Source organism: Pteropus alecto, unplaced genomic scaffold, assembly GCF_000325575.1.
Source record: "Pteropus alecto unplaced genomic scaffold, ASM32557v1 scaffold3, whole genome shotgun sequence".
Taxonomy (NCBI): Eukaryota; Metazoa; Chordata; class Mammalia; order Chiroptera; family Pteropodidae; genus Pteropus; species Pteropus alecto.
The window spans coordinates 12,784,257-12,851,768 of record NW_006442484.1 but is presented as its reverse complement, the minus strand read 5'-3'; the positions used below and the strand labels follow the sequence as shown (position 1 = coordinate 12,851,768).

Sequence of the window (67,512 nt, the reverse complement as noted above, 5' to 3'; positions counted from 1 at the left end):
TTAGTCTAGCCGGGTACACCCACTTTCTGCCTTTACATGTGGACTTAAGCTGGTCAACTCTGAGCTGGCCTTCTGCCCTGTAAAGGAAGGATGTAGGCTTGGCCATGATCTGGCCAGAGAATCAAGATCAAGCTCTGTCTGTGCTGTGATGTGTTGTCTTCATCTCTCATCTGACCTGTCCCTTTGAACCCTGTGTGTCCTCAGATTCCTCATTGCCCGATTTCTCACTTACTGTTCCCCCTCTTCTTTGATCTCGTTTAAATATATTGAGTACAAATACTACATTGGCATTAGTTTGGTGGAGACTTTGGAGCCAGCTGCTTAGTTAAAAATCCCAGCTCTGCCCACTCATGAGCCCTGCAACTTTAAGCAAGTAACTCAACTGATTCGTGCTTCGGTTTCCTCACTGTAAAACAAAAATCATGGATGGACCTAACTCAAGCGATTGTGGTGAAGCTTAACTGAGCTAAGACATTTAAAGTGCTGTGTAAGTCATTTGGCACATACTAAGTGCTATGTAAATGTGTATGGTCAATACAGTTACTGTTGTTATTATTTTACCTTATCTATGTTATTTAATTATTGAAGCTGCTCTGCTCTGCATTAAGTGTGTTGCTTTCAAATTATCTGTTAGATTGCCTTTGTACTGGAGCATATCCCATGGCTCTCTAGATTGTAATTTCTTACCCTGATTCAGTGTCCTAGTTACCGAAGAAAATAAATTTTACTGAGGACTCTGGAGAAACCATATTTTCCCCACTTTGTACTTAAAAAGTTCTCGAGGTTTAAGTTTATGACACAGGTCGAGTTCTCTAGAAGCAGAAACTGGGACAGAGTCTGTACATCGATGGGGTCAGGATATCGTGGGATGTTGATTCGGGAGAGGCAGCTGAGGAAAAGAATGTGGATTGTTCACAGGGAGAAGGTGAACTGTGGTGCAGCCTTGGCAGAGCCTCAGCCAACCCTGCAGGCTGCTGTAAAATACATATGGCCTGTTGTAGTGACCCGAAACAACACAGAATTTCTTGGTCTTTATATTCCTACAAGAATCAATAACTGGATATGGGCCACTTTGGTAAGGATGGGTCCTTGGGCGAGGTACATCCTGAAGGAGCTGACAGCCACAGGCTCTGTGCTGCTTGAGGAGGGTTCTGTGTGGTGCAAGTCCCTGTCCTCCACAGATTAAGTTCCAGATGAAAAGATGAGGCCAGGAAGGCACACCACAGCATCTCTTTGTGAAGTGTTCACAGTTTGGCCAAATGCTGTTTACAGGGACAGGTCGGGGAAGACAAGGAGGTTGTTGAAAGACGGAAGGGTGGCAAGGAAGATGGAAACAAAAGAATGGGACAGAGGTTTATGTTTCTGGGGCTCAACAGGAAGTAGAGGAAGTCAAGCAGAATCTTCACATGGGAGGGGCCGATGGAAGCAATTTGAGGGTGTTGGGGGACTTGTATAGAAACACGCTGATTTTTTTGAGGCTTTGGGAAGTTGCTAATAGAAATCGTGGTGCATTGGGGTGGCCAGCCCTCTTGGTTTGCCTGGACTGAGGGCTTTCCGAGGGTGCTTGACCTGGGTCCTAGGTAGATTGACACAAAGCCACTTTCAGGCCACCTCTTGGAGTCACAACTATATAGCCATGGGATGATGGATGGTAGAAGGTTGGGAAACCATGGACAGATGTTTTACCGTGTGGCTAAGGGTGGCAGAGACCAGAGACACTATTGATAGTTCCTGCAGTGCTTCACATGTACTTGACAGCTAATAAATATAGATCAAAAGAAAACTGAACATGAGGGCAATGAATTAGAAGAGAAAATTATTGAGAACAAAATACTGAGGAAAGGGAAAGAATGGTAAAATAAGCAATAAATCTAAGACACAAACCAGGGCTAAATGCCATAGTGCACCCGGATGCTTACAAGACCATAGGTGCTGTCAGGCCAGGTCCAGAGCCAGTATCTTCAGACTGGGGTGCTCCTGCACCCATGTACATTTTGGAACAACCCTTGAGCCTTCCCTCACCTTATCAATTCTGGAACATCCTTTGCTTCTTTCCTGCTTTCTCTCTCCCCAGAGGGGTGGTAAGTGTTTCAAAGTTAGCCAGTTTCACCCAAATTGACCCCCGGTGTATATTTTCCCTCCTCCTAGAGTGATTGAGTCTCTCTCTGGGAACTGGACATAATTAAGTTTGGTATGGGGCGGGGAAGTTACCTGCTTCTGGGAGCACATTTATAAGGGTTGCTTAATCCAAGTTCAAAGCCCAAAGTATCCAGTGGAAGCTGGTCTTGTCTCTATATTGAAACGAGAGCACGACCTGCTTACTTTCTTTCCAAAATATGGAATGTGTTTCAGGAAAAGCCTAACGGTGACTTTCAGACTTTCTGACCTCATATAAACCATAGTTCACACCCAGTGAACAATTACATTTCCATTGATGAACTTGGCTCCCTGCGAATAACTAAGTTCTTCGATCCAAGAGGTTTGTTGCATCTATATTTTATTGGCAGGTTGCCTTAACTTTTCTGTTTCTAACACACAGTCTCAGTTGCCACTTCTCATCCTTAGACTAATAACCCCTACACTTTGACTTTATTTTTATCAAAATGGAGGTGGAAACATCTTTTTCAATGTATTTTCTATCACATTTTCCAATCAGCAGATACCCACAGAATAGTCTATGAGTTTCGTAGCTGCTCAGGTCTACAATATGCACGGAGCCTGGAATATAGAAGGTGCTCAATGAGGATTTGTTGTATAAACTGTAAACTGTTCCATATAATGTTTAGTGAATGACTCAGTGAATGAATTAGCAAAATCAATAACACATTAAAAGATAATATTTTAAAAGATTAATGTATTGGCGTAGTCCTCAAGTTCACATGACATTTGCTAGACAATAATAAATTATTTTCTCTAGACTCCTAACACATTTTCCACCATTATTAAGTGATGCTAATTGCATATTGGAGGAAAAGGCAGGTATGATAATGTGTACCTGACATGTGGCTTGGAAGTTGGGTGGCTGAGGAAGGAAAAGATAGGAGAAAAAGAAGAAAGGCAGCCAGGTTTCCTTATCCTAGGCCCTGATGACTTGCCTCTTCCTTTCACCACTGTCCATTCAAGTCTGTGACTTGTATCCTAGGTTGGATCAAATCTATGCATTCTCTCTTACCTTTTAGGCCTCCTGTGACTTTTAAGTCCTCTTCTTTAATTGGAATAAATCCCTGTGAACAATCAGCTTGTACATTCCTGGTACCATGTTGGCACAGAGGGAACTACTGAAGTATAAATATGGTCTCTCTGTCGAGATGCCTACAATCTGGTTGGGAGGTAAGAGTTACCTCCGAATGGCAAATATGAACACACAGTCCTTGCTGTGTATAATTAAGTGCTAACTTGGGTGGTGCAGAAGGTATGGGTCAAAAGGGCTCAGAGGACAGGGGTCAATAGGGATAAAGTAGACAGGGAAGTAATAATGTCATTTAGTTCAAAATATCCAGCTCTGCCTGTAAACGTGTATCATTTCTGCTAGGTTTGGTAGGTGGGAGTGGGGGAGGGCCGGCAGGATGGGCTGTAGGACCTCACCAATAGATAGCACTTCTGAACTGTTTTATGTAATCCAGTTCCACCTAAGATTTTATTTCAAAAGTATTGTGTTGCTAAAATAACCTTCCAAGACCTCCTGATTATATTAACTGCACTCGTTTTCTTATAAAACATGGAATTTGTCATTTTTATATTTCTTCAAAAGGTATTAGCCATGTCATTAAGTGATTTTTAACCTAACAACAGCATCTCGTGTGCTTGACTGATAGGACTCGTGTTATTATAATCAGTCAAAGTAATGAATGATAACTAATACATTGAATGGTTATTCTCCTTTGTTAGTAGGAAGGCTGTACAGAAAAAATAATTTCCCCACCAGTAGATTTTTAGGTTTAGCAACAGATTATCGTACTTGGAAAAGGCTTAATCTGTTTTAAAGTAATTCCCCTGGATTGATATAAAATATAAAGCTTAAAACAGCAGTGACAATACAGCTGAGGGGCTCTATTAATCTCCAAAGGTCTAATAGCCCAGAGTGGGTCCCTCAGGGTTTCTGAAGTCTCAGGGGAATTACAGAGGATTCTAATACTGAGTTTTTGGGACACAGGATTGTTTCTCCACAGTGCGGTGAGGTTTGCCTGGAATGAGAGGCAAGTGTGGTACTTCCTTTCCTAGGAGAAAGACTAAATGTGCATCATCAGGCTGGCATGGTGACCACTTTTCCCCTCTGTGGGGCCAGCCGGGGCAAGAGTGGTGCTTGCCCTGGATCTAGAGAAGCCCTCAGGGGCAAAGCACAGGTTGCCACATCTCCTGGAGCCTCTGCCTTATGTATCTAAAGGTGCTCTTTGCACCTGAGCAGGCAGCTGTCTTCCTGCTTTGCCCTTCCATGTTTGCCACTTCTGTTGACTTCCCAGAGCTGTTTGGTTGGGGTCAGACTGAAGAGGGCTGCCCACCCACCCCCCCACCCCGATCTGTAAGAAAGCTTTTCCTAAGGGCCCTAGAGGATTTTTGCCACAAACATGAGGTGTTTCTGGAGCTTAAACTATCAGATGATCAGAGGAAAAATAGCCTCAATCTGTGTGTGTGTGTGTGTGTGTGCACTAGTGCTCATGCTTCCAAAGGGGGAAGGGACAGCTTTAATGAACCCCTGTGTGTGTGTGTGTGTGTGTGTGTGTGTCTGCACTAGTGCTCATGCTTCCAAAGGGGGAACGGACAGCTTTAATGACCTGTCTCCCCTACCAGCATCCCCACTTTTGTCTTTTTGACTTAAGGAGATTTGTCAGCACAAAAGAAGGGTTTCTGGGGCTGCCTGAGTGCTCCAGTCAGCCCTGGGCTCTGCTGGCCATTTGGACAAATGCAGGCAGGGGTTCCAGAGCCTGGGAGTCTGTCTCCTGGGGACCCCACCTTGTCTCCTCCCAAGGCACCCTAGCACTGTTATCAGCTTTTCCTCTCCCAATCCCAGGGGTGTTGTCAGGGGCTGGTATGAAGCAGTGGGGGCAGGGACTATAAGATGCCAGAGCCCCAGTGTGTTGCAGGAACCATGGGGAGCTGGCTGTTCTGCCATTTAGGGCGGGCTTTATTGAAGGCGCTAATCACGCAACAATCTGGGTCACACACTGGGAAAGTCAGTGGCTGTCCCCCATCCCCTTCCTTTTCTTAGTGCTCTCACTGATTTTAATGCCCTCTTGGTATCTGATGGAAATTGAACTCAGGGTCTTTTTATTCAGACAATCACTGCTACAGGCCACAAAATGAGTTGCTTTCTCAGTTTACAGACAGCCTTGTCCCTTGAAACCTCCCTCAGGCTCTGGTTTCAGGAGGACTCTGTTCTCAGGTTAAAAGGAATGCAACTTGCATCTTGTTTAATGAATTTACATAAATCTCTGAAGTAGCATCATTGGACCAGACTTGCAAACTAGAATTTAATGCTGTACAAGGGAGTTGTGTAAAATCAAAGTCAGGGGAAGAATATGGTCCCCCTCTCCCTCCTCCTCCCCTTTTCCCACCTCTTCTTGTCCAGTCTTTTTTATTTGAGGCAAGCAAAGTAGTTAAAAATGTCAAACTCACAGTATGCACTGTCAACAACACAATGAGGAGGCTGAAATAGAATCCTCCAGCTTCATGGTGATACTTTATACTTACATAGGGCCTTTCATCAAAAGCCTTCCAGTGTCTTAGGGACATTAACCCTCGCTGTACCTTCTTGGGCTGGGCTTGGAGCCTGAGCAGGTTGAGAAGGCTAATGTACTGGTGGCGGCGGGGGGAAGGGATAGCACTCCATTTCCAGGACTGGGCCTAGGCAAGTTTTCATAGTCGAATTTACATTTCTTCCCTTCACCTCCTTTTTCAATAGGCATCTGCCATATCAGTCCCAGCCCCCTAAAGTTCCTGGTGTTCCAACAGTGTCAACAACTCAATAAATAGAATGCACATGTGTTGAGAGTACCAGCAAGCAGCCCTCTCTCTTTTACTCAAGGAAAAGACAGGTATAAGTTTGATGTATTGTGATGCACATCAAAGCAGTCATTACAAGAGTAATCTGCACGTTGTTGGACTTCACACTATATGGTTTACTCCTGTTTTTGTTTGACTCATGTATGGGGACTACTGTATCATCTGCAGTGATGAATGCCTGTAAATGTCTTTATCCGACTGTGTGTTTGAGACAATCAGTGTGGCAACCATTTTGTTTTTTCCAAGTTACACTCTGCACTGACTCTGCTTCAGACGTGATCTATTGTTGGTAATAGTTACCAGGAACTTGCTAATTGCTCACAGTGCTCTTCCTGAAGAACCTGGACAGAGCTACATGATCTTTAGCAACGTCTGATCTCTTCTGCTTTCTATTTCTGATCACATTAACCCTTATGGGAAGTACTGGCTGGCTACAGGTTGTCTCTTAAGTCCTCGTAGAACCATTAGCTCCATGAGGAAAAAATAGATATTGGAGTAAAGGAATACGAGTTACTCTTAATGTAAGGGGAAACAGGTGATGACACTTTCAAATGGCTGCCGGTCAATATTTTTTCCTTCCTGCAATTTTATCTTGCCTACCTCCAAGGGCATGGGGAATTTATTTCACACTGATGCTCTGAGGCTAAGCCCTGTAAATCTGGTTCCCCTGGTCTCTCACCTGTCTTTAAGGTCCACAGTACATCTCCCTGAAGAGCTAAGCAGAGGGGCTGTGTTATAGAAATGAGCAGAAACCGCACTAGTTTGAGATTCAAGTCCGAAGTTCTATTGAATGTGCCCTGCCATATATCATATATGAGAATCAGAAATGAGTACTTTAATGATGGCTACATGCTTCTCATTCTGACTTACCATTATTCATACTGGTTTACCAACTCTCTTTTCAACACTTATAATCCTCCAAGGGATCTGAGCCTCCCCAGGGCACTGGAAGGTCAGGCAAGATTGAAATGGTAGATCTACCTCTTACCATTTGTATGATCATAGTCAAATTACTTAAGGAACATAGCTCTCTGGGCCTTAATTTATTCCATAGTAAAAAGAGAGTTAAAACAATATGTAACTCATTGGGTTATTTTAAAGGTAAGTTACATGAAACAATTAAAACCAATGACACATATAAATGCTTAATAAATGGCAGTGGCTATACTTGTTTATCAGGATAAGAGAGGAAGTCAGACACTGGAGGAAGAAACTGTCCCTGTGACGATAGTCTTGATAAACCCCTAGCAAGATATGATCATCCAGCAAGCACCTCTAAAGGACCTTTTGGCTGCATTTCGCACCTTGCAGATCTAATTACCATCTCTGACTTTAGGGACTTTTCCAGTTTAAAATAGAAAGCACTTCAGTTTGCTTTATTGGTTCAATAAGTAGCTGTGTCAGTATATGCACAGTTACCTCAAGAATACACTGTAAGACCTTTTAAAAAATGAACAGGTAAGACATTCATATGCCTGTTACCACATTGGCTGGCAGTTTTCCATAAGTGAGGGCAGGCCTCATGGGGAGAGAAGAAGTTGCCTGAATGAAGGAGTAGAAGGCACTGAAAGAGGTGGGCCAACCATCTCAGCAGGTGGAGGTAATTTTGGCTACAGCATTAAAGATCACCTGGTAGAGGTGGGGCAGACAGCACCCTTCCATCACCTCACCTTGCCCTTGTTTTTAAGTCAAGGAAGTTTTAAGTCAATTCAAATACTTATATTTATATTCTCACTTGGGAAAGTGTGACTTTATGACACCCAAGGGGCTTCAAATGTGCATTTAAACAGAATCTAGTCTCAGGTTCCTAATATGTAGATCATAGCAATATGAAAACATTCAAGAAATATGGGCTGTGCTTTCCTTCTCTTGAAATTATTAGGGACATAAGATATCTTTTTACTTGGAAGTAAGACAAGACTCTCCTGAGGAATGAAGACAGTGCTTTGAAAAACCTTTATTACCTTGGGCTTTTTTTCCTTCCTAAAGATACGTAGTATCTTATATAGGGCTTACGCCTGTAAGTTTCCACCATATAGGCCCCTTAGGTCGTATATAGGAAAGACTGACCTGGGTTTTGTGCCATCATTCCAGGCCACTGACTTTCAAAGCCCCGAATCCTTCCTTAATAAAGCTCTGAAGACTCTTTGTGGATTAGACTTTCTTAACCAATTCCTGGAGAGTTCCTTAATGTTAGACCAGCCATGACAAGGAATTGGGAAACCTGTGCCCTAACAAGTTTTCTGACTTCCCCTCCAGTGCTTGCTAGCAACCAGAGAACAAAACCAAAGTGGTTCATACTTGTCTTACCTTAAACTCCATGTGACAAACAGCAATTGCACAAGGGAAAGGTCAGCATTTTATGTTCTGAGCACTTTAATCATTTCTTAAGGTGGACAGAATCTAAGAGGTTTTCAGATCAGTCTTCAAATGTAATGGAAAGGGGGTCAGTCGGTTGTTCAATCAGAAATGAAAACCCAGTGCCTGATTCCCTCTTCTTTATCTAATTCCATTCCCACCTTCTGCTGTATCCTAGTAGAAACTCCACAGATACTCCTTCAGTCAGTAGATCTTTATTGAGCACATACTTACCATATGTCAGACATTTGTTGAAGGAATAGCTAGGTTCCTCCTTGTCACTTATTTTGCAAATTGTATAATCCTATATTTTTATTGTGTTTTTTTTAATAACGAAAGGAGAACATGCTCATTGAAAAAAAAGTCAAACCCTGCAGAAGCATACAAAAGTGAAAGTTTCCCTATCTTACTCCCCAAGGATAACCACTGTTAATAATTTGTATAATCCCCCCATCATATGTTACATTCTGTACTGCAGTTTGCTTTATTGGTTCAGTAAGCAACTACCTTCTTCTTTCTGTGGCAGTATATGCACAGTTACCTCAATTTTTTTCAACTCCTTCTGAGTTTTATATACTATACAGGTAGCACAATTTGTATAATTCACCTTTTCTCGTGTTGATGAATATTTAAGTTGTCTCTTTTCTATTGGTTTACAAATAATGCTGCAAAGAACATTCTTGAACTTATATCCTCGGGCTCTTTTATGAGCATATTTTGGGATCACTCTGGAAAAGTGGAATTGGTGGGTCTAAGGGTTTGTACTTAATAAAATCTTTAGGTACTTCTAATTTGCTTTCCATACATATTGTGTTGATCGAGACCCATTAATGACATTTAAGCTACACACTGTCTTTGATTCCTCCATGAAAGTGGCAGAGTTTGAGGTCTTGATATCCTACCAAATCAATAATCGATCACTGCTCTTTGAAAAAATAATTTTGGGATCTGCAGTGAGCATTCAGCGTGGGTAAGTAATAAGATGTGAGGTCATCGTTTTCCAAGGGAAGGGAGAGTGCTTCATCTGAATATACACCCATTCCATGGACTCTGCTACCCTTGCTCCTGCCTCTTCCCGCAGCGCCCTCCTGCCCCCGTTTCTGTTTGAGATTCACTATGGCCTTGGATTCGAGTATAAACAAATAACACTTAGAACACAATAGTTACCCTTGAAGACCTTTCAAACTGAGTTGGGGAGACAGAGACACAGATGGCTAAAAAACAAGCTAAAAATACAAGTCAGTGTATAAAAAGCAGCAAATAAATATAAATAGTCAGCTTCATTACAGCAGTTCAGAGGAAGGAAGGAAAACAGTTGAGAGGGCCGGAGCTCCAGGCAGAGATGGTGGATTTCTCTAGGTGGGGGCCGGGGTGGGTGGAGAGATAACTATAAAAATGCAAATAAGAATTAGCTGACAGAGGAAGAGAGCGTTGAAAATAGGGGTGAAAGTGCCCACTTTTATCTTGCTGGTGGGAAGTAGGTGGAGTTTATAGTAGTCCTTGAGATTATTAGAGATACTTGGCAGAGGTGGCTTTTTTGTTTATTTTTGGCTCCATGTGGTTGGTCCAGGTAGGTCATTAACACTGTGAGAATCTGAAGAAAGACTTCTAGCACTCTTCTCGGGAAACGGCCTGCCTGTTTTCACATACTCACAGTTTCCTTTATGATTTCAAGGAGCCTTTCCTTCTACTTCAAGGTAAACTTTAGAGTATATCTAAAAAGAGTTGAACCCCAGACAGTCCTGGGTTATGTTAGACAGGTATATGTTAGACAGGTGTACATGTCACAGTAAAACTTGTCAGGCAACATAAGACATAACTAATATTCATATATTTACGAACCATCAAACCCCGAAGCAGACTGGAAACAGGTGGGTAAACAACTTGATGTGGCCACGCTGGCATTTTAAACTTTTCCTTTCACGTCTTCAGTTTATCCAGCGTAAATTAGTAGAGGTGATCTCAGTTTCTTTTCAGGAGAAAGGGTCTGACCTGAGAGAAACCAGGCTCTTGAAAATTTGAATCAATGGGATTATTAACGCATGTATAACCGGAATCTACTCCAAGGTGCCGATTTTTGCTGCAGAAAAGATACTCTTGCTCCCCACCCCCTCCTTTCTTTTTGACAGTCAGTTAATAAAGACTCAACAATAAGCAGCTGCCAGTGATGTCATTTGGGACTTTGTCCACGGAGCTTGTATTTACAAGCTCGGAGCAACCGCGGAGACGCAGCGGAGGGAGCAAGCCTCCGCAAAATTGCTCCGAATTCTCTGCAGGACTCTGCTGCCGCTTTGGATGTTCAGGAAAACCGAATGTGTCCTCTTAGGGCGGCCTTTTAATGCTTCAAAAATAAACAGAGGATAAACTCGGGAGGAAAGTTTTAGCTGGAGAGAGTTGTTGCAGTTCCTGTGTCTGTCTCCAGGACTGTGATATGTGTGGACTGAAGAGCTAACTGCAAGTAAGACTGTTGGGATTTTTTTTTTTTTTTTAACTCTTGTAATAGTTTGTCTTATTTATACAGCTTGCTTTCCTTTTAAAGTGAGATGATGATATTTACGTATTTCTACAGGCTCTCTCTCCGCTGCCACCACAAGTATGCATTTGTTCCTAGTAATTATAATGCGCCAAAGTTGCTGGTTAGATGTAGAGGAGAGTCCTTGTCTCTGAAAACGGGGCACCAGGACAGAGATAATAGCTAGATAGTACTGAATTCCTAATCATTTGCCTCTGCAGGGAGGTTGGGATTTTTTTCTTTTTTTTTTAATAAAAAGCAATCAACCATATATTAGGTCGACCTAAGAATTTTAATAGAAAACTATAAAGGCTAATTTTTAATTAACTGGTGTGCAAGAGGGGAAAACCCACTTTTTGTCTTTGGTATTTTCTGTGCTTTATAGATTTCTAATATGTGCTTGTTGTTTACAGTGTCTCGTTCTCTCCTGCCTACACCCTCTCCCCAAATACACGCACACACCCAAGCTCATTCATTCTTGGGGAATTTGAAAGTATAGACAAATGTTTTAAAATTGAAACCACTTTGAAACCATTTTTATCTGGATTTTTTCCCATTGAGTATCTGGAGAAATGTTCACTCTTCTGACTTGTCTTCTTAGTTAGGAATCCGAATTAAAGTACTGCTGAAAAAGTCAAACTTTGACACACAGCTAAGTCAGGATTCAAGATCCATATCGTCTCTTTCACCTTCCTCCTGACTCTTTAAAACTGTCCAGATATTCTTTGAGGAATAGGAAGAGTGGGCTTCCTGTAGGCCATGCTGGATGCAGGCTCTCTCTTAGCACAGCTGCACTGGACCACCTGGCCGCCTGGAAGTTCTGTCCTGTGAATTTACCTTTCTGTTGCATGCTTCAAGCTGCTGCGTTTGCTGCTCAGCATCTGCATTTCAGTCTCTTGCAGCCAGTAGCGAATCGTGGTTGATTCCTGCTATCTGGAACTGACAGCCCTGCTGCACGTATTGGCAAGACTAGCCTGTTACCGCCTGCATGTGAGCCCCATGACTTAATCCTGGAGACCTGGCCTGCTCCTCACTTCAACTGCTCTGTCACAGTAGAGCAGTGACAGCCCTCACTGCCTTTCTCTTTTTCTCTTGTTCTCAGAGAGTTGTAAGAATCCCGTGTCAGAAACGTCCAAAAATATTCAACAGTTTTCCATGGAATTCTTAGGTGGGCAAACTCCCACATGTTTGTCACTCCAAAGTTTTCCATCAGAGCACATTCTGCTTGGATATGTTTTATGTATTAAAGCTCAGTGCTTTTTGTGAATTTTTATTTAAAATAAGGGGGATTTACTGCTAAAGCGGTTTTCAAATTATTAGTCAAAACTTATGTTTTACAGAAGAAAACCCGAGGCACAAGGAGAGGAGATAATTTCTCCAGTCACCTGGCAAGACGGTGACAAGGTTGCAACTGGAAACTAAGTCCCTGGGCTCATGCGGCATGCGTTGCATGTTTTAGTTCTTACAGATTATAAAATAGGACCTACACATGGTTCATTGGCCTCCTTATAGGAGCAGGGCTGTGTGAAGGTGTACAGACCACGGTGGTCTGGCAAAGAGAGAACATTCCTGTTTTGTCTTTGGCTCTGAATATGTTTTCTAATATCTCTGTTCCTCATTGTTTTTACTAGAGGACCAAAGAGAACTCTGTGATTATTTTACAGCTGATGGCTGAAAGGCAATGGAGGTCTCGATTCTAGCCGTTGACAGCACAGAAGGCGTTTGGAACCAGGTACAGGTTGAGAGACAGAAGGTGGTTCTCGGCTCTGATATTTTGTGCTTCTGCTTTTCTTTTATGTCTCAGACTTCATATTGATTTTACCTGGTTTTTCTTCCTTCTCATTGGGGCCCCTCTTGTTGGTAGAAACTTCTCTTCACTTTCTTGTTGATTCCTTCTCCCCCTTTATTTTCTTCCTGCAGCGTGGACCTCAGATTCTAACATCAGTTAGATTCCACTCACACCCAACATTCCTTTTCTCTCTAGAATCTTCCTTGCCTCTGACCCCCATGCCTATGAGATGCCTCTGTGGACTCTCTAGATCAGAGTGATGATTTTCTTCTTTGAACTTTCATGGCTTCTTGTGCTGACTTTTTCTGTGGGATTTAGAGCTCTTTGCCACAGTTATTCTATTGGAAACAGGGGCTATGTTTTAATAACTTCCTGTATCCATGGCACCTAGTACAGAGTAGTTGTTCAATGTATGATTCTAAAGAAATGAATGAGTCTATTGCTAATCTTAAATATCTCTTTGCCTGCATCAAGCACCCAGGCCTCCGCACTTGGCTGACAAAAATATCACATAAGTGTGCTGAGTAGCTTTAAATTCTTCACTGTGGTCGAAGGCCCTCAATGTCAGATTCCTCAGCATGGAAACAAGGCTGTGCCTGATCTGATGCCTGCCAACCTATACTGGCTCATCTCTCTCTACTCCCCGCATGTATTTGTATATCTGTTCCAGAGGTTCTTGGCCTGAGAGCTGACCTGAATCTTCCGTAGAGGGTTGAGGGGCAGGATGGCATAGTGATCGAAGACATGGTCTGGAAACACACTGCATGGGCTCAAGTCCTGCTTCCACCACTTATTGGCTTTATGATCTTAGTTAATTCACTTAACATTTTTGTTTCAATTTTTCATCTTAAAATGTAGGTAATAAAAGTGCTTATCTTATGGAGGCCTGGGGGGAGGATTAAATAAATTATTACGGTCAAAACACTTAGCACAATACCGGGCATATATGAGTACTAATGGGTATTAGCTGTTGTCATTATTATTTACCTTGCAGATGCCCATGTCCCAACCCAGACTTAATGAATCAGCATCTGCCAAGTGAGAGTCAGATTCAGGCAAAATTAAAGTTTCTCAGATGGTTTGGGTGGAAATTAGTGGCTTAGCCACCAGAGCTGCTTCCTGTAAACCGAATGTGCTGGGCTCGTATGTTCTTTAGCACAGCTACACCTTTATATTCCTGCCGGTGGCACCTCTCTATTCACCCAATCGATCCTCTAGGCCCTTGCCAAATTTTTAATCTCATGCATAGTTCAGCACCTGGCATAGTGTAAGTTCCCAATAAAAGATGAAAAAAAATTTATGAATATATGCTCAATGGGCCCTGTCAGAGAAAATTTAAACTGTGTTTTTGTGTGATTACTGTTTATCGAGTGTACTTCTAAGTTCTTTGCAAGTGTTATCTCTTTATGATTATTTTCCTGATTTTTCCAGGCAGAGAGACTGAGGTTTGGAAAGGTGAAGTCATGTGCAATGGTCACATGGGTGGTAAGAGGGAGAGGCGAGATTTGAATCCTGAGAGCACACCTTTGGCCTTCCATTGTACTGCTCTCTGGATGTGGAAGGCTGTTTTTCTCAGAAGCTTTGCCCATTATGAAATTTTGATTTTTCTTGTCTTCCCTCGCAATGATTGTACTGACAGAGCGGCAAATCAGATGAATACCTCTAGGTGCCAGTCAGGTGAACTGGTGATTTATTTACATTTTTATTCTTTCAGGATTGTTTAAAGCCCATGCCCAGTCCTTTGGTACTTTTGCTTTTCTTTTAATATGAGATATGAATCCGCTTGCAGATTAGCCTAAGTTTATGGCTCAAAATCAAGATATTTGCATTCTTAGTATGGCTGATGGAAGGCTAAGTTCAGCTTGGTCAGGAGTAATCCAGGCGATTTAGGTGGGAAAAAAAATGGAAATAGTAGTTGGCCTTTTGGTTGGTGCCTAGAAAAGTTTACCAAGAAAGGTGGTAATATTTTGTGATAGTAGATTTAAATAGCCAGAATGGTTGAGGCTGAACATTGAGAAGTCATAGAACCAGTTAAACACAAGCCTTATTTTTCTCTACTTCTCTAATTCTGCAAAGTTTAATGCCTTTGAAATTTTGGATTCCCAATTGCACTTTCTTTGTAAATGAAATAATAAATTTCTCGGATTCATAGAACATTGCCCACAACATTTACTGTGCCCCAATACATACTTGTCTAATGAAGTGTGTCGTGTTGATTTAGAAGCCTTGATTATACAAGGTACTTCCCAGTAGTTACATAAATTAATCTGGTATTTTCAGGGCAAGAAACCAGATCTCTCCCCTTAGAAATAAACTTTCTGGATTAGTGATTCCTTTGAGTAGAATTTGGATGCACTGTAGAAACCCAATGGACTCAGTTCAAGAGGAAAGTCCCAAACCCGTTTTGGAATATAAGCTCAAATAATAATATGGCAGATAAAGAGTGTAGTGTTGAAAGAGGAACTGTTAGTTCTGAAATGTGGGAACGAGTGTTACTGTCAAGATGCATGTCTGAGAAGCTGCTCTGTTAAGAGCACTTGCTTCATTTGGCAAATAGAATCTAGAAACGGAACATTGAGCCAGGTCAGCCCCAGAGACATGTCCCAAATGATTTCCATTGTCAGTGCTAACCTGTTTTTAGAAACTTTTAAACATTTAATTAATATGTGCTCATAATTTAGAAAACCAAATGGTACTAAAATGTTTATATTAATATATAACTATATATTATATATAAATACATGTGCATATCATTCTGTATATATACTGAATGATAGTACTAAAATGTTTATATATGTATAATGAAGAATTGCATATGTATATATGTATACATATATATATATGTATCTTGCTGTCCCCTGAGCCACCCTCCTCTCCCCATTCCCCAGTCTTGCTCCTCAGAGGCTTTTTCTACTCTTGTAGATGCTCTTTCTGTGGTATTTCTAAAGAATGTTTTTATATCTATTTATAATATCTATTTCCTATTATGGTAGATTATAATATATATATCTTACATCTCCCATACCTTTCCTATTCACCAAGGAATTATATCACAATTGTTGATTAAATGTATATTTAGTGGTGTTTATTATGTCATCATCATGAATAATGTTTACTGTTGATTCAATCATTTATTGTTTTTGTATTTCCCTCCTGTTAAAAATATTTTTTCCTAAAGTTAATAATTGCCTCATTTAAAAAATTTACTTAGTTTTCTAGGAACTTATAGTTAAAATTTCCCAGTTGTTCCAACAGTCCTTTGACAAATGTGTCAAAGATAACTTTTAAAAAATTCTTCCTATACAAATAATTAAATTCTCAAGTCATCATATACTGTTTTTTGTCAGTTGTCAAGTGGGAGAAGTTATTTATTAGTTGTGCTATACCAGAAGTAGTTTAAAAGGCCTGCCTTCAACATTTCTTTTATTCTAATTATAGTAATTTGCTTATATGTGGGTAAAAAGATAGAAGCAATATGGTTTATATGGGTAAATAACATTAATAATATGGTTTATATGGGTAAATAACATTGATAATTTGGTTTTATGGTTCCATGAATACTCGATACATTTTAATGTAATAAATACCCTTTGTTTTTGAGTTCTGTTGACTTCATCAGGGAAGCAAACGATACTTCTTCATGTAATATTATGAAGAGGTAAATGAATGTCCCGCTCAAAATGACATTTATTTTTCTCATTCTTCTTTTTCTCATTTTCTTCTCACTCATTCTTTCAGTCCAGATTTGTATAGTCAGGAATGTGAGATACTTTATTTCTGGGAGTGATTAAAATAGTTTACTTGAAATAATTTGAAAGAGGCTGTGTTTTTGGAGATTGCCAGTAGAGGGCCTTATTAAACTGAATAAACTTTCACATACAAACCAATTGCAACAGTTACCTTGTTAAAGAAGCCATTGTTTTTACCTGATTAATAGTAGTAAAACCACCAAAATAAATTTTTTTTTTTAAAGTGAATTGTACTTTCTAGCTGGAGAAATTAGAAGTCTTAACTTTTCATTTCCATTGTTTTCTTAGGTGAAAATTGGGGAATTCAGTTAGATCATTAATAACCCATCAACCAAACCAGGACTTTGGATACTAAGTCGTGAAATCTATGCATGACATTTCTTTTGGAGCTGGAGCACTGTGTCAGCCCTTTGAGAATGTAGTATTGGCTGTTGAATATGGCGGAAAATAAGGATGGTTTTTCTTTCCTAGGAATAGTTTATGCTTGCTTCCTATGTTTGAGTGAGCCCCATTCTCAGCAGAAACGAGTTTTCTGTTCCCTGCACCTGGAGCAGAATCTTCTCACTCTACAGGATGCCCTGGATTCAGACCCATTGCGGTCATGTCCAGTGAAGGAAACAGAGTCATGGGGAGTTGAGTTGACTTTTCTAATGTGTGGCTTAGTGCAGAGCTGTTCTCTTCCTGCTCACTGGCTTAATTTCAGCTCCTCCTATTTACCCATATCTCTCCTTAGGAAAGCTCCCCTGTCTGTCCCTGATCCTCACTGAGACAACTCTTGCTCAGCCTAAATGGCTTTTCCAGGAAAGCTTTTTCTGGTAGCTTCAGATACTTGTTTTATAGCACTTATCACTAGTGTAATTAAATATATGGTCATCTATTTGATTGAGAACATCTCTGCATCTAGGCTATAAGTTCCATGAAGGCAGAGGCTGTTTCTGTTTTGTTTAATATTGTAGCCTTAGCATCTAGAATAGTGGCTGGCAAATGGTAGTCACTCAATAAGTGTTTGGTAAATGGATGGGTATAAGCAAGTGGACTTTAGTGCTTTCTCCTCTTCATTTTTACACTTGTGAAAACATTTCTTTTTATAACCCAACTGATGACATTCAGATCTCACGGCATTCCAATGCTTGCTGACTCAGGGCATAAAGACACGGTATTGCTTTTTTACCTAACTTTCAAAGAGTGAGAGATTGCCTGTTTATTTCTAGTCATGCATGCATTAATATTCATGGCATTCGTCACATGAGGGCTCTATAGGTATGGGAATAAATGAATATGAGAATGGACAAGGATTTCTTTTCTCATTGATGTGGACAAGGGAATGAGAAGCAGAAGATGTTCTGAGCTGAGTAATACGCCCTTTCATGTTTCCCAGGCTGGGCTGGAGATTTTCTGGATACCTTTTTCCTGAGAGGCTGCATCATAACTAGAAAGATTAGAATCTTTGGAGTCAGTTAATACAGAACGAGTAACAGAAAACAAATAGCCACGGCTCATGCCCATTTGGCATTTACCCTTGAATGTACCTGGGTTTTAATCTCTGTTCCGATCTCCATTGATTTGGGACAGCTTATTTAACTTTATTGAGCTTGGTTTACTTGTTCATAAAATGTACTAATATCAACAATGATTTCACCTAATACTTATGAAGTGCTAACAATGTGTCTGGCCCTGTTGTGCTTTTCTATTTGTATTTATCCTTAAAGTAGCCCTTTGATATAGATATTACTATTAATCCCATTTTATAAATGAGAAAACCAAGATTTCAAGAGGTTAATGTGTTCCAGATTACACAGGAAGACTGAACCAGATATTTAGATCATGTTACCTCTTTATAGGATCATTGTGAGGATTAACCGAGATAAAGTACCTGGAGTGCCAGCATAACAGGAGAATCCTGATACATGGAGACCATTATCATCAAGATTGGCTCCTTATCATTGAAGACATAATGGGCCCTTAGGAGAGGGTGATGAAGGGAAATGAGAGGACTGATGACAGCACTATGTGTCAAGGTCATCAGGATTTGTTTAAGCCCCATGCCAAATGTTAAGAGCCTCATTTGCTCAGCATTTTGGCACCTATTGGTATTCGAAGCCCCAAACAAATACCACGGAGACTGCCCATCCCCAACCCCCTCCTGGGCTGTGAGTGCATTTATTATGTTCTCACCATATGTGCATATTTTTCATTGCTCAACACATTGCATCTGTTTATGTGATGTCCCTGGCTTTATCAACTCTGCATTTTGTTTGGCAAAGCTGCCAGATCCTGTGGTCTTACGTATGTATAGAACTGCATATATGAAGTACAGTGGAACCAGGTTATGGAGTAGGATGGGTATAAGGAGTGTTCAGATCCTTTTGATGGGGTTTTAACTTGATACTCTTTTTCTACATCCTTGGACCACCTTCCCTAACTTCTTCTGCTCGCTTCCTCTTTTCCATCTCTCTTCTCTCTAACCCCACCTTTTTCTCTTTCCTTATATATTTCAATATTCTCTCCATCTCTCCCTCTATTTTCTCATCCCTTTTGCTCTTCTTCTTCTTTACCTTTATTTACCTCTCCTTTTCCTCTTTTTTCCCCGAAAGGATAGTAGAGGAGAAATGAATAATGGTCAGTGAATAATTCTCAGTGGCCAGGGGTATAGAGGAAAAGGGAATTATTTCAGTTTTTCAACCTCTTCATAAATTTCAGATATCCTAGGGCCTCGTTCTAATGCTGGTCCTGTTAAACAAAGAACACATCCAAATTACAAGCCAAAGTAAAAGCGAAACCAAAGGAGCAAGCAGCATGGTGGAGTGGAGTGTAATCAGGACAGAGATTGAAAAACCTTGCTCATAAAATCATGATACAAGCCAGCTGTAGGACTTGGGATCAAGTGGCCCCATTTGCAAAGTGAAGGAGGAAATCAGATAGTCCCACGGCCATTTCTGGCCCTGTTATCCTGTTATTCCATAACACTCAGTGAAAGCAATCTGACTCACAACACAGAGCACTGAAGAGCAAAGCCCTTGCCCCAGGAACATGGGCACAGGTCTGGGCCATGTGCATGGGGACTTTTGCAGTGCCTGTGAGCTCTAGAAGTCCTCTTTTCCCGAAGTGCCGAAGTGATTCATCACTGCACAATGCTGTGTGTCCTCATGACAGATGTTAAAGATCACCCTTAAAAGGGTATTTCTCCAAAGCATTTAATTATAACCTCCACAGAAGATTAACAGATGTTATAATTGTCTTTACTCTTTGATTAAATAGTTTCTGTATGACTAGCTTTCTTAGATTTTCATTCTGTTTTGTATGATCTTTATAAAGCACTGACATGTGTCTCCAATTTTCTAGAGATAGTTCTTCAGTGGACTTGGTAAGAATCTTTGCAGATTCATAATTTAATCTGGCTTTTTTATATCTGTATCGTCTCTATCTACATCTAAATATACATAAATTTGTATATAAATACATAAATAAAAATAGATTTGTATTTGTATATTTGTGTATATACAGATACAAAACCTGGGATGGGCTGGGTTGTACTTGTATAGACCGAGCCTTTGGTTATAAAGGTGGCCTGGTGACAAATATGAATCTGTCCGAGGAGCTGGCCTCTCTCTTTACTGTTTGTTCTTTGAAGTGCCCATAAGTATTCACTGGGAAAAACTGCAAAGTGTGAAAGGAAAATTTAGCAAACTTGGTGCAGCAACCAAGCATACCAGATGCCAAGTGTGCAAATGAGTGTGCAAGCAGAAAAACAGAATTTGTGATGTGAGTGTATGCAGATTTCCTTGGCAATATTTGCTCTGGAAAGATAAGTTATCAGCCAGAAGCCTTACTAACATCAAAAGCATTTTCATTCTGTTATTTAGAACCCCAAATTCTTTCTTTTCATTAGAGATGTGGTTTGTGTTCCATTACTCGTGTATCTCATCTTTAGCAAGGATGATCCCACTAATTGACTAACTTTACATGAATAAGAATGCTTCTTTCTCATGGTTTCATTGCCAAATTAGTATGTTTCTTCCTTGAGAAGAGAAAATTATAAGAAAGGAGTTCAGACATTAGGTCAATTTATGAATGATGAAGACAAAAGAAATAGAAATAAAAAATACCTTATCAGATCTTTTAGAGGGATCTGCTTCATAATAGTCTTCATCTTTCCATAGAGAAGCATCTGAATAAATCAGGGCATAGTTTAGTTTTTATGTGTCATCTACACGCAGGGGCCATGCTAATCTTCTCTGTATTGTTCGAATTTTATTATATGTGCCGCTGAAGCAAGAACAACAAAGGTCAGTTTTTAGATCAACTCGACGGAAGAGAGCCAAATAAAATTTGGCTTCACCAGGTAAATTAGTATTAAATATTTATTACTTTTTTAGAGGTAGAAAATACTTGGATTGATTTATCAAATAGGCCTCAGATAAATTCAATCTCCTTTATCTGCACTTGCTAAGAAGAGTATTTCTGAGTGTGAATATTTGTGCATCTGGAGAATCCAAAGGAAAAATACCTGTCTTTATGGGGCTTACAGTGTGTTGGATGAAAGAACTCATGTGGATATTTAAAATACACTACAAACCAATCAGTATGATTAAATTCCAAACGAATGACCAGAGCTTTGCCAAATTAAAAGGTTTTATACATAGATGACTAGGATCTTGAACATTCTAGATGATCTAGAACACATATCTATGAGAAATGACTAGAGAAATTTTATTTATTCAGCTTATTTAGAGGAGGAAGAGAATTTTTAAACCTTCTTGGAATATATATACAGTTAACTGCACATAAGTTTGCAGCTTGATAATTTTTTATAAACTGAGTATGCCCATGCTTTTAGCTGCTAGACCAGCAAGTGTCACCAGCACCTCAGAAGCCCTTCTGAAACCTCATTCAGTCACACCCCTAAGTTAATAAACATGTTGACTTTTAGTAACACAGATTAATTTTTCCTGGTTTTGTACCTTATAAAAATGGAACATATACACACAATATGTACATGTTTCTGTCATTCAAATTGTATCTATGTGATTCATTCATATTACCGTGTTCAGTTGTAGAGTTTTCATGATTATTATATAGTATCCCATTGTGCGACTGTATCAAAATGTGTTCTTTCTACTGTTAATGAGCATTTGGATAGTTTCCGGTTTGGGACCATTATAAATAGTGCTGCTGTGAATATTCTAGTACATGTCTCTTGGTGAACAAACAAATATATATTTGTTGAGTGTAAATATGTGGGTGTATGTGATTGCTGCATCATAGGGTATCTAGGAGGCACTGCCAAACAGTTTTCTAAAGTGGTTGTACCAATTTATATTCCCATTCACAACATTTGAAGGTGAAGGTGGTGTTTTAGTTTATTCAAGAGAACACTGCTTAACTTGCACTGCTACTTAAGGGTGAAAGTTAAAGAGAAGCAGTGTGGCCTAATATTAGTCAGGACTTTTTGATCATATGGAAATTCATGTGGGACCATATGAAATAGCTTTGTCCCCAGAAGTGCTCAGATAGTGATGGATGGTCTTCACTGGGAAGGAAGGTGAGCTGAAGGATTTCAAGGCCTCGTCCATCCGTAGGCTTTCTAAATCAACAGCTCTATGGAAACTGAAAGATGAAAGAGGTTAAAACAGGTTGGTTCTGTGGACCAGATGGTCAGATGGTAGGAGACAAGACGTGAGTAAACAGGAATGATACACAGACAATGCTGATTCTATGAGTGAGGCTATTCAGGGAAGAGCCTGAACAGGAAGTGGAAGAAATGAGTGGGGTCATAAAAAGAGGTGATATATTAGTAGATGGAAGAAAGGAGAGTAGTTTGCATGCAACCACAGGTTTATTGTAGTGTGAATTGAACACAGTTTGACACAGTTAACCCTACTGAATACCTAGAACCAATTATGAGAACCATAAAGCGAAGCAGAGGCATTTGATCAGCTCTGTCCAAGATCAAGTGATGCCTGTAAGATGCCCAGGGGGAAAGCTGTTCCACAGGAAGGTGGCCAGATAACATTCACAGGGCCAGCAAGAACAAGGCAACCTTTCTGCGAGACTCATTGGAGACCGTAGTACCTGAACTTCCTGCTTCCGTCTCTTCCACACATTTGATCTCTTTGGTTTCTAACTTAGGTTTATGTTTGTACTTCAGTATTTTCACTTTCCCTGGAATAACTCATGGTGTCTCTTCATAGTTAATCACTGTTATGGGTGCCCCAATCACCAGCCCATGGTACCTGATACCGATCAAACACCCCACTGAACTGTGTTCCCATTATTGCTGATTCCCCGAGGCGTGAGGGTGGGGGCAAACATCCCCTACTTAAAAAGAGATGTTTGGATCAAATTCCACCTAATTCTATCTTATTTCTCTACTTTGTGCTGATGCTCATCGTTTCATTATTCCTGTGTAAAAACATGAGAAATATCTTGTATGAGTTAGTATTAGAAACTGAACAGAACTCTATGTCTCCTTTTTACTTCAACTGCCAGGAATCTCAGAGTCAAATTTACATGTTTAATTACAAGGGCTCTGTTGGCTCATATATTATGCTTATTTACAGATTTTTATTCTCTCATCTTTATACTATGTGGTAGACAGAGCTCTATGATGAACCCCAAGGTCCAAACCCCCTGTCATATATGCACCTGGTATGTAATTCTTTTTGGAGTGTGGACAGGGCCTGAAAATATGATGGACATCACTCCTCTGATTACATTAAATTATATGGCAAAGGGGGGATTTTTGCAAATGAAATTAAGGTTCCTAATCAGTTGACTTTAAGTTATAAAAAAAGGAGGTTTTCTTGGGTGGCTCTGTCCTAATCAAGCAAGTCCCTTAAAGATTGTATAGAGGTCAGCAAATCGAAGCCTCAGAGATTCTCCCTCTGACCTTTAAAAATCAAGTTGCTATGAGTTCTACAGCTGCAAGGAAATTCTGTCAACAACCACATGAGCTCAGAAGAAAACTCCAGGCCTCACATCAGACCTCAGGCTTGCTGACATCTTAACTTCAGCCTCATGGGACCTGAGCAGAGATCTCAGCTAAGCTATTCTTAAATTCCTGACCCATGACAGCTGTGAGATAATAAATGTGAATTATTTTAAGCCACTTAATTTGTGGTAATTTGCTGCACAGCAACAGATAACTAATACATACATTTCCACTTATCTCTATTTTAGTTTTATCCTTTATCGTGTATGTAGACTCTTTAATTTCTTTGTGATTTAATTAAAATTGAATGGATTAAGGGATATATCAAATAGTGTCACAGGGCTCCTCACATCCACTCCAGATTGACTAGGGATGGTACAGTCTCCTCCATGACATTAGGCTGCCTCCTACCTCTGTGATTTGGCTCATGCCCTCACCTCCATTTGGAACGTCCTCAGTCCTCATCTTCACACATCGAAGCGCCATCCAAACTTAGAAGCCCAGCTTGAGTTTCACGTCCTCCATAATTCTTGCAATCTGATTTCAGGAGGATTTTTTTTTTCCCTTTTCCATTTCTAAAGCCCTACAGCTGTGGTTCCCAGGATGAGGGCTGACATCATCATTATTCCTTCAGGGAGGTTTTTAAGAATGCAGATTCTCAACATTCCATCTTTCTCTGCCTGACCCAGGAATTCTGGTTCATTACTGAATTTTTTAAAAACCTTCTCAGTTGATATCACTGGGCAGCTAGGTTTGGCAGTGGTTGTCCTCTCATTTTGACACAAATCAGTGCTGTACATAGTGTCCTGTGTGATTTACTGCCTGTGCTTAAGGTACTCCAAACTTTAAGCCTAATTTATAGGTCACCCCTAGTGTGGACAGCATATTGTACATTTCTTTATTTAATCTTAGACCTGGTTTTATTATTTTTCTACTTGTATCTTCCCTTTGGCTGTACTTCCTCAATTGTTTATTTATCATTTTGTTTTTGTGTGTATGTGTGTGTGTGTGTGTGTGTGTGTGTATATGATAAGAACACTTAAGATCTACCCTTTTAGCAACTTTCAGTTAAGTAATCACAAATCCTTGGGGGGAATGAGGTTAGAAATAAACAGAAAACCAAAGCACTTTTCTCTAATACTTTAATGTACACAAATCTCATTTCCCTGGCAACAGTAAAACTTGCTAAATCATGGACTCTAACTTATACTTTTTTCATGTCCTCATCACAGCTTGTACAATTTGAGCATATAGGAACAGTGTTCAGAAAACGAAAGCGCGATGGTTGCACTGATAAGAAAAGGTTTGGTCTTGGTGCGGTGTTCCTTCCTCTCTCCCCGCCCCACCTTGTCTCCTTCCCCCGCTCCCTTCTCCTGTCTTTTAAAACATTGAACAATTAATTGCTCTTTTTTTGTGGACTCAAGTATGCCAAGCTAGCACAAGGCATAGATAAGATTTTAGAATTAATAGGAGGATTCTTTGTGTTTTTCAAAGTGTTTTGTCTGCCAGAAATGACTTTTGACCGGGGTGTATATTTTTTAGCCTCCTGGTTCTATGAACCGGCATATTCTAGACGCAGGGCCGGAGGAGTCCCCTCAGTCGTCAGGCACTGACCTTTCCCTTTCCAAAGCTTCATTCAGGATGGCAGCCATGCCCTTATGCCAAAGCACACATCTGTGATATCACTTGAAATGTTATAATGCAAGCTGTACTTGGTAAATGGAACATAATTGAGTGGGGCAGCAGGTTTATCATACAGAGTTAGAGAATCCTCTAGGGAAGTCCTACAGAGGCAGTCATTGTAGAAAATCTGATAAATTTTACTTCTATAAATACTCCTTTTAAGCCTCTTCTAATGTTTTGAAAATATATAATCTCTTGGGCAATGATGAGTCCCTTTTAACTTAGATTCTTCTCAGTGGGGTACATTTTTGCCCTCGGCTTTCTTTTGAATGTATTTGAATGTATCTGAAGATCCAGATGGGCATGGTAAAATGTGCGCTGTGTGCGCGCGCGTGTGTGCGCATGTGTGCATGTGCATATGCAGGAATGTGTACAAACGTGAATGAGTGCATGCATTTGAGTTTCAGGGTTTCTGTTTCTGTCATTTCAGTCAGACAAAATATTATTTTATGAACCCTCAGATTTGTAAATTCAACTAATCAAACTTAGCACTGTAGCACAGGAGTCCCCAACCCTGGGCCGCAGACTAGACCCAGTCTGTGGCCTGTTAGGAACTGGGCCGCACAGCAGGAGGAGAGTGATGGGCCAGGGAGAAAAGCTTCCTCTGTATTTACAGCTGCTCCCCAGTGTTAGCATCACCGCCTCAGCTCCACCTCAGCTCATCAGGCATTAGATTCTCATAGGAGCACCAGTCCCTGGTGCCAAAAAAGGTTAGGGACCACTGCTGTAGCAAACCAAAATAATTCCAGTGAACTTTAACCAGTAGTATTAATCTTTCTTTCTATTAAAATCAAAATTATTTTCTGCTTAATTGAGAGGTTTTTGTGCCATTTTCTCAGATCTCATTGGGATTATGCTCAAGCCATTAAAAATCTTTAAAAAAATAAGCATTTGAACCATTGAAATATGCCTCTTCCACCCCCATGATTCCATCCTATGTTCTTTTAAGGCTATGAAATTCTCACATATGACTTCAAAATATCTCAGTTTTGTTTCTTAGACGTGGTAGATGTATACTTAGTGAGCGCTAAGGGAAGCATTTTACAATGTAGATTTTCAGAGCTAGTAGCATCTAGCATGCAGAGGTGTCAGAGTGTTAGCTCCTGAAGCCATTGAATTTGGAGGCTGCCCTTGTGCGACAGCAGAACTCACAGGCAGCCGTGCAACCCATCAACTGCTACGCTGTGGTGCTGATCAACTGAAACAAGAATGTATATTTTTAGAGTTCATATGTACCTCAAAATTTCCATCATTGCCTTCGCTCTCTGTCTTGGCCTCCAGCTTATCAAATCTGTGCTGACCATGGGTGGAGGAAAGTGAGAACTGAGCATGTTGGTCAGCTTCCTTGATAAAGCAGCTCTGGATACAGAGCCCTGCCTGGAAACCCCCTTGCAAATTGGCAACCCAGCTCAGCTATTTCTGCATCTCCTGCCACACTGACTCCTGTCAGGAACAGGCAGAGGTTTTGCCAAGAATAGCTTAAGCAAAAAGTTCAATAGTCTGTAACAGATAATGAAGGAAATTAGCTGAATAAAGAGTTGATTTTAGTCTCAAATTCTCCACACCAGTTGCCTTTGATATTTGGTTCCATGCTTCTCTATTTCCTTTTGGGTGGGATCCTTCCTGAGACCTGATCAGGACTTTTCATGAGCCCTTGTTGCCCAGGGATCGTGGGAGTTCTGCCTTCTTGTGTATCCTTCATCTGATTTTCCAAACTATTGAGAATTACCGTTAAGGTGAGGTTGTGTTTAGAATAGCACTGAAGAATGCGGGCATGGAGTTCTGGGTTAGTGACATAAAGTCACTTGAAAGCGAATTGTCGTTTAGGAAGAGATGTGAATTTAAGTGAGATGTGAATTTGATTATGAAGGCTGATCATTATAGTTCTGAGAACTTGTGGGCATCATTTTCTGCCTTTCTGGACTGAAAATATAAGCATCATTGAAGCACAGTAGGAAGGAGTCAGTGAATTAGATTGATAGAAATTTGGATGTATTCAAAAGTAAAGGGGACCATCAGCTATTTATCCTTAAAAATAGTTTATATGTGCAAAGAGGTATGTACCAAAATGCACATTGTGGCATCATTTGTAATAGTGATAAATATTTACATCTAAATGTCCATCGATAAGGGAAGAGTCAAACAAATAATGTGGTGTTCACGCTATGGACCCATGTAGCCACGAAAAGAATAAAGAAGAGCTATTTGTACTCACATAGAAAGACCTCTTTGATATTATTAAGTAAAAAAACCCCAAAAAACAAAAAACTTCAAGTTGTCAAAAAATATGTAGACTAGGGTACCACTTTTATATTTTATATAGTTTCAAAAACTTTATATATGTATGTATGTATTTAGGTAATTGGCCAGAAAAAGTTCTAGAAATATAACAAATTAGTAATAGTTTTTTTTTCTTATTAGGGAGGATATAATTGGAAGTTTGTGAAGAGGAAAAAGTTTTGCTGTTTTCCATATAGGTTTCAATATTTTAATTTTTACTTTGAGAATATATTCATGTATTAACTTTGAAAAATATCTAAATACATGAATGTGTGCAGACATGTATATTTATTTATATATATTTTAATAAGGAGAGATTTTGAGGGACTATTTCATGGGATTATGAGAAAGGGATTTATTTTTTCCAGATAAGTAATCTGAAGTACCAAAAGTAATATAAAAGAAGAAGAGAATCTCAGTTTCTTTCTGTATGAATTACAGTTTCCAGACATGGTAACGTTTAATTTGAGATATAAATCAAAGCTGTAAGATACAAATCACCTGCAATTTCTAAGTAGGCGTGAAGCAGCATAAGTTATTTACAAAGAAATCCATTGCTCAGGAGTTTAATTTTATTTCAAATAAGCATAGCTTGTCCCAAACATTTAGCATTGGGATTAGGGATAACTAGGTAAGTGAACTGTGGCTTCCATACTTAAGGGAAAACAATCTAGTGGGAAAGACAGACATGTAAACACCTGTCATTATGTAGGAGTCCTCACTACAATAGAAGTCTGAATGAAGTACTTGAGAGGAGAGCAAGTTGTGGGCATGTAAAGGAAAAAAAACAAATATTGATTATTTTTAGGGAGATAAGAAGTATGTTTTCATGAAGGACCGTATGAGGCAGGTGGAGGAGTCTAGGATGGATACAGGAGAAATGAAGATGAGAGAGGGCTGATGGCCTGGTTGCATAATGACAGTCAAAAGACTAGAAGGTTTTGGTGCTAATGAAAAGTTCATTTCTGGAGGTTAGCAGTGATACTATTGTATTGAAATAATAGTATTGTATATGAAACTTCCAGGGACCTACACAAAAGGCAATTGTATATAGCTAATTTTAATAGCTAATGTTTCTTGAACACTTACTATGTGCTCTGCTAAGTACTTCATATGAGTTATTTAATCCTTATAGCAACCCTATAATGTAAATAGTATTGTGATCCTATCTATAGTATAGTAGTGTTGTGATTTGCATTTTGTAAATCAGAAAAGTTGAGACTCAAAGAAGCTAACTTGTGCAGCATTATAACACCAAGCCCAAATCACTCTAAAAACCCTAATTTTAACCATTATTCCAATATTGTATCCAGAAGCAGATGACCTTTAGGTTTTGCTCTAAAAGATGTATCTGGAAGTTATGGTTTTTAGAGGTTAAGCAGTTTGAGGAGATGGCGAGAACCTAACACATGGCTATACAAATGGACACTGTCAATATAATGATGGGATGCACATCACAGTGTAAAAGATGCCCAAAAAGCTTTTGTGGAGATTGGTTCTACCCCTGCTCATAGCAGTGACCAGAGAGGAAAGGAGAACTGTGAACCAGGGGCCAGAGCTCCCCAAAACAGGTGACACGTTCTGAGGCTTGTTACCTGGAGACAATAGTAAATGGGTGGCAAAAATGGATGGTTTGAGATGAAAGGGAGGTAGTGGAGGACATTTAACAGTATCTCTAACGTCATAGCTTTATCTGAAGCAAGTGGTCATGGGTGTTCACAAAGTTAAGTGACCATAATGAAAATTCGGAAACAACCTATGTGTCTAAGGTAAAGAGAAAGACATCTGAATGAGAAAATATAATGGCCATGCCACTCTGAACGTGCCTGATCCTGTCCGATCTTGGAAGCTAAGCAGGGTCGGGCCTGGTTAGTACTTGGATGGGAGATCACCTAGGAATACCAGGTGCTGTAGGCATTTTTTTTTTTAAGTCTGTCATTTCACTGAATGGGAAAATATATTTGTGAGTAATACCTCTGATAAGGGCCCAATATCCAGAATATCCAAAGAACTCATGCAACACAATAACAGCGAAAAAAACAATCCAATCAAAAAATGAGCAGAAGACCTGAACAGACACGTCTCTCAAGAGGACATACAAATGGCCAACAAACATATGAAAAGATGCTCCACATTAGCTGTTAGGAAAATGCAAATTAAAATCACAATGAGATACCATCTCACACCTGTTAGAATAGCTATAATCAATAGGACAAATAATAACAAGTGTTAGAGAGGATGTGGAGAAAAAGGAACCCTCATACACTGCTGGTGAGATGGCAAATTGGAACAGTCACTATGGAAAACAGTATGGAAGTTCCTCAAAAAGGTAAGAATTGATCTATCATATGACCTAGCAATACCTCTACTGAGTATTCACCCTGAAGACTTGAAAATCCATATCTGAAAAGATATTTGTACACTGATGTTCATAGCAGCATTATTTACGGTGGCCAGGACATGGAAGGAACAGAAGTGTCCTACAACAGATGATTGGCTAAAGAAGCTGTGGTACATATATACAATGGACTATTACTCAGCCATAAGAAGAGATGAAATACTGCCATTTGCGACAACCTGGATGGACCTTGAGATCATCATGCTAAGGGAAATAAGCCAGACAGGAAAAGTTGAAAATCACATAATATTACTTATATGTGGGATATAAACCTAAAAGCAACAAACAAACAGAACAAAGAAGCAGAGACTCATGGACAAGGACTATAGACTAGTGGTTACCAGAGGATAGCGGGGATGGGGAGGTAGACAGGGTAAAGGGGGTCAAATATGTGGGGACAGAAAGAACTATAACTATGGGCAGTGAACACACAATGCAATGTATATACATGCCTTTCTGTTGAATTGTACACCTGAAACTTACTGGATTTCATTAACCAATGTCACCATAATAAAAAAAAAATAATAATAAAAAATAAAGAATGGTAAAACACATTATGATGCATCCAATTATGAGATGTTGCATAGTCCTCAAAAATGATACTGTGGAAGAATACTTAATGGCATTAAATGATACTACATAGCTGTAGGTGGAGAATTATGTAAGGTGTACTCCTATTTTTATAAGTATGTTGTTGTAGACATTTGTCATATCTGAGGCTGCTTGTCATCTTATGAACCATTTTTCTATATTTGGGGCATTCCTACATTATGACCACCTCCCCAACACTGAAGTCAGAACTCAAATTTTCAGGCTCCTGGGAACTGGGATGCAGGCATGTGACTTTAGTGCCACCAACCAGATGTACTATGTGAAAGAATTCATTCTCGAAGTGAATAAAGTGTGCGAATAATTCCTGTGCAAAACTTTCTATTTTAATTCCTGGGTGATGGCAGGGGTATGGAGCTTTTATTAGGGGATACAGGAGAGAAGCTGCATTTTGGGAGAGGCAGCAGCAACGCGCTCCTCGTCAGCCTAGTCCTGCGGTGTGGTTTTGAGGATTGTTTCTGCCAGCTTAGCCCTAGTCTAGTTTCCAGCCCTCCCAACCATTTTGTGAGCCACCCAAAACTTTTTATTTATTTTTTAAATTATTTTTAATAAGTAAATATAACTGCATAATAACTGTGGTCACTCTTTGTTCACATTTCTTTTTCCTAATTATATTTTTTGTTTATTTTTTAAAAAAATTATAGAGGTGACATTGATTAATAAAATCATATAAGTTTCAAGTGTATAATTCATTAATACATCATCTGTACATTGCATTGTGTGTTCACCACCGAAACATAATCTCCTTTACTTCTGAATCAGTCAACATTAAGTTACAACACAGTGTTGACACTGGTCTTTTGTTATTGTTGTTTTTCTTATTTTCTATGAATATCCAGAAAATTATCAACTACCAACTATTTGCTGAGTACTAAGCCAGGTACTGAAGGTAAAGATACTTATGATGCTTTCTCTATTTCTAGTCCACATATTTTATACATAGTCAAGAATGTTTTTTTAAAATAATTTCAGAAAGGATTTTTCTCAAGGATACATACATGAGGATATGAAGAGTTCAAAGGACCATGATGTAATTAACATAGATTGCATAAAGTTTAACATCTTTTATTATACTCATCTTTGAATTAATTCACATAACTAAATTAGCTATTTTCTCTGTAACTGTTGCTCTCATTTTTTGTTCTCATTTACATAATCCCGTTTCAGTTAAATTCTTTTCCTTTTTTAAAAAAGTAACTTTACTATACTATTACATCTTTTCAATAGAAGTTATAGCAAAATAAAGACTATAAGAAAAAAAAATCATGAACTTTACTTTTAGTACATCCTTCAGTAGTTTCATGGTGAGTGGGAAAAGTAAAAGTTTGTTAGTAAATCTAAAAGATTTTTATTTTGTTCTTATTTTTGGGTTATATTCTAGTTCAGTTCAGAATTCTAGGTTCACAATTATTTGCCCTCAGCACTTTGAAGACTTTATCCTCTTGTGCTCAGGCATTTGTTTTTATGCTGCCAGTCTAGCTGTCTAACTAATAGGTTTTCATTTGTATGACACTTTGAAGACTTCTCTAGTATTCTTAAGGATTTTCTCTTAAGGTTGATGTTTCTATAGTTTTAACATTATACATATTGTTATGAATTTATTTTTATTTATACTTATTTTATGTTTATTTATTTTAATTTTTATTAAATTGAAAAATTTTTAGTCATTATCTTTTAGGATATTTCTTCTATGTCATTCTCTCTTTTCCTTTTTTCTTTTTTTTTGAATTTCTTTGATGCATTTTAAGTCTTTTAATTGATATTTCTTATCTCCAACTTTTTCTCTGTCTTTCATTCTAGGTGAATTCATCAGTACAATTTTTTAACACACTAATTCCCTCTTTGATTGTTTTGTCTAGACTTTATCTTGCTTATGGTATTGTATTTCAGACCTTACTTTTCTAGATTTATAATAGATCTTTCTTCATCTCTTTTGTTTGTGTTTCTTATTTGCTGTTCTTGTGTCACAATTTTTCATTCCTTTTTATAAATGCTCTTCCATCTCTGGTTCGATTTTTGCTTATGTTTTCCAGTTTTATTGAGGTATGCATGTCAAATAAAAATGGTATACTTTTAAGGTGTACAATGTGGTGTTTTGATATACGTATACATTGTGAAATGAGTACCACAATCATTTATACGCTAATTAACGTATATATCACCTATATATATATATATATAACGTATATATCACACATATATACGCTAATTAACGTATATATCACCTCATATAGTTACTTTTTTTGTGATGAGAACATATAAGATAAAGTCTCTTAACAAATTTCAAATACACAATCCAGTGTTATTAACTATAGTCACCATGCTGTATATTAGGTCTGCAGAACTTTGTCATACTTTAATTGAGCCTTTATACCCTTTGACTAACATGTCCTCTAACCCCTGGGTAACACCATTCTGCTCTCTTCTTCTATGAGTTTGACATTTTTAGATTCCACATCTAAGTGAGATCATGAAAAATTTATCTTACTGAGTCTGGTTTATTTCACTTAGCATAACCTTTCCTCCAGGTTCATTTATGTTGTTGCAAATGACAGAATTTCCTTGCTGTTAAAGGCTGAATAATACTTGTGTGTGTAAGAGAGAAACACACATACTACATTTTCTTTATCAATTCATTAATCAGTGAATACTTAGGTTGTTTTTATATTTTGGCTATTGTGAATAATGCTGCAGTGAACTTGGAAATGCAGCTATCTCTTTGAGATTCAGATTTTATTTCCTTTGCACATATATCCAGAAGTAGGATTATCGCATCAGATATTGTCCTATTTTTAATTTTCTGAGGAACCTCCATAACGTTTCCATAGTGGCTGTACCAACTTATTTTCCCACCAACATGGCACAGAGATTCCCTTTTCTTCCTTGCTAACACTTATCTTTTGGCATTTTGATAATAGCTATCTTAGTAGGTGTGAGGTGATATTTCATTGTGATTTTAATTTGCATTTCCCTGATAATTAATGATGTTGAGCACCTTTTCATGTACCTGTTGGTCATATTTGTATGTCTTCTTTTGATGTCAATCTTTGTTTATTTTTATTTCTTTGACAGTGAATTCTCTTCATTTTTTAATTTTTTTTAATTTGACTCTTCTTAGTATTAGTTTTCATGTGCGTTAAAATTTCCGTTTCATCTTGCATGGGTTTTTCCCCCCTTTTCTCTGTATACTGTCCTTCATCTAGAGGATTTATGGATGCTTCCAGAATGCTTAGCAGACACCCAGTCCAGACCAGGTTTTATATGAGTGACCTAATGCATCTATATTGTAATATAAACTTGAGCACATCTCAGATGAAGGTGAGCTAGCCAATGACTTAGTTAAAGTTCTGTCTTTGAGACTATCTTTTCTTCTGCTGTGCAGACCAGCATCTTATATTAGCTGTAGCCTCAGGCAGCCATTAGTTTTTACCAGGCTTTTTTTCAAGATTGAGAGATTTTCCTTACTCTGTTTTCATGAAGAGAGCCTGCTGTCTTTTGTCTTCAAACACTCATGGAAAGCTTTTAATGCTTAATACATATTAGGTGTCAAGCTCTTTCCCAATTTTGTGTGTCTCTAGAGCCAGAACTCAGTAGGCCCAGAACCTCAATAACCTCTTTCTTCTCTGAGCTCAGTTTCTGATTCACAGAGATGTTTATCTTGTTTATATATTCCTTGAAATTTACCTGTGACAGTTACATATCTTTTTCAACTATTATTTGTGTGAAGGTTCTTACTTTGAGGTCCATTTATCCATGATTGGACTCCAGATTAATCATGGATTCTTAAAATTGTGCACAAAAATGTTTAATTTGTATGTCAAATGTTTGTATTTTTCCTCACTGTTGGGTATTTGACTTCCTCTGGTCCTCAAAGTTTTCAAGAGCCACTGAACTGACTAATGTGACTTTCTATTTAAATACGTGGTATATTTGCCAGGAAAAAACACAGTAGACAGAATTTATTTTATTTCTCTTCCAAGACACATAATTCCATTTTATACCTTCAACAATATTAGCATAATTTAAAAATGCAATGGTACAGTGGCAGTTTTAGAATGATTTGAGTGGAGTCCCTCCAAAGTAAAATGGAAATTCAGGTTTCTGGTACTTTTTTTTTCCCCCTTTGGAAGTCAAAGGAAATGCTTCCTTTAATAGAAAAAAAAAATGCAAATATTTAATCAAAGCAACAAGCTTTAAATGATGAGGGTATTTACGTTTTTAGTCTCTTTTTCTGAGATCATGGGAGTTAAATTCAATTTGCTAGTTATATAGGGATGAATGCGTTTTAAACAAAAGTGGGCTGGTAAGACAATGTTAGTTGTGCATTCAGTTAATGTTCATTGAGTGCTAGTAAAAGATGGTGGAAGTATACTGCAATTTATTCTAAGTGATTTAATTGGGTAGGCTAGGCATTCAGCTTAACTTCAATTCCAATATACTGTATACAAACTTTAGGAGTATCTTCATGACTTAATAAAAATAAAATTTAAAAATAAAATGAAATGTATTATTTAGAACTAAAATAAAAATGAGTCTATCATTTAAATCAATCACAAAAAAAGTTAAAATGAATGAAGTGTAATTTAGTTTTTCATTCTGAAGCTTAAAAGAGACACAGTGCAATGAGCCATGCAAAATCATAATTAAGAAATAAATCACACTTATAATAGCAACCTGAAGAATAAAACACCTAGACATAAATTTAGCAAAGTGTGAGAGTTGTGCATAAAAACTACAAAACATTATTGAAAGAAATTAAGATTTAAATAAGTGGGAAGATACCCCATTTTTATGAATAGAAGACAGCATTATCAGGGTAGCAGTATTCCACAAATTGATCTACAGACTCAATGCAATTTCTATCAAAATCCCAGCTGGCTTTTTGTAGAAATTATAAGCTGATCATAAAATTCATATGGAAATGCAAAGTATTTTTATGTGGAAAATAGTCAAAACCATCTTGAAAATGAAGAAGTTGGAAGATTCACACTCCCAATTTTAAAACCTATTACAAAGCTATAGTAATCAAGGTAGTGTGGTACTGTCATAAGGCTAGACATAAACATCAAATTAATAGAATTGAGAGTGCAGGAATAAACTCACACTATAGTCAAATGATTTTTGATAAGGGCACCAAGACAATTTTGTGGGGGAAGGAAGTGTCTTTTAAAAAAATAGTCCTAGGACAACTGGATCCATGAGTAAAAGGACAAATTTGGACCCTTACTTTACATGAATCATAGAATTGAGTGTAAAAGCTAAAATTATAAAACTCCTATAATAGGAGTAAATCTTTACTTTGAAATAGACAATGGTTTCTTTGATACGATACTAAAGCATGAGCAACAACAACAAAAATAGATAACTTGGACTTCAGTAAAATAAAAAAAAGTATATTTGTATATTAAAGGAAACTATAATGAAAATGAAAAGATAACCGACAGAATGGGAGAAAATATTTGATGATAGTATATCTGGAAAATGACTTGTATCCAGAATATATAACGAACTCTTACAATGAAATATTGAAAAGGCAAATCACCAAAATAAAGAATGGATGTTTCTTCAAAGAAGATATACAAATAGCTAATAAACACATAAAAAACAAAGTTCAGCATTTTTAGTCATTAGGGAAATGCAAAGCAAAGTTTTGCCTTACATCTGTTAGATTGGCTATAATAAAAAAGATGAACAATAACAAATGTTGGCAAAAGTGTGGAAACATTGTAATGTTAATACATTTCTGGTGAGAATGTGAAGTGGTATATCCACTTTAGAAAACTGTATGGCAGTTCTTCAAGCTGCTAAACCAAGAATTTCCTTTTGACCCAGCAATTCTTCTTCTAGATCTATACCCAAGAGAAATGAAAACATATGTCTATACAGAAAATTGTACATGATTTCCATAGCAAAAATGTGGAAACAATCCAAATGTCTAACAACTGATAAATAGATAAAATATGATATTTCATGGAATGGAATATTATTCAACCATAAAAAGAAATGAAGTACTGACACATGCTATGACATGGATGATTCTCGAAAATGTTATGGCTAAGTGAAAGAAATTAGCCATGAAAACTACTCATCATGGTTTGATTTATGTCACATGTCTACAATAAAATTCATGGAGACAGAATGCAGTTTAGTGGTTCCCTGATGCTGGGTATGGGAGAGGGCTTGGGGAAGGATCATCATGTGTATGGGGTTTCTTTCTGGAGAGTTGAAAGCATTTTAAAAGTACTATAGAGAGGTGATGGTTACATGACTCTGTACAATTTACTAAAAATTACTGAGCCATGTACTTTAAATGGGTCAATAATATGATAAGTGAATTATATCTCGATAAAGCTGTAAATTAAAAAATGCAATGAATTTAAAACCAAAGATTTTAATCCCTTTAACTTGTTTTATAGATCAAAATATTTTAGGGCCAGAAGAGACCTTAGAGATTACTTAGTTCATTCTTCTTACATGTGATATGAGAAAACTGCAGACCAGAGAAATGAAATAATTTGTCCAAAGATATATATATATATATATATATATACGTGTGTATATATATATATATATATATACACACACACACATATATATATATATATAATTACTCACAGAACCCAATATACAAACCTTACATTTGAGTTTTCAAAATATATTAAGATTTGCTAAACCCCACAGAAACCATCTCCAGAGCAAAATATGAAATGTAGATGTGGTCATAAATCAGATAATTAGTGTGACGTATCATATAGTCACTTGTGACTTTAATTATTTTTGTGTGTAGGTGAGACGGAAATACCAAACCTAGCAAGGAAGCAAAAACACAAAGACAACCAAAAATCTCCAGAAGCATATACTCATATACATCAGAGAACCTGTTAAACTAAAAAAAAAATATGAAATTATCCTTATTGGAGAGACTTTTTATCTCTGTGCTATAATGGCATACATACATGAATATCTAAAAATTATTTAGTAACCCAAGTAATATTTTAATTTTAAAATAAGGAGAAAAAACCTTTACACTTTCAGAACTTATTTTATAACTTAATGATAATTGCTTCCATATTTTGACATCATATAAAAAAAGAATAAATTACCTTTAAAAAGAAAGTTTGGGTTTCTTCCATTCGCATAGGCAAGTGATAGGATGTTAAATCACCAAACCCCCATTGCTTAGTTTCCGCCCCGCCCCCGCCCCCGTGTATGTTAGTATTTAAGACTGCAATCTTCTTGGAGTTTTACATTAATTCAAAATTGAAAAGATAATTATCAAATTTTAGAGGAGGAGGAAGATTTGTGGGAACTCATGTAGCCAAAATTTGCAAATTTATAGGCTGCATGCTTCTCAGAAATGAGTTTTATTAGGCTTCTGAAATAGATTTTAAAAACCTAAGCAATCTTTAAAAATTGAGAAGTTTTACATAATATCTGAATTTCTGGCTTCTCTTGAAAAATTGAAGAGTTTGGTAAAATAGACCTTCATGCCTGCACGGCGGTTTGGCAGCAGCTGAGTGCCAGCTGCCCTCTTCGGACAGGATGCATGCTTCCAGGTGGATGCAGTTCCTCTGTGGCCAGCTTCCCTCATTTACATTACCTTCCTGACTTTCTATCTCGTTGGATTTGCAGCTGTTGACTTTGCCCAGTCCTCCTTTTTCCCCCCTGCGCCCCGCCCCCCGCCTCAACTTTCCTAGTAAGGCACTTTGTCAAATGAGTGTGCACCTAGTGAAATAATCCAAAAGTCATTATCACTATGCCTCCCTTCTATTGGTCAAAAGTGTCATAAACCTTGCTGATTATGTCAGAAAATCAACTCAAATTTCCCAAAAAAGAAAATTGAAGAATCTGAAAGTATTTTAAATCTTTAGATAGAAGTGTTTTCAGTGGTGACAAAAATTGGTTCTTGGGACAAAACCTTAGATATCACAATGGTTTGTGGCCCTACATAAATAGATATATAGTATATGTCTGATACAAGTATAAATTGCTACAGTATAACCATTTTGGGAGAGCAGTTTGACACTGCCTGATAAATTGAACACTTGTGTAAGGAATGACCCAGAGAGTTCTCGGTACGAGAAACTTTTCTGCCTTTGTTCAGAAAGATGCATGAGCAAGAATATTCATAGCAGCATTGTTTGTTATGTGAGTGGCAAAGCACTGGAAACAACCTAAATATTTATTTTGCGGAAATTAGGTAGATAGACTGTCATAAATCTATTGAATAGGATTCTTAAAATATTTAAAATGAATGAGAACACATTTTATCAATACATAAATCTTAATACCATAATGTTAAGTGGGAAAAAATGCAGTAATGTTAAGTGGAAAAAAAAAAAAAGCCACAACTGAATACCAAAAACATGATACCATGTGTAAACTTAAAACATGCACATCAAACAATACCGTATATCATTCTTGGCACATACAAACATAGTAAAAGTATAATTCATACATAGCCAGGATTCTTCACCATTACAGAACAGTGGCTAATGGGGCCATAATTGTATCTATAAAGCTTTATTTTTTGGAAGGAAGGAAGGGAAAAAAGGAAGAATAAAGAAAAGATTAAAACACATATGGCAAAAAATTAACTTTGTTAAATGTGGGTGGTGGGTACAGGAATGGTTGTTACTTTATTTTTGATATGTTTATTTTTAGTTAAAATTTTAAAATAAAACATTTTAAAGCATTTAGTTATTTTTAGTTAGTTAAAATTTTAAAATAAAATATTTTAAAGCATTATAGGGATCCAGGAATATTTAGAAATTTCCTTAATCTGATAATTGGTAGCTAACTTTTTTCATATTCAGGAAAAAAGTTAGAATTAATTCCACTGAAGAGACAAAAGTACCTACATCAATTTGTTCTCCTAGCTAATGCAATATGACCAGAGAAAGAAATAAGAACTGTAAATATTGGAAAGAGTCAAAAATCTTATTTTCTATCTAGAAAATCCAACAGAATAAAAATAAGCATATTTAGAACTAGCAAGAGAACTTAAAAAAAGGTAAAGTTTATTGACCAATAGTTTTTTCTACATTACCTATAACCAATTAGAAAATGTAATTAGAGAATATTATTTAATCTCAAGAGCAACAAAAACATAAACACCTAGGATTTAAAGAAGATATGCCCAAAGGCTATTTAATGAAAGTTACAACACTTTATTGAAGGATATGAACCATGACCCAGATTAATGGAGAGATATTCTATTGAAATGATCTATTATTGAATAACAAACTGTTCCAATACTTGGTTACTCAAAATGACAATGACTCATTTTTTCTTTTTATTGTGGTCACATGAACTGGTAATCTGATTCTTTTAGTCTTATATAACTGTGGTCCTCTGAAGGCTTAACTAGAGCTGAGAGGTACAAGGTAGCTTCACCCAGTTATCTGGCAGTTGGTTGGCTGTCAACTAGAGCACTTCAGTCTTCCTCCTTCAGTGGGCTAGACTGGACTTCTGTATAGTATGGTGGTCTCTTCCAAGAGAGAAGACAGAAATTTCAAGTCCTCTTTAAAGTCTAGCATTAGACCTCAGTATCATTTTGCCATATTCTCTTGGTCAAAAGAGTCATATGTCATTCCAGATTCAGAGAGTAGAGAAATGGACAGCAAATTTCAAAAAAGAGAGAGGGCATCCTGGGATGGGAGAAATTTGAGGCTGTTAAATAAACTACCACACATTTCACATCATTGAAGAGGAAGACTGAAAAATAATGATGTAAATTTTCTTCTAAATAATCTGCAAAGTTCAATCCAGAAAAATCTATATAGTACTTTTTCTGGAACATAATGAGGTGATTCTAGAGTTAAACCGAAAGACAAAAATGAGCACAAATAGCCAAGAAAAATTCCAAGCAAAACAACAACAAGGGGGACTTGACCTGTAAGATGTCAAAATTTACTAAACTTCATAATTAAAACACTGTGGTATTGGTGCAAAGATAGGCAAATAGATCTGTTTTTTTTTGTTTATTTGTTTGTTTGTTTGTTTTTTTTTTAAGAGTCAAGGAGAACAACCATGCACATGTTGAACTTTGTTATTATTATGGAGCATTTCAAATCAGTGGGAGAAACTTCAATCACAGAATTAATGAATATCCTTTTAAAAATCAAGTTAAATCAATGCTTTATACAGTGGACAAAACTATATTCATATGGTACTACAAAACTATTAAGAGAATGTAAGGGGAAATGTTCTTTTAATTTAAAAAGTATAAAGGAAAAGATTGATACATCGTCTACAAAACAATGATGAACAAAGTGAAGAGCCAAGAGAGCCTGGTAGAAAATATTTGCAATACTCTGTAATACGAAATTAGTAATTAAAATGTATTAACAGTTTCTATAAGGCAAAAAAAAAAATGAAGCAATAGGAGAATGGGTAAATAATTTAAGTAGGCAATGCAGAGAAAAATAATTCAAATAACCATCATACATACAAAGATGCCCAACTTCACTAATAATTATGTGATGTAAATTAAAGCAATAGGATCTTTTTTTCCTTTACCAACCAATTCGAAAAAGTTTTAACATTGATTCTGTTCAGCAGTGACAGCCATGTGCAAAATATGTAGTCTCATACACTGCTAGTGTACATTCTTAAAATGTTTTCAAAGACTGTTAGACAATTTCTATCAAAATTAAAAAATTTACACTGTAATTCCACCTTTAGAAGTGTATATAGAGAAATTTTCACAAAAGATGCATGAGTATACAGTGCTCATGGCAGCACTGTCTAGAATCAGAAAATACCGCGCCAACCTAAATTTCTATTTTTCAATAGAATATAGATTACGAATTCTTTCTGTAGAATAACGTGATGTTGTAAAAAATGAATTAGGCCAATATGTATTGAATATATCAAGTGAAAAATGTCATCACAGAATAATAGATGATACCATTTATATAGAATGAAAAAAATCTATTTACATATTTCTGCAAGTAAACAAATAGAAAAAACTATTAAAAGTGATTACCTCTGGGGAGAGAAGGAACAAGGGGGAGAGTGAATATAATTTTCACATTATAATCTATGTACAATTTTTACTGCTTAAGTCTTTTGCTAGGAGAATAAATATATATATTATGATGTAATTTTTTAAAAAGAATCAGATTCTAGGAAGTTTCTTAGTGCCAAGGAAGGTGAAGGCTGTGGAAATTTTCTCACAAGTGAAAATGTTGAAGAAATGAGGTGTTTTGCTTGATGACGAGAAAACTTAATTTGCTCTAGGGCAGCGGTCCCCAACCTTTTTGGCACCAGGGACCGGTGCTCCTATGAGAATCTAATGCCTGATGATCCAGGGTGGAGTTGAGGCGGTGATGCTAGTGCTGGGGAGCGGTTGCAAATACAGACAAAGCTTCTCTGGCTGGCCTGTCACTCACCTCTTGCTGTGTGGCCCAGTTCCTAATAGGCCATGGACCGGTACCGGTCTGAAGCCTGAGGGACCCCTGCTCTAGGGAACAGAGCTGTGGCCAGTGGGCGAAAATCCAAGGGACAAAATGAAACTTTCTAACCATTCAACACCCCAAATGTGAACACTGTGTGAGGCAATGTGAGCTTCTGTCACTGGCAGAGTCAAGCAGAAATCATTTATTAGGTTTATTTTAGAGGCAATAACTGTTATTGGTGGGTCGGGGAAGAGGGGACCTGGAAGAAACCCTTTAATCCTCAGGATCTGTGCTTCCAAATGTGCCCAAGTAGAGATTACCACAAGAATTGTATATGATTTAAACTCTAGCCCGTGATATATATTAGAATGTGTCAAGAACTGAGTCATAACATCTAGCTAGATGAACATAGCTTTATGAGAAAGTTCTTAGAATTTCACTCTTACATGTAGACAGAGAAGTTCTCTGTTTTAAGTTTCAGATCCTTTACTATTGAAGTACAATTCACAGACCAGAAGCATCAGTATATTAGAAATACTGAACCTCAGGTTTTATTACTTACCTGCTGAATTAAAATCTGCATTTTAATGAAATCTGCCAATGATTCCTATTCATGAATTTGAGAAGCACTGGTTAACCAACTATCCATAGATCTCTTATTCCTGAGCCTTCAAAGTGCAAGTAAAAAGAAACAACCAATGAAGAAAAAAGCAACATGAAGAAAAAAGCCCAAATATATGTTTTGATTATTATTGCCTATATCCAGGGAGAAATAATGATGAAAAGAGAGAAAATGATCATATATGCTGTATAGGTATATAAATATATATGCGTGTGTAGTTATAGATGTGTATATAGCACATAAACATATATACATATCCGCACATAAAACTTAAACTTTTTCTGGCTATCATTTTGAGTAGGTGGTCATTGACTGTTTTATCTTTCAAAGAAATTTTAGCTCACCCCTCTCCACAAGTGAATAGCACTCTCAAGTTAATTGAACACTGAATAGAAGAAGATAAACATCTTTGAAAATTTTCTCATACATTTCAACAGCTGTTATTACATAGGACATCTTTAATGTCATATTTTACATTTTACGATTTATTAATAATTATTAATATTTTTAGCATCTTAATGAGTTTTTAAGGCTTAATCCCATAATCTTATTTACTAGGCTTTTGGCACTTTTTTTTCACATCAGGATTATTTGAGGCAAGAGAGTTGTGTGTGGAAGGAGATGACTACAAAAGTGAATAACCTCTTAAAGTGAAAAAGGATTCCAGGTAGCTGGAAATATTCTGATTATTAGCTAAAGTCTTAGCAAAAATATATTGACTTTCAATTTATTTTACTGTATTTCCCGAATCTTTTGTTTTTTCACTTGTACGCAAAAGCATTTAGTGGAAAATAATGAATTCAGCAATGTATAGGGACATCACAGTTAAACCTTTTGCTGGATCTTCACAAAACATTGTTTTTCATAAACTGTTTTCTTAACAAGTCATGTTGCCTCTCAGTGGGATTTGCAGAGTTTAGAGCATGCTCTACCCAAGTAGCCCCAGATGGAAAATATGCTCTTGAAATTGGATGGTTTTTTAAGTGCAACTCTCTACTGTTCAGCAATGTATAGGGACATCACAGTTAAACCTTTTGCTGGATCTTCACAAAACATTGTTTTTCATAAACTGTTTTCTTAACAAGTCATGTTGCCTCTCAGTGGGATTTGCAGAGTTTAGAGCATGCTCTACCCAAGTAGCCCCAGATGGAAAATATGCTCTTGAAATTGGATGGTTTTTTAAGTGCAACTCTCTACTGCCTTCTCAAAGAAAAAAAAAAAAAAAGGCTTGAACAGAATGCTTTTAGTACTATGGACTATATAATTCCCCCAGCATCCCACGTATTTGGATGTTTTTGCTTTTGGCAGTGAAATTTTTCTAATTTAATTAACTCATTAGCGTTAGCAGATGACACAGTGTAAAAATTCTTTTCCCTAGTCACTTATCTAAATATTCTTCCAATCTACTGGGGTTACGTGCATTTGTTTATTTATTTATTTAACTTATTTATTTATTTTTAAAGTTATTTATCTGTTTCATTTCTACACTGACTTTCCCCTTAAGACTTTGTGGGCAACATGTAGACATTTCATGTAATGAACTAGAAACCTTTCTAAAGTGATAAATGGAGAAGAGGCAGAGCAGGGAACTAAACAGCGGGGAAAACCTTTACAAAGAAAGACTGAGAGAGAAAGAACAGATGGTTCGAGAAGAGCAGCCAGAGCCGAAATGCTTATCTTGGTCCAAACCCCTGCCATTCTGTCTCTTAGCTTTTAGTTCATACGCTGTAATAATGTAGCAATAATTTGTGTCTGGAAATCAGCTGGAAATACTTCGAATGACAGTATAGGCAAGTTTTCCATGATTATCCAAATGGAAAGTGAATTTTCTTTATACTAAAATCATTCATTCATTTATTCACATTTTTCTACCTTTTTTACTACGAATATATAAATCTTTACTTCCTTTTAGATTTTATATTTTCTTTAAATTTGAGAGAATTTTACTTTATCTCTCTGTCTGTCTCTCTTGGGCACCCATGCCTAATGCAGGGCCTGGAACAAAGTAAATATCGAATAAATGTTACTGAATTCTAAAGGAAAGGAATTCTGTTGAATTATATTTAATGGAATACTCTGGTATTCCAACACAGGCATCATTTTAATCCTGAGAGCAATCTTGTTAAAGTGATCGCTGTTGTTATCTTAATTTTATCCATGAGGAAACTTAGGCTGAGACGTTAAATTGCTCAAAGCACAGAACTTTCAATTGAAGAATTTGAACTCAGAACTGTCCAGGATGCTGCTACCCAAAATGATGGTGACATGGGATAGTCAAGCTTGATGGAGCTCAAGCAGTGATGAGGGAACTTCTTTGTGTTCCTATAGGAGTGGCACACAATCTCCAGTTTCTGTAGCAAATAAGTAAGCGTTGGATAATAGAAAGGGTGCAATTTAAAGGGGTGAATTTTATGAAATGTGAAGTATATCTTAATGTAAAAAATATATTTAAATGATAAGGATTGAAAATTACTGAATTTTGGACATTTTAGAGGTTCCAAGAGTTTTCCCTGTCTTCCATTCCTAAGGAACTCAGTTCAAATGAATATCAATTCTTTAACTGTTCCAGTTTACTGAAGCTGCATGTTGAACAATAGCCAAGATTTGCTGTATTCTCTAGTTGTCTGTGTTGGAGGTGCCGTATATCTAGAAGGCACCATGGGGCAGTGATTCTCAGGGGTCTGTCCAGCATTTAAATTATCAGCTCTAAGCTACTGAACAGCTTCTAGGGCAAGAAGTTTAATAAACATAAGCTCATGAAAACATTTTTTAAAACCAGTTTTCATCATCATGCAAAATTTTCCTCCACTTCAAAGAAAAAAGCTGTTGTCACATCCCTCAGAGAGTGTCTCCAGCCACTCGTTTATCTGACAAGGATGGACAGCACATTTGGGAAGCCTGTTAGCATTTAATTTTCTTCTAAATCAGTTTCAGGGTGCTATTAAGATTTAAATAGACAACTTATGGTTGAAAATCCCGTAATTTGGTATTTTTTTATACTCACGTCCGGAATGGAGACAGCAGTTTTCTGTTTAGTCAGAGTGCATGCATACACACACACGCATGCACTCTCACACACACTCAATCACATACACACTGACATATACACATGCAAATGTGTGCGTACACATACACCTTTACCCATATACCTCATGATTGGATGTGTCAGTAGCAGAAAGTTATTAAGCCAATGTATCTTCTGAAAGGAAAATGTTGTGTGTATATATTTAAAGTATACGGCAAGCCATCTGCTGTCCTTTATGTGGGCTTGATGTATTGGGAGGAAAAAATTTCAATACAAAGCTGACAGGAGTTCCAAACATTTTTTTTAGTGTAGTTACAAACAAATCTTACAGATTTGGAATTTCTTTTTTTCCCTTCCTGCTCTTTGCACTTTGAAATGAAAGCAAGGTGCTCCCTGTGGAGAACCGTGGGGAGAAAGGAGGGGGCGGGTTTGGGAGCATTTGAGCCACAGTTTTCTGCCATTCTTATCCTTGGTACTGGAAATTCGTTCCCTCATTCTCTAAGTGATGGCCTTGCTCTGAGTTCCTAACATATTTCTGCATTATTTGGAATCTAGATGTGATATTTCTATCTATAGTCAACATCAGTTTCTGCACAAAGCAAAAGATCAATTTAAGGAGGACTATTAGCCTGAGAGTGTGGGATAGGAAGGTGCTGATCCAAATTGTTTGTACCTAACATTTCTCTTCTTTGGGATCAGAGTTTGCAGATTAAGAATTGCTGGTTGCAGTTGTTAAAGAAAGGTAGTCTCTTCTGCCAATAGCTGCATGTTCCTCAGCCTTTGAGAAGGGGAAGAAGATCAAAGAATGAGGCCATACCTTCCCATCTCAAACTGGTGCTCAGTTGGCTCCATGTTGGAGTCATCGAGAGATCTTAAAATAATGATGGCTCGGTCCCACCCCTAGCGATCCTGATTTATTTGGCATGGGGATGGGCCTTGGTGACTCCTTAAGTGATGAATGTGCAGCAAAGTTTGAGAACCACATCTCTAGAGATTCTAGTGGTCTGCAATAAGGCCTGGTCATTGGTATATTGGTATCTAGGTAAACAGCTCCTAGATGATTCTAAGGAGCAGCCAAGGTGGAGATCTGTTGAGCTGTCTTGTAAGGGACAAGAAACTCGCTACCCTTTTGATTTGTCTTTGGCATATTCAATTCTGAAATTATCCTTTGTTGGATTTGTAAGAGCCAGTGTTCTGGGTGCTGCAGAGGGTATGCCAAAGAAATTGAGACCGTCTCTGTACTCTGGATGTTTATGAGGCTGCAAACAATGATATCTTACATTGTTTGTTGCTTAATGAAGCTGACTAAAAAAATACCTTGAATCTAGATGTGGAAGGGCTTTTTCATACACTATCACACTGGAACCTCACAATAACCTGGTGAGAACACATTAGGAAATGTAAACTCATAGATGTTACGGAACATGCTCAAATTTACATGGCAAAGAGGGCCGGGAGCCAAACTGCCGACGTCTTTTGGCTCTACCATTTTTCTCCATTTTTTTCTGGCACTACTATTCAAGTTTGAAAGCAGGATTGTGGAGCGGGAAAGCAGAGAGACAGAAAACTATTCTTAGGATGTGTATGAGGGTATGAAAGTTTATAGGTAAGTGTGCAGATGGTGAGTGTGTATGTGAGTGTGTGTCTGCATGTGTGTCACTATGCATGTGAGGAAATGTGCCTTTGAGATTTTAAGAGGCGTTGTTTGGTTATTGTCCCTTGAAAATTATACAGTCCGTTAATATTAAAGGGTCTGTCTGAAGGCCATTACTATCTGTGAGGAAAATTAAAGAGAGTTTATTAAGGCCAACTCAGATTTCTACAAATACTAATAAATAGTATTTTCATCAGTCAGAGAGAAATGAATGTAAGAGGAGAGAAAACATCAGTATGAATGAACATCAGTCACAAAAAGATGCCTAATAGCCTGTCTTCCTTCAACTCTTGAACCATTTTCCTCCCTATGCAGGGAGGGAGAGGCTTTCAACCCATCACTTGGAAGTAGATGTGTGTTCTTTATAACTAGAGTTTTGAAAAGCCATAGACAAGACATGAACATGGTATTTTGTTAGTACAGGCAAGGCCTAAGCAGTAATTTTTAGGTTGATAATAGTTTTAAAACTATGATAAAATATTTCCTTTGAGGTTTGGGTATGTCTGTGTGTTTGGCTAAAACATCATTTCAATGTTATAAATGCATATAGCATTTCTTTGCTTTAGGAATGTTACATTTCTGCCCTGCTCTTTACATGTTCACAAATACAACTGTAGACATTCATTCATTTATTCATTCATTTAATTATGTAAACAACAAATGCTCATTGAGCATCTGCCATGTTGCTATACATAAGGTATTATACTACCTAGGAGAACATGGAACATAAAGTACTGTCCCTGCTCGAGGAACTTTGTATCTGAGAGGATTTTTAATTCCATGCTGTTATTTCAGGAGGCTCACAAGAAGGAAGTCAGGAGTTGCCCAAGGAAGGCTGGCTGCCTGTCCAAAGGTATCTCTATGGGTTTCATCAATCATTGTCGAGCCTGAAAAAGAGAAAGAGAAACTACTTTAGATATTTTGAGCAGAGAGGGATTTAATTCATGGAATTTGTTATGAAGCTGTTAGAAGGGCTGGAGGAGCAAAAGGTATAAGGTGGCGATGCTCAAAGCCTGGGAAGCTGGGACTACTCTTTCTTATGCTGAGCTGTTGGAGGAATCAGGGAAGTCACTGGAGCCTGAAGTTGATGCTGCTCATCTGGAGCTGAAAGGACATTGGCTTCTGGCTCCCTGTTGCCTTCTGATATCTTACTGCCTCCTGTTGGCAAAATCCAACTTGTCTAGCCAACTAAGGAGTCTTGATAATGTAGTTTGCACCTTTAGACCTGCAACATAGAGAAGACTATAGCAGGGCAAGGTGAGGTGCGTGGCGATGGTAAAATCCAAAAGTCAAATAACTAGCAGGGAGAGAAAGTCTGAGTAGCCACTAACACCCAGAGTTTTCTCTTAGTTTTTTAGACTCTGAAATTTGATTATTAGTACACTAAAATGTAATCAGGCTTTGCGATCTGACTGAAACTATCTCTTATGGACTGAAATGTACCCCCTGAAAATTTGTATGTTGAAGCTCTAACCCCCAACGTGACTGTATTTGGCGTTTAGGGCCTTTTAGGAGGTAATTAAGGTTAAATAAAGTCTTAAGAGTGGGGACCTCATTCAATAGGACTGATGTCCTTATAAGGAAAGGAAAAGACACCAGCAGCATGCGTGCTAAGGAAAAGGCCATGTGAGGACCCAGAGAAAAGGTGGCCACATGCAAGCTAAGGAGAGATGCTTCACCAGAAACCAACCTTGCAGGCACCTTGATCTTGAACATCTAGACTCCAGAACTGTGAGAAAAGAAATTTCTATTGTTTAAGCCATCTAGTCTGTGGTATTCTGTTATGGCAGCATAAGCTGACTAATATACTAAGCAAATACATAAATAATGAGTATAAAGATTCAGATGTCAAATTGCAAATTTGTACTAAAAATGTAACTTTCCAAAAGATTGCCTAATTCTGCTGGTCAGCACATTCTTCTTCTATAAGTAAAATTGCATGGGAATCAATTAAAATCACTGCTTAATGACAATGGTCTCTGAGCAAGAGAGTTTGTGGAGGATACAAATGGCTAACATAATACTGAAGTGTCACTGGGGCATACTCACTTCCCCTCTAGACTTGCCGTCTTTGCTGGGTAAATGTAAACGTGGGCATTATCTTTGCCGACAGTGCTAGAGGCGGAGTGTGTCAGCTTTCCAGATTTTTCCTTTGTGAACCTTTCTCCTTTTCATATGGACATGCCCTGGTTGTCATTTTGCTTCTTTTGGGTAGCCTTGCTTTGATCTTTTTGGGTGACTTGACTTTGATTCTTTCCATGATAGTTTTATGGTTAATTCACAAATTTTCAAGTTCTTGGGATGGGGGCAGGAGTAGTACATACACTTAGACTGATGTTTGACCAGGACGCACTGCTATAGCTATACTACTGGTTGCTGTTGACTATGTCCTTCTGATTGGTCAATACCTGTACTGTATCAGTTTGCTAAATGTTTTGAATGTCAATCTCTGCCTATATAATAGTCCCTGTAATGTATGAAAAGAAGTTGCCCAGGTTAAGCTCTTCAGTCGGCCTTCCACAAGCAGATTAGGCAATTTGTGAACCGTCAAAAGAATCCCCGTTTCCCGAAATGAGTCTCATTAGCCTATTATGGAGCATAAAATGCAGTCACTAGAGCTGCTCTATAATGAGTTTAATCATATTTACCAGAAGAGATAATCAACATAACTATTATATGAAGCTTACCTACTTACAACCAGGATGACTGTACCTAGAAAACCTATTATTTAGAATCAAAGGGCAGATAAAGAGCTTCCCAGACAAGAAAAAGCTAAAGGAGTTCATCAACACCAAACCAGTATTACAAGATATGTTAGAGGGACTTGTTTAAGAAGAAGGAGAAAAAAAAGATAAATATAAATAATAAAGTAGCAATAAATACAAATTTATCAACATCTCTTTAAATGCAAATGGATTAAATGCTCCAATCAAAAGGTAGGGTGGCTAAATGGTTAAAAAATAAGACACTTACATATGCTGCCTGCAAGAGACTCACTTGAGATCGAAAAACACACAGACTGAAAGTAAAGGGATGAGAAAAGATATTTCATGAAAATGGAAATGAAAAAACAAAAGGGTAGCAATACCTAAACCACAAAATAGCCTATGGGGGTTATTTCCTTCATAGCAGGTATCCATCACCATTTAGAGTTATTTGTCTGCTTATTTATATTCTGTATGCTCCTACTAGAATGTCAACTTCATGAAGGCAGGGACTTGGTCTCTCTTATATATGGCTGTGTCACAAGCATCTAAGCACTGGGTCCTCCATATTAGGCACTTAATAAATGCATGCTAAATGCCAAAGGATTATTATTGTGACCTATCAAACTCCAAGATTCTAGACTAAGACTTAGGGGGATGTGTTTTGGTGGAGGTGGAAATCTTAGGGCCTGAGTAGTCTTTCTGGCTGGATTCATCATTACAGAAAGCTTTTTGAGCTACCAATGCATCCGGTAATTGAGATGAGAAGGGGGATGCAAAGTGAGTGGGAACAGCTAAAGTAGGAAAGATAAGCCCCCAACCAAATTTCATTTGACTAGTAGTTTTGCCTATGGTAGTAGTAGTATAGAACTAACTTTATTCTGAAAAATGCTCCTGAGAGTTTATTTTTAACTCCTGGGCCCTACCAAAAAGCAAATATTAAGAACTTACTATTTTTAAAGAACCATCTTAGGTGATGATGGTGATTAATAAGGTTAAGTCTTTAAGGACTTCTGTGAAACTTGGGAGAGAAAGAAATCATTGCCAAATGGAGTGACTAGGAAGGTCTCGTAAAGGAGATGGGACCTGGGCCAGGCGCTGCAGCAAGGGGAGGAATAACCCAGATGGAGGTGAGAGGTATGATCAAAAGTGTGACCTCAGGAATGTGCCTAGTGTGTTGGGGATTGTGAGAGATAGTGGGCGGGAAGTAGACCTTGACGATGATGTTGAAAGATTTGGATTTTATACTGAATTCAGAATGGACTCATAAGAGTTTCTGAGTGGACCAGTAATGAATTAAAATTAGTGTTCCTGAAAATGAGAGATAGAATGACTCAGTTGGAGGAGAGAGCCTGTGGCTGGAAAGGAATCCATCAGTTTCCTACAGTTGACTATAATTTAGGCAGACTCTGTCTGGGGCACAGAGCTGTCTCAACTCTCTTCTTGGTGGAGGAAACCAAGAGAACGAGACCACATGTGGTAGGCTGTAAAGTCGAGTCTGTTGCATTCTCATCAGATTTGGAGCAATTGAGAGAGTTGTGAACAATATTTCTTTTCAATTTCATTAAAAACTGATTGGTATAGCATTTTATGAAGTTCACTCCTTCCATATCAGTGGTACAATGGCCATGTGTTTTGTGTGGATTATGAGCATTTCTGTACCTCAGAGTGCCTTCTGAATCATTGGGCATTAAATTATGTTGACAAGTATTTATGGTTAACTGGGTTTTAATGTAATTTGCATATAATTATAACATACACATGTAAGTGGCAATTTATTGCCTTTAAACCATTTTCACGTACATCATTTGATTGCCATTGTTATCTGTTTTTGCAGTTGAGACAGATGAATTTTAGAGAGGCTCAATGACTTGTCCAAAGTCACTTAGCTAATGCGTAGGAAAGCCTGGGCTCCAGCCTATTTCTTTTATAGTGCTTAATACATGTGATACATCCTCACTAACCAGAACACTTAATAATTCTAGGACAAGTGATTTTGGTGGAGTGCAGGGATTAACTATATCTTGTATGGTAGAATGCAGCGGGTGTTCAAATTAACAATAATGATGTCATCCACAATTCATTCTGAATTACCTGTCCCCGAGGCAATGTATCTTATAATGTTCCTCAAACATGTTTAAATTAAATATTTTTAAATTAAATATTGACAATAACACTCATGTTTCAGTTTCCCCTCATTGGGCCTTGGGCTCAACACCCTTGGTTATGGAGCTTGGTTTTGTCAGTTTGATCTCATGGAATTTGCAGACAGCATCTCTGTGCACAGTAACAGAATGATTCTGGCTGATATAGAGAGGACGGGTGTGGAGCAAGTGTGGCATGAAATGGACTGTTTACTTTTTTCCACAGTCTGCTGATTCGACCCGTAAACCCATTCCCCAACACCGTGAGCAAAACCTATAAAAACACAGAGGCCTCCGAAAAGACGACTCTGACATTTGCAACTTGGAGAGGTCTTTGGAGTTGAGAAAGCCCAGTTCTATACTTATTATTTGGGTCTGGGTATTTTTGGCTTCCACACTTGTTCCTGGTTAGAAAGTTAAAAACAAGAATCTAAACACTGTTCACGTGGATAGTAAAAAACATGTTCACTTTTCGCAGTGACTTTGGAAACAGAAGGGGAATTCTTATAAATCACAAAGGAAAATAAATAACTTCACCCATGGAGGGAAAAAGACAGCTTGAGAAAAGGGACTTTGGAAAAAGGCTGTCTCTAGACAGCAGTCTTGTGGTAAGTACTAAATATTCATTTACCACTCTATATGTTTTGGCTTAAAATGCATTATTCTTTGACTGTTATTTCCTGAACCCTGTGCTTTTGAAACCTCTGTTCCAGTTACCCCATTAGCAATATCCCCTGGGATTTTGTTTTATTTATTTTTTTACAAAGTCAAAAGCCAGTAAATTATTGGAATGTTTGTATAGTGTCTTAATAGGCAAATGTCATAATCTGTCAACATTATATATAATTACATTAATTCCAGCCGAAGTAGACTTTAACCTATACAAAAACACTACTGTACAGCTGATGCCAGGTGCCAAGTCTATATATAGCTCTTCCATGACCCATTTATCTTAACTTTGGGGATAAGTTGAACAAGAATGTGATGGAGCTTCCAATATTGAAGAGTGAAGAAATTCTCTGAGATCTTCTTAGGTATGTAAATTAGTTTAATTGTCCATAAACTTTCTAAATGTTTTAATGCTGATGAGCATCATTCTTAGCAAACTGGTTGGGTTTGTTTTCACGTGTGAGAATCTGGTTAGTCTAAGGAATGGACTTAAGTCACTGATTTCTGAAGGCTGGCCACTCTTTCATAGTCTCTCAGCTAAGATGTGCAAGTCACCTCTTCTATTCCGTAATGCATATTAACAGAGCAAGAAATCAAATCAAGCAAGTTACTCCTCTCTTGCTCGTCTGCTATGATAGAAATTAGTTTAGTTCCTTCTTTTGCATGTGGTATAGAGATATGCTTTATTCATTTGTGTTCTCCCAGCACCTGGCATAGAGTCTGGTTCAGAGTATGTGTCCAATGAAATATTTATTGACTTGATTTATCATTTGCACTTTTCCAATTCTGCTGCTATAGGTCTTACTCTGTCCATGTAAGATTTGCTATTCACCCATTACCTGCTGAGGCTTCACATCACGAACTGTTCACAGATGTGTTTCTGGGGTTTGAGAAAAGGACTGCATTAAACTTTTGTGTCTAGTTCTTCTCTTGTTATTAGAGTCAACTTCTGTGTCTCTGCAGGCCTTGCATTGACCAGCATACCTTCAGAGGCTAAGGGCTTTAATTGTATTTTCAGTTCTCCTCCCAGTGGTTATGCCTTTTTCTCATCTCTCAGGTCTTTCTATCTCCAGGTAGACTGTGGTGAAAATAGTGTGTGTGTGTGTGTGTGTGTGTGTGTGTGTGTGTGTGTGTGTGTTTATATGTCTACTCCCTTTGCAACTTCTGGGAAATTAGGATAAAAAGATAATTTCTCAGCTTCTCCTTTGCTGGGAAAACAAACAAACCCACTTCTTACAAATTAACCTGCCAGTGGGTTGTGTCTTATGCCCAGGCAGGGGACAGAGATGCCCTTATAGTATGAAATGAGCAGCAGAGGAAATATTCTCTTAACCCCAGAATGTCATCCTTGCTTTTTGGTCCCTAAAGCCCAAATTCTGCCTTAGATTCCAGAGAATATGCAAAGACCCTATCAAAGCAAGCATGCTAAGCTATCGTCTTTCAATAATTCACAGTAGCACTCATTACTTAAAAAAGTTTTGGACCATTTCCAAATGTCAACTGAATGAGCAGAATTTTGTCGAGGGAATTGGTAAACAAAAAGATGAAGAGCACAGAGTGCTGGAATGCAGGGCTGGGTTGGGGCAAGTAAGGGGAAGGGGAAAGTGGACTAACATGAGGGCGTTGTGTACTTGAAAATCAGAGAAAGAAAAAACAATTTCAATGAAATCTTTGCTCACATTTAAATTTTGCTTAGGGATAGACTTGACTATGAGCATAAATCAAAGCCTATCATATTACCAGAGCTAGCTGGAAGCCCCAAATCAAGCTGGAGTTCCCATTGGCATATGGCACTACCCTGAATCTTGTGGGGGCGGCAAATGTGTTTTATGACTCACAACATAAAAGGACACTGTGAAAATGAGAACTTGTTGCTTGGCACCACCTGAGAAACTTAATCCTGGTAAATCTCCCTAAATGATGCCTATGAGAATTTTTACACTAGTGAAATATCTTCCTTGTTTCCTAGAGGCAGATTAAGTGTTACATCTGCATGCACATATTGCGAAAATCCTGAAGAAGAATGTTCTCTCCTATGACTACATGGCCCAGTGTATGGGAGTGCTTGCATGCTATTCAATGTTATACAACTAGGCCAGGTGACTATAATTTTATCCTCTGTTTTAGTGTTATGTTCTTTCCTCATATAAGATGCTGCTGCTGGGTAAACGACAGCAAGAATACTCTTTTTGAGTTGGTTCTTTGAGAGTTAGACCCACTGAAAGCCCCTTGAATTTTGTTGTGACCGTCAGGAAGGAGAAATAGGCAGGGGATGAAATCAAAGCAGACTGGCCTGTAAAAGACTTGAACCCAAGAAGCCCTCCTTTTGGCTCCTTACTGAAATCACACAAATAACTAGGCAAAAAGCACACAGGGATGATTCTAGATAAGGGTTGCTTGGAAATACACGAAAAAAAGGAGCAACACATGGCACCATGTAACTCACTCTTCATTCCCAAGGCATGCTTTATTTTATATTTTATTTTATTTTATGTTAATTTTTTAAATCACAGAATGATAGATTGGGAATGGTTCATCCAGTCTCTTCACTTTGCAGAAGGAGTAGTTACTACTCAGTGAAGTTAAGTGCTTTTCCTGAGGTCATACAACTGGGATACAACCAAGAACAGAACCAAGATTTCCTATCTGTCATTTCAATTCTTTATCTTTCATAATGTAATATCCCAGTAAGAGAAGATGTCCTTTTGGAAAACTGAATAGAGGAAAGAGAAACATGTTAAATTCTTAAGACTTAAAATTCTACTGTAATAACTGTTATGAACCGTATTTTTCAGAGAGAGAAAGCCCAGAAATAATTTCCACTTTCAGATTTTGTAGGCAAAAATTTCTCAGAAGGTACTGCAAGAATAAGGTACTATTAACTTCATTACATTTTTTATTTTACATAATTAAATCATGAAGTGTTGAGTAGAAATTATAGCTCCCTTGCAACGGCTTTTAAATTTGCAGGCTGTAGGAACCACAGAATAAAGAAACTCACGTTAGATACTGAAGAAAGCTCTAGCTGGAGGATGTGAGTTTGTGGTTCTTAGTTCCAATTTGCCTTTAGGTCATGACACAGGGGAGGGTTTGAGAATGCGTGCGTGCGTGCGTGTGTTTGTATTTGTGTGTGTGTGTGTGTGTGTGTGTGTGTATTCTGGTAATGCTGAAATATTCTTTGATGTTGAGGATTTTCTACTCGATAAATCACCCTTTGTAAGAAGAAAAGTGACAGGTAAGTGAAACTGAAATGAAAAATATGTTTCAATGTGGGAGGCAAAGACCCCGAGAGAAAGACAAGTGACTACAAGTGTGCCATCACCAGTAGAAGTGAGCCGAGTAGCTGCATATTCACGGCAAGTACAGTTTTCTCTTTGATAACAATAAAAATCACTTCAGAAATTGAGGCCTTTTCTTGACCCAAAGCTGTTCAGCTCACCCCAGGATGCTTTTTGATCAGAAAAAGTCAGCATTTCACACTGTGCTTTTTTATTTGGAAGAATCATTCCAGACTGTACATACAGCTATTTGACATGTGTAGCTGTGATAGCATTTATGCTGGTGAGAGGGCTGGAGAGGGAGTTACCTTTTTTACTAGCTTACATTTCAATTGCAAATACTCTTTTAATTTGTGGAAAAATTACGTTTGCTTTTAAGCACAGATGAGAGTAGCGGTTTCTCTTATGAATGATGAATTCCTCCATGGTACCCCCATTCCTTTCTCTCCCAGTGAAGGGAAGATAAACATTGGCTGTACTAGATCCTCTGGCAGCAGTACAATTTTGATAGACTCTTAGGAGCAACAAAGGCCCTTCATAGGTCCTTCAGTTCATCCTTCAGCCTCTTGGTGGTTTGCACCCAAATCATTAGAATAATTAGTCTTTTCATGGGCATGCATTAATTAAGTCACTCAACAGGCAGCTTTGAAAAGCTGCTTTATATTTAAGGTGTCTCAGTAGCTATGGGATGTGCTGCATCATTGCCATTTCCTCCTCCAGATCCACTCCATTCTCCTCTACCTGGCTTTTGTGAATCCCTGGAGGAAATACCACATGGACCTTGTCAAAAGGACCTCAGATTTTCCAGCATCTGATTGGATTTGGCTAATGGGAGTACCTAGCAGGATATCAGAGGTGGGGAGGTGCAAGAGGTCAAGGTCATTGTTTTCCTGCTTTCTTCCTGCCAGGTCGTGGATCACAGTGACTGGACTACTCTGCCTATGGCCACAGCTTTTCTTGGGCAACCCTTTCCCCCAGCCCTAGCTACAGTCATAACCAAACCCCTCTGTGTTCTGGTGCTTCTCTCTCCCTGCGCCCCTTCAGGCTTCCTGGTAGTGATGACTCCTGGATGTTGTCAGCCCATTTCATGTTGGTTTGCTCTAGGTCTGCTTACACTAATTGCATAGTTCCTTTACCAAACTCCTCAGTTAGATGTTTTGAGTGGGCTATCTTTTTCCTGCAGGGTCTCCCTGACTGATACAAGGAAATACTCCTTCTCAAGTGTTTATAGTTTATTTGTCAAAGCCAACCTAGTAAGCAGGGAGAATAATATAACATGGAGGTGGTAAAAAATGTGACACTGACAGCAACAGGACTTGAGATCATTGCGGAAAGTTGTAAAGAGGCACCTTGGAGGAGTTGTCATTAGTATTGTGCTTTGAAGTAATTGAGGCAATTTGGTAGGTGAGGATTGGGACAGAAGAGAAGAAAGAGACAACCCAAGATGTTGTCCTATATCCCTGGTGACAACTCATTTCATTGCTGAATTATTCTTTCCCAGAGAAGCTTCTTCCTCATATCAAATGGTTAATTTTATAGGTTAATTTTATAGGTCAACTTGACTAGGCTAAGGGATGCCCAGATAGCTGGCAAAATGTTGTATCTGTGTGTGTCTGTGAGGGTGTTTCCGGAAGAGAGTGACATGTGCTTTGGGAGACTGAATAGTGCTAGCAGATGTCCCTCACTGACGTGGGTGGGCATCATCTGATCTGTCGAGGGCCTGAAGAGAACCGAATGGCAGAGGAGGGACAAATTTTCTCTCTGCCTTAGCTGGGAAATCCATCTTCTGTCCTCGAACATTAGTTCTGCTAGTTATTGTGCCTCTGGACTTGGACTGGGACTTATACCAGTGGCTCCTCTGGTTCTCAGGCTTGGGGCTTAGACTGGAACCATACCAGCAGCTTTCCTGGGCCTCCAGCTCATGGGCAGATTGTGGGACTTCTCAGCTTCTATAATCACATGAGCCAATCCCAAACAAGGGGTGAGCAAACTCTGTAAAAGGCCAGAGAATAAATATTTTAGGCTTTGCAGGCCAGATGAGAAGTTACAACTACTTGAGTCTTCTGTTGTAGCAGGAAAGCAGCCACAGACAATACATGAATAAATGGACATGGCTTATATTTCGATAAAACTTTATTTACAAAGACAGGCAACGGGCTGGATTCTAAAAGAAATCTGTGCACGTTAGAGAAATGGACAACTGGAAAGTCCAGGTTTGCTTTTCCCTTGTGCTGACTTTCTGAGTAGTGAGTTGTGTTTACTCTCAGGATGTGCAAGAAACCCAGGCAGGCAAAAGACCATGTGTACGCTTTTAAGCAAAGAGGCACGAACTCAAATGGCAAAACGTTGAGCAAAGTGAAATAGTGTAGAAAGCTCAAAACTCATTGAGACCTTTTCTAAACCTAACATAGTGGCACTGTTAGTGTAGCTCAAGGCAGCCAATGAGTTGTGAATAGTATGAAACAAATTGCATTTTGTAGCACTGCAAGCATGGCCATAGCTTTCTTCACTCTCTGGGTGCTGCAGTTAGACCACTCCTTACCACTGGGATCTTGTGCAGAGCACTAACTACCTGGTTGCTAGGGAAGGTTTCGAGCTACTTAAACTCTAGCTGCCCTGGACCCCTTCTACTAATGTAGGCACATGTAAAGTATGGTTTGCTTGGTGTCTCTGACCACTGTGCAAAGGCCAAGTAGGGAAGCCTGACCTTTGTTTTCTGGCATCTAGTTTGTTCGAGAGTTCCTAAGTGAGCATCAAGGGGAAGAGGGTCAAGAAACGAGAAGGAGCTTTTGATTGCATGGCTGCTTCATTGCCCCTAACAGGGCTGTTATCTCAGCCATGTCTTAAATGTCCTGAGAAGAACAGAGACCATATGCTAGAGCCGGGTGTTGGAAGGCGTGGTGGTGTCTGAGGATCCAGATAAGGCCCCTTTTAGGAGAAAGGAACGTGTAGGAACATAGCAGCTTTAGCCCTGGGTAGCGATCTTTCCAAAGTGGACTGCTGAATCTTTGACAGCTCTCCTTTGAAAGTGGACAGTGGTAGAGTTAGAGAAGTGTCAGACCCTGAAATGAATATTTATTTACCCAGAGAATCTTCTCACCAGCCTAGCTGAGCCCATCATGGCAGGTCAAGAAAAGGCTGGAGAAATGTCCTGTCCAGCTGACCTCCGGGAGCACAGGTCCTGGGGCTTATGGCTTGATTTGGGAAAGACGGGCTGGGAGATGACAGGGTGTCTTGGCTATGTGGGCACCGCCCATAATACCTGGTTGTCAAGGGTTATAACAGGGTTCTGGACAAGTGGGAAGAGATCAGAACCCAACAAGACCGGTGCTGGGAGGGAGCTTGGAGATTTGAGCAACACTCCTGCTACGGACAGAGTCTGAGTTGAGCGCAGGACAGAGGAGCAGAAGAGGAATACATCCAAGCTGTGGGCATAGAGTGCGTCAGCAGTGGGAGCTGGCAGAGTCTAACATTGAAGCCGTTTTATCAGACAGCTCGGCATATTCAGGTAGACAATCATGCATTGAGTCTAGACCAGGACGGCTTCCTTCCCTTAGTAGTCATCGCTGAAATTTACTGAGGTTTACTTTGTGCCAGGCGCTCTGCTCTGTGCTTTAGATGGGAACTGTCATTTAATACTCCCGACAGCCCTTTAACATAGGAACTCTATTCCTATTTTATAAATGAGAAATCTGAAGCTTAACAAGTTAATTAACTTTCTCAAAGCTCTAGAACTGGTCGGTGATAGAATTGGGATTTCAGCTCAGGTCTGGCTCCTGACTACTTTGCCACTACAGAGCTAGCAGCTCAGAAGCAGTAAACCTTTCTATGCCAGTAATAGGAGGCTCCTCGCCTGGTGCTTCCCCACCTGAGAGAGCCCCCGCCTCACCAAGGCTAGAGGTTTACATGTGTATTAGTGCAGTTGCCATAGTCTGCCTACTGATGAGAGCGGCCAGGCCTGATTTTGCAAAAATAGTTGTCAAAGGCACAGAGGTGGGAGTGGGAAAGTTACAAAAAAGCAAGAATGTACGTGTCGGAACTTGGTCTAGGCCTGGCTTCTGGTCCTGTGCTTTTTCTGATTAACCAGGTCTGAAAACAAAATTCTGCCAAGATTAAAGTTTATAATAGCAAATATATAAAACATGATGTATATAATATCGTATATCTGTAATTTTATCCTTTTACCCACGTTAGGACTGATCGTGGTGTGTTCGTGCACAAAGTGGGATTATTTACGAGAATGGGAATTATAACTTGAGGGATGGTCGTACCAGATGGCTGTACATTCTTTTAGCTGGGCCACTGACTGACAGAGGTGGGTCAGGAGCTGACACCATTTCCCGTGAGGAGATTTTTCCACAAACACTATTTGTTTGCTAACCACTTGCAATTGGTGCTCCTCCCTCTGATTTTGCCCCAAAGAATATCTGCCTTCATTAGGGTGATGGCTCACCCTGAATGACAGTTCTCTCTTCTTCTTTCCTTCCTCTCATTATTAAAAATAAGGCAGACTGTCGTCATAACCATATCTTCCAGAGTTCTTATTAAAATGCCTTTTCCCGAGCTGCCATAATACCCACTTCTGGTCTTTATCGCTGTGCTTACCACTTTGTCACAAGCCTACTTTAGAGCAGAGTTTCTCGACCAAGGCACTATTGACATTTTGGACCCTATATTTCTTTGTTGTGGAGTGTGTCTCATGCATTAGCAGCATCCCTGATCTCTACCTACTGAATGCCAATAGCACTCTCCTCCAGTTGTGAAAACCAGAACTGTCTCCAGATATTGCCAGATAGCCCTTGGGAAGCAAAATCGGTCCTGGCTGAACCGAACTATAAGCTCCTAGAGGACATGAGCCATGTCACTCACAACTATATGTATTCTTTAAGTCTGATGCAGAGAAAGCACTCAGTGGAATGAATGAGCGAGTGAGTGAACTTACTAGTGAGTCCATGAGCTAAGTACATGCTAACAGGAGATACTAGATGTGGTATGAGGGGAAACTACCGGAGAAAGCACTGAGGGCTGGTTGGGAAGGTTGGAGAGGGTAGATGACACCCTTCTTTTCAGTTTTGCCCAAGGATGTTTCAAACGTGTGTGTAAAGATTTTTGTTTTACATCAGAGATTCTTAACATGATAGCTGGACCCTCTTGAGTCCCAAGGTGCCTGAAGCAAATTTATGAAAAGACTTAAGGGATTTTGAATGCTCTAAAATACATTGTACATTCGTGCATTTTTCTGAGGTGTGTGTCCATAAATATAATCAGATTTTCAGAGATATCTGTGACCCAAGCATGGTTAGGTTGCTTCATCTGCCATTAGTCTTGCAAGGCTAACCCTTAGGACCTGAACACAGATGGCTTCCCTTGCCCAGGTCACAGAGCAGGATCCCAGCAGCATCCGGCTCCATCACTTGTACTCAGCTGCTGCAGTGAGTGCTGTTGGCCTGCTTCATATGTAGCTCTGTGCACACTGGGGATCTCAGAGATCACTAAATCAAAAGAACTAGAAACATTTTGAAAGCCCTTTGCAAATAAATGCCGTTATTAATAGACGATGAAATGATACAGCTACTAGAGCAGAAATTAAATACAACTGAGAAGAGATGTTTGCTTGGCAGGTTCTGTGTGTTCTTAGGACTCAGAGGTCTGCTTGTCATTCTCTTGGTGTCTCACCATCTTTCAACAATGGGAGTCATCAGCTCACGCAAGTTTCCATGGCAACTGAGTTTTCTGCACCATCCTCTGGCAGCCTAAGATCATTCCTGTGGCAGACTCTCTAGTGCTTTGTTCATAACAACAGGTAGAACTTTCATCGACCTCCTTAGAAGCTGCTCCTCAAACCCAATAGGAACCTGAGTGTTCTCACTGATAGATGCCTGCTTTACTTTCTGGAGTTCTTAATTGATCAGCCCAAGAATTGAGCAGCTACTAGGTTTGAAGTACCGCAAAGTTCTAAGAGTGAAGACCTAAGTGAGTGCTAAGAAATACAAAGCATGATGTCTGCTTTACAAAGCTTTAAAAAATATGGATACATATTTACAAATCATAGTGCCATAATACCAGGAGGTATATAGTGGTGCACACAACAAGAGTGATGATATTTATAAAATGGAGTTTGCTCTTCTGGCTGTATTGATCAGGGGGGCTACCCCAAGGAGGAGAGCTTTCATATCCCCCTCTAAGAAACTGGTCTATATTTAATTTGTGGTGTCCCTGAGTTCCCTGAAGCAGAAATTTATTGAGAAAACCATGGTGCCTTAAAAGAATAGTGTATGACTCCAAGGTTCCTGGCTTACACTTGAGGAATTGCTGAGACCCTAAGAAAGTTCTATTGTAATCCTGAATTATCGTCTTCACTTTCCTCTTGTCCCATCTAGCCACCCTTCCCTCCCCATTTTTCTATTAATATGCTCTTACCCATACTTCCTGGTGCAAGGCAGGATGCATCGCACAGGTAAATCATTTTGATTTCCTTTCTTCTCATTCATTTATCAATGTATGTTATACCAACTATATATATATACTAGCTGTATTTTGGCAGCCTAACTGTCTCACTAATTTACCAGAGTGTACTATAGTTCATTATTATCAATTAATATTTATTAAGCATCCACAAGGCTCATGGCTCTGAATTAGGCAGCATTTTCATTCCTTTCTGTTACATTGCCACATTCCGTTGCCTGGGCTCAGCTTAGCCAATATTTAGGATCTTTCTGCCAGATTTCTACTCATGTGACAGCCCTCATATTCATTCCAACTTCAATTAATATTTCATGAGCAAATCCAGGAGCCATTGTATTAAAATGCTCCATTTAACACCAGATGCACTGCCTCCATTCTGGCCCTTTCGTATACTAATTTTGCACTTCTCTCCAAACACAAAATCCCATTTGTCTGGGCTGCTCTCTGCGAGCCCAAACAGTGGTTCCTTCTAGTTGCTTTACATTTCAGGCAATTCCAGATGTTTCCTCCTCATAAATTTGAGTTCCTTAACTAGGATTAATGGATCATAACTGTCCATTTCCGAAGATGCCTCTGAGGTTTGCCTGCCTTCTGTCTTTCAGCACCTTTTTGATTCTTAGTTATGAGCAGTTGTCTTCTGCTTGGTAGGTTTCCTAATACGATTAGTTGATTGACTGCTCTCATGCACATAGATGTGTTGAGGGAAATGAAATCATTTGCTCTGGTAAATCCTGGGATCCATCTGTCGTAGCCAGCAGATAATTAGGCTCAGGGACTGTCGCCCTTTTTGTGAGGAGGACCTGTGGTCAGAGACTTGCCATGCCCCGTGATGGCACGGATGTGGAGCCTAGGCTGGCTGTGATCCAGAATGGGTAGGCATGAGGCTGAACATGAAGTCCTTGATGGCATCAACTATGTATGACTGGGATGAGGCTAGTGTTGCCATTCCCTCCTCACTGAGTGGAATCCTAGCCAGATGGCAGTGGTAGGGAGCTATTTGGAGATCTCCTGGGCCAACTTTGGAGCTTCGCTGGTAGGTCCCTGAGGCAGACTCTCTGACCTAATTCCTACTTGATGAGGGGTAGCAAGGAGGAAGCAAAGGTAGGACAGAGCGAGGTCTACTGTAGTTAGCATTTCATGCCCTCTTCTAGACCTGAATAACTTTTCATGGTTTTGCCTACAAAGACTACATCGATAATATTGTTTCCTTATTTACTGCATCAGCTTCTAGACCTGAATAACTTTTCATGGTTTTGCCTATAAAGACATCGATAATATTGTTTCCTTATTTACTGCATCATTTGAGGTCCTAGAAGGAAACAGATGGCACACTCAAGTAAGGTGATGGAAAAAGCTTGATAAAGGGCCTCGTACATGGGAGTGGCAGGATGTAGGGAATTCAGCAAGGTGACAGTGCAGCACCCTGAGGCTAGAAACGGTGGGGTGCCATTTCCACTGTTTGGCCTGAAAGGGCAAGGAGACAAAGTGGCTGCAGAACCACGTGGCCATAAAGAGAAAGCCACTTGGCAGGAAATGTCACATTAGGTGGAGGGATGCAGCCAGGAAATGTTGGCCCAGTGAGGAGGGAATCAGGACGTGAACATTCCCACCATACCCCCCACCCCCACTCCTCGAGGCCCAGCTGGCACTTCCCATTTGCCAAACCCAATTGGAAGCCAGAGAGAAAAGAACCCTCGTAGCACCTTGGGGCCCAGAGCAGAGTAGATAAGGCTGGAGAGTGGAGAGTGGCTGTGTAGGGGCCAGTAGAATGTATTCAGACATTGATTCTATATAATATGCACCCTACCTATCCCCTCTTTTCTCACATTTCTAGAATGAAAAGAAGACACAATCCTAAATCTGACTAGTTTACGATTTATATATTATTAGAAATGGGTTTCTATGTGCTGCTTTTGAGCCCATTCCCTGGGAGTCGGCAACTTGGTTTGACCAGAACAATAAGCTGTGACACCTTCACAACACAAATTCCGTGTGACCAGTGACATGGTCTTCTCTCGGAAGTTCCGAGAAAAATGCCTAGTGCGTGGTTACGAAAGTGTGGCATGGCGGCTGGGGTACAAAGAGTGTAATGTGGTGCATTGATCACTCCAAATCTGTACATTTGAACCTGAGGTGAACCCTTTAGTATGTGTATGGCCTTCAACGAGTTTCTGAAACTCTCTGAATCTCTGTGTCCTCAATAGTGGGGTTGCCATGAGGTAAAGTGAAGATCAAGAAGTTGTTTTGGAGACAGTAGGACTCTATGCAAAAGAAAGGTACTGCTTTTATGGTAGTGATGCAGCTCTATCTGCTGAACTTGAACTTATCAAAAATGTGAGCAGCAGTGGTAGCTTCAGAAAGAAGGAGCCTATGTGTACAGGGCACTCAATCATCTTAAAGGCTTCAGTGGAAATGGATGCCATGGAATGGCATGGAAGAGCATGGGCTGGCTGGAGACTCAGCTTGAACCAGATTTGAATCTCAGCCTTCCAGACACTGCCTTGCCTATGTGAGCTTGGCCATGTTACTTATCAATTCTGAGTCTCCATGTTCTCATTTCTATGAAGAGGTGATGTCTTACTTAAAGGGCTGCTAGGAGAATTAAGGGAAAGGATTCAATTAGAGCACACAGCCTTGTGCTTGGCATGCTGTCTCCGCCTCTACACTGAAAGTATGTGGAGCCGGCTGACGTGGCAACTCCAGATGGCAGTTTTCTTTGTCTGCAGATGGAAAAAGACATTCAGAAAAGGTTTTTTTTTTTTAATGTTTGCTTTGCATATATTCATATATGGTGTCTAAAAACTGAATGGCATATCCATGATGTTATCAGCCAGAAATGTTTGCCAGGTATTAACTACAGGTTGTATCTGACCAAATCTTGGATTGCTTTCTTCTTAGACCAATTGCTCGGGAGTTGCCGATTACTGAGCTGTACTCCAGACCTTCTTATATGGAGCGTTGTATTTTTCTGGAACTTTTGGCCTACTGCTCTCACCCTTGAAGCCCAGCCAATGTCTATTTATAATAGGCAATTATATTCCAAAGGCCTTCAGAAGCGCCCACAGCCTTCCATGCAAGTGTACAATGACTCCCTGTGCATAGGGCTTGCTGGGTCTCTGGCCCAGGCCCTGTGCCCCTGATACAATCAGGCTAGAGACTGGGCTGCAGAGCCCTCCTTTGTTTGTCTTGTGCCTTCGATTGCTTTGAGCTGTGCCAACTTGGGAGCAGCGGGAGATGAGATTTGGAGAAGGGGCCGGGGATCATTTCCCATGTGACTCCCTCTCTTTACTTCGATGGGGGAAAGGAGACTCGGAGGGGTCGAAGTGGGAAAGATTTTCCACTACATAAAGAGAACGAAAGAGGAAACAGGGTCTCAGTGGCCTCTTGCCAGGCCCCAGGAATGCGCCAACCCTGGGAATTGGCCCCTGGCCAGACTCCTCAGAGGCTGCTGACTTGAGAAAACTGGCTCTCTGACTGCTGCCAAGAATGTAGACAATGGTCTTTTGGATATTTTACTTTTGAAAGTTTGGCTTTTGTTTTATTATCACCAAAGGTAACATTTATTGGGCACCTACGTATGCATGCCAAAAGATAAAATGCATGATTGGAAGTCAGTGTAACTTAAACTGAGCAGAAACTCTAGGGTTCTCATATAATATTTACAGCCTGCTTCTAATTAGGGCCTAATCCTTTGCTTGGGTAAGTTGCTACCTTAGATGTGAGCACAAATGGTACTGAACTTCTAGAATTAAAATTAGTTTTTAAGTGCTAAAGTGAGCTGTATCATGTCACCTGAAAAGGCTGACAAAAATGGAACCAGCTTATCCGATTGTCATTTGGTTGAGAAAGGACTTTGAGAGAATGAAACCCAGAACTATGTCTTCTGAGGAGGGGAAGAGATCAAGATCTGGCCATTGATTCAGGATAGAGTAGCTCTGACATATATTGGGCACCAAATTCTGAGATGGGAAAGGGAGGGGCCAATTACACACTCCCTTCAATGTGTCATCATTTAGCATGAAAAGATGATGACAGTGTTATTGAATAATCAGATGACCTTAGAGTATTCAATATGGTTTTTGTTCCCATCTGAATAGTGCTATTGGTAATAATAATAATAGCAACTAATATGATAGAGCATTTACTATATCCTGGGTGCTTAAATATTTTATTTATATTAGCTCATTTAATTTTCACAACAACTCTATAGGAAGGTACTATAAATTTCCCATTATATAGATGAAGAAACTGAGGCTCAGAAATTAAATAATTTGTCCAAGATCACATGACTAGTAAGCACCGAGGTCTGTCTTACCACAAAGCTCATGCTGCTAATACTTGCACCATCCATGAGTATCTTGAGCTCAGTCAAAGTTGAGAGGGGTATGCTTCTCTGTGCTTTAATCAGTGAGCATTCTGGCTTCCCTTTCCCGTGGTGATGGGGTTGGCTACTCCCAGGATGCTACCTTCTGTAAAGTTCAGTGCCATGCTTCAATGGCCATTTTACAGTGGCTCTTCTCAAAGCAGTGAGTTCCTCCTCGGCTTGGAGCCCTTTCCTCAAGTAGCAGTCTGGCCTCCCTCGTGTGTAGAAACCTTCCTCTGCACTGGGATGAGAGGTCCTGCCAGGCTTCTGAGCCATGGGAGAATGGGGAAGGCTCCTCTGAAGAAGTACCAGGAAGCAGTGCAGGCCTTCACCCCCTGCAACTGATCTCCCCACGCCTTGTTTTAAGAAAGTTCTATTTATATGAATCCACATTTATACAAAAGATGCATCAAGGGTTGCTTTTTCCCTTTCCAGAGAGATTCCTCACATAACAAAGGACTTACCAGAAGATTTCTTTAAATAGACTTTCATGCATGCTAAATTGAATTTAATTTTCAAAATTCAGTTTGCGGTAGTAGTTTCCCATGGAGCTAAATGTCCAACATCAGACTTTTTTTTTTCTGTGATGGAAAACAGATCACGGATGATATTTTGGGTTCAAGTGCTTCCCCTAGGAGTACTGAAGGGCCGGGAGAGTTTGTCATGGGGCACGGTAGTTTTCATCAGGCTAGAGACTGGGCTGCAGAGCCCTCCTTTGTTTGTCTTGTGCCTTCGATTGCTTTGAGCTGTGCCAACTTGGGAGCAGCGGGAGATGAGATTTGGAGAAGGGGCCGGGGATCATTTCCCATGTGACTCCCTCTCTTTACTTCGATGGGGGAAAGGAGACTCGGAGGGGTCGAAGTGGGAAAGATTTTC

General features: G+C 38.9%; 1 non-coding gene and 1 pseudogene across 1 annotated transcript; one reads left to right on the top strand and one right to left on the bottom strand.

Moving 5' to 3' along the window:
- Nucleotides 1-20,580: 20,580 nt before the first annotated feature.
- LOC112470431 lies at nucleotides 20,581-20,683 on the bottom strand. Its single transcript, XR_003043001.1, has one exon. It is a non-coding gene; the product is annotated as a U6 spliceosomal RNA (small nuclear RNA).
- Nucleotides 20,684-29,100: 8,417 nt separating this feature from the next.
- On the top strand, nucleotides 29,101-29,219 carry LOC112470583 (annotated as a pseudogene).
- Nucleotides 29,220-67,512: the final 38,293 nt, after the last annotated feature.